General features: G+C 33.0%; 1 protein-coding gene across 1 annotated transcript; it reads right to left on the bottom strand.

The window, feature by feature from the left end:
* Positions 1–8471: 8471 nt before the first annotated feature.
* On the bottom strand, positions 8472–41817 carry LOC132949280 (pro-resilin-like). The gene is made up of 3 exons (XM_061020084.1): positions 41650–41817; positions 12223–14582; positions 8472–10497 (listed from the first exon to the last, which is right to left on the bottom strand). The coding sequence occupies exons 1-3, from the start codon at positions 41671–41673 to the stop codon at positions 10263–10265; spliced, it is 2619 nt and encodes an 872-aa protein (XP_060876067.1). The 5' UTR covers positions 41674–41817; the 3' UTR covers positions 8472–10262.
* Between the last annotated feature and the right edge of the window lie 15786 nt (positions 41818–57603).

The raw sequence follows: 57603 nt of genomic DNA, 5'->3' as shown, positions 1-57603 counted from the left end.
AAAATACACATCGCTCCGTTTAGAATCTAAAATAATATTATCCTACATTACTAAATTAAAATACAGATGTCTCGGGTTAGGTTTTCAAACATCATCGTTGATAAATGATAACCAATCGGTAATCGAAAACCCGCAAAAATCAACAAATGCAAAAACATATCCAAGAACATAAATATAAATGTTCGTGTTTATTGAGTCCATATATTGTATAAGCATTATGTATGAATGTAGAATATTGTTCAAAACTCTGATCATTTATAATAATTATAGTTTTGGTATATTGAAAATATTTATAAATTTTGTCTGTCTCTTTTGATGTTTTATGTATTCTGTTTTATTTCGAAAGATTCCAAGAGCTTTTAAACAGATCAAAAGCTGTATTACTTTTTAGTCATTATTATTATTTCTAAATAAAATATTATTATATCGCAGTTGCAAAGTTTTCCGACAATTTTGTACCGGGGTATCGTCGTTTCATGGTATTTTGACCATTAATGTAGGTATTAGGGTGATGCTTATATGGGCAAATAAATTTTTTTCTTCAATTTATTTGAGGGCACCTCGTAATTATTTTATACCTACCTCGGAGATACTATTACATGTAAGATTTTTTTTTTTTGAATTTTTTTTAAAGGTCGCTACCAGGAATTGAAAATTGATAAATTTCGAAAAAAATTAATTGTTTGTATATTTTATTATCTAGTATAATTTTTACATATAAGGTAGGTATTATTATTTTAATTAGCTATGTTATAATTAAATTCTACAAGTATTTACATTATTATAATATTAAAGTTGATTTTTTTCTGTCCGGATATTTTTGCCTAAACTGTTTTATTAGTAACAAAAGGAACTGTTTTTGTTCTTCATTTGTGGTGTGTAATTTGTTTTATTCCTCCATCAAAGCCACTCCTTCCTCTGCAATATCGTTGACAACTCTCATTGAATGAACGATTGCTTTACTTTTTTTATAATCTTCGTCTTCATCCCAATGGTCGACATCTTTATTAAAAAACTGAGAAGAAATTCCTAATATGTCAAAGAATTTGTGAGTGTTGTCGGTTACAAAATCTTCTAAGTTTTTTCTTAAAACAATATCGGGTTCCAAACTTATGCGTTTCACTGGGTGCTCCGTTCCTTCCTTTTTATTTCGGAAGAAACATTTTCGTCAAAAAAGGCGAATGCGATCAGTTCTTCTGATAAGTACCAAAGATGGCCAGGGAATTTCTTCATAGCTTTTTTAGAAATCATTACATTTACTTCTTCGTATTTCTTTAAATCTTTTAATAGTTGTAGGTCATTTCTAGGTGAGTAAATCGCTGTAGCAGCTTGAAACCAATATTTTATGTATATTCTTACAGTAAAAATACAAATGTCACAAATTCCTACATATTCTTTTTTCGTCAGCTTAAATTGTCCTCTAAATAAATATTTCTTTAAGGAATATATGGCTTTTGCCATCCATCGAGCACGATGAAGTCCACCAGGGGATCTAAAATATATACCTTTTTTAGGAACTCCCCCCAAGAAAATAATACATAGGTTCAATAATTCTTTATAATCATCTCTTGGTTGAAACTCCTCTAGTTCTACCTCTTTTTTTGAAGGTAATTTAGTTTCAATTAAATTTTGTGACATCTGACCGATCAACCATACTTCAGTCGTTTGTCTCGTCGAAACCACTGTATTAATACTAGTTGCCATAATAGACGTGTTTAATAAACTATAGTAACTGCGAGATTAACGTTAAAAAAAATAAATTGAGCACAAAATAAGTATAAAAAGCTACAACAATTTCAAACATTAAACACGAATACGATGACAATGTAAACTGATTATGAATTTGTGACCAAGAAACCCGTAGTGAAATGTGTTTCTCGTTATCTTTATAAGTCTATAGAAATTATCGACTATACCTATTTTTGGCGAAATTGTAGCATTATTTTATCTGCTGGTAGCGATCTTTAAACTTAATTATTACACCTGAAACTTTTCCTACAGCTCATTTATATCATACAGAACAAATTGGCAAGGTGCCACAATTATATTTTAAAAGTTTAATTTTAAGCACCACCCTAGTAAGTATATAAATACTTTGGATGTCAACATTAACATTTTATCCAGTTATAATTCAATTATTTTGTACCGTATAATCAAAAATGAGAAGATACAATTTTTGATCATAAAATATTTTGTAATCCAACATGTCTAGAAGTCCATTAATTTGAATAATGGTTTGAAGGGTTCATAGTACGATTTATTTTTGATTGTACTTTCAAATTGTGTTATTTTGAGGTCTCTTTAATTCTAATTATTGGTTTAACTATATCACAATATTCGTGACATAATGTATCGATAGTCATCTGAAATTTTTCGAGAGGTCGTCTAAAACACTTTAGTCAAGGATAATGAAACTTTGTCAAAGGACTTACAATTATGCAAAACGTTAGGTACTAAACAATAAATTAGTAATATGTATTGTATATTTGACCATCTACTAGTCACAAGTGTGATTTCTCATACACTTTACCTTTAGGCTAACTATTACAATGTATATAAACTGGGATTTAATTCAGAATGCAAATTGCGTTGATGATACCAAACTTGTGTATGCAAAGCTGGTTAAAATAAATATTTGCAAAAAAAAACTCTATCATGCTGGGTATATTTAAGAATTGATTAATAACAAATTAAATTACTAATTAATAATAAATAAATAAATATTTTTAAAAAAAGTGTTTCGATTATTTTAAAAAATCAACTAAAACTATTATGTAATTCGTCGTCATTATATTATCACCAAACATATTATTATGGGCTTATATCAATATAGTTGTGTTTGCAAGAACATTGTAGCAAATTATTCTTATACATATTAGAAGTGTTTTAAAGCTGATTTATTCTAAATCAATTACATAATTTATTGGGCTAATGGGATATTATTATTTTTAAATCATTGAATAAAACTCCTTCTACTATGTAGATAGATTTTTGTGACATTCGAACTAGAACGAGTACAACAGCGCAAACAGTGATAAGCGGGTGAATGTACCCACTCCTAAATACATTTGTATACCCACTATAAGTTTATCAGACTGTAATAGTACAGTGCTTCAGACATTTAAAAAATATATTATCCAACCTAGCCAGCCAATTATTTAACTTAAAGATCAAAATAATACAATTCGTAAAGTGGCATAGAAGACTCCGTTAGACAAAATCCTTACAGTAAATAAGTCACATTTATATTCTGTAGAAAACTGTCTAGCAAAAAATGGTATTGTTTAAAACTAAAACAAACTGAATTTAATATAATAGAGTATATTTTACACGAATCACACAGCTGAATCACTTTTAAGTGTTCCACCGTTTACTATATCAAAGCTGTGCTTATTCACGGGCTGCAAATTTGCACAGGAGACCATCATTCTTTTTTTCAGTAGTACCTATAGTTACTGACTATACTTTCTAGTGTCTACTGATTAACATAATATTTAAAGTGGAACTGATGAAACATTTTCATAATCGAAACTACGACAAATTATTATTATTATTATTATTAAAATCATAAAAATATATTTATAATTTATAAATCTATAGATATCAAAACCACCGAGATAATATAATTTATCGGTCATGTGTGTAAAATGATGTGTAAATTAGGTAAGTAACTATTAAAATATTATACCTACAGATATAAATTTTAACCCTTTTGACTAGTGTTTCAGAGACACATTTTCGTTTATTATACCCAGTTAATTCTTATATAAAAGATAGTGTTCACTTATAGCCCTTAATTAAAGTATTAATTAAGACTGTATAATACTATAATAGTATAATATAATATTTCATTATAGAGCTAGCTATAATTAACTAGTTAATCGCTTTTTAAAACTTCTATTACCTATACTTAGTTTATATTATATTATAATATGACTCATGGGGTTAGGGTTTTGTTTTTACACTTTTTTATCATCTCTATATCTACCACTGTATGTAATATTTATTAAGGGTTAAGTATATATTATTTATATTATAATGTATTATTTTGATTATGTGCCCACTGCCTATTCGATAATTTGATTCTCATTCGTTGTTTGAACTTATTACAAAACCATTACATCCCCCCACCCGGGCATAGCAGATACCTACGGGTGCCCATTAAAAAATCTGCCAAACTGTGTAAAATGTGTTTAAGCCTACAGTACACTCCCACACAATTAAAATCCACCCAATGGCCTAAATTTCCACGGGTCAATTAATAAAAAAAAAAAAAAACCATTATTATTTGATAATATAATGTTCAAAACCTACACAACATTTTATTATTTTATATTTAAAAGTTATAAAAAAACTAAACAGGAAATAAAAAACTTTTTTAATGTTGTGCGTACGCTACCTAAATATACCTAACTATATATTATTGATTTTCATAAAAAAGTTTTTGAATTTTTAGTTGGTATCAAATCAACACGAATATACTATATTAAATATTAACAACGTCGTACGATGAAAACTTTTTATCATTAAACAAGTAATTTTTACTGTGAAATATAAAAATAGTAAAACATAGTTTATACTTTCAATTTTGTACAGCCAAGATGCACTGGGTCAATATTTTGTCTATAGAGTCATGCAACTGTAATGATAGTAATAAATGTATTATTATTATTATTATTATTCACTGTTTCCTGACAATATTATAATATATAATGCCATAGCCCATAACTGTAAAGTTTTATCCTAAACAAATTTCAAACGTTAAGAGCAGAGTGCCATCGATGACATAGATACGGTTATTGTGCGCATATTAGGAAAGGATAAAAATATAATATTGAACTGAAAAAAATTAAAAAATACAGTGTTTGATAAAATTATTAGTACTTACATATTCATTTATGATATAAGTTTCATATTTACATTTTACGGTATTGAGTACACATGTATAATTATGACTTGAGCAACTTCACTGTCAAAGCGACAAAGTGTCAACACAATATATAATATTATGTAGATATGTACATTGTTTTATTTATTATATTACATTATACGGTGAATAGTTAGAGCAAATAAATACTTTACGCGTGTTATTACTATTTATTTATCATAATAATCTATTACCAATCCACATCCTCTATTAGTGGAAATACATTAAAAGATTTTAAAATTCACTCAAACACCAATTGATGTTACGGGTGTTATCCACGTGTCGTTATATGATTTATCGGTGTTTCTATATTGACATAAATATGTCTTTTAGGATGGGTCTATTTGAAATCCTTAGTTTTAAATTCCTTATTTTTTGTCCGTAATGAACGCGTTAATATAATATAACGATATTTAATTATAATCAAAATGATTTCCTCGCAATTCAATGGACATGATCATGATCCAATTAATTTTAAAAATACAGGGAGAGTAATTTTTCCATACACTTAACAGTAGAGGGACGTGTGTATAAAATCTGTATTACATATTATTAATGTCGATGATGTAATAATATGACATCACAATACACCACCAAAATCAATAACCAACAACTAGGCTTTTTTAAGTTTGCAAAAAAAGAATGAAGCTTATGATAAAAATGTGTCCAAATAGTTTAAGTATATAATAAGACACTCTAATTAATTTATGGAGAATTTAAAAGCCCATTTTGAAACTATATACAACAAATAATTACTTTGTAGTTTCCTCAATATTCTTAAATTAATATCTTGAATATAAACTAATTTCAATGAAAAACCTAGCATGTTTCACTAAAATCCTGGTTGCAGTGTGTAGACTCCATTATAATGCTGCGGCAACATTAAATCAATTTACAATGATATACAGCTTTGATTTGATGTTCAATTAAGTAATTCTATTTTATGAGTTCACTATATAACCTCTAATTTGATTTTCGAAAAAAACATGGCCTGGCGCGTACACTAGCGGGGTTATAGATTTTCATACCCCCCTCACCCCACCGTAGTTAAATAATTAAATATGTTTTTATAGAGTAAAAATTGAAAATAATGTATAAAATACCCAAACCCCCCCCCCCCCACCCAAAAAAAAATTTAAAAAAATACGCGTGGCCTCTTTTATGCTAATATTAAATTAATATATTTAAAGTATATAAACAATTTGATTAAAAAATAGATAAGCATTGTAGTACTGTGTATGACACGGCCAGATAAGCCATCGTAAATAGTTTTAAATATAAAGACACCAAAATAATGTTCAAAATTTAAATGTACCTATTACAACCAATATGGTTTATGTGAAGTTTGAATACGTTTTAAATCAGATAGTGTGATTTTTTTATGAATAGGTGCCTACTACCTCTTGAGTATTGAGATTGAACACATTTATATCATTGTTACACTACATTTGTATTTATTTTGGGCACATCTGATTTTAAATCAAAAAAGTGATTTCTAAAGAGCGTATTCCCAGAAGTTTATAGATTCGACCATTTTTTCAAAATTACAATCGAACTTCAGGAAGTATGTTTAATATACTACCGCTGTTAGTAGTTTTCATAGTAACGCAAACGAGAATGTTTTCATTTTTCGCGATTTCTTGAGATGTGCATGCTCGTGCGAGAGTTGCATCCGGCGGAGGTTGCCCGACGCGGTATTACAGCGATTCCCGGAAACACGCACTGATGTTCATTTACTACTCATACATAGACATAGCCCAAATGTCTATGTCATGTGAATTGCCTAAATATTACTCCTTACACCGTGATATTATGCCGGAGCCCCGTTGACTTAATTTTTAATTTTAGTCGTATAAGTTAGTTTTAAATTGTATTTTATAAATTTTATTCGTTTATAAATTTATGTCGGACTTAGACCTGTTGAGAAAATTAATAACGGGTGTCTTGGGTTAGTTTTATTACAGATATATGCAACTTATGCAATTGACTGTTGTACATTTTGTGAAAACTTGCTGTATCATTTACTGTCTTGTAGATTTATTATATTTTGTTAGTTAAATCTATAGAATTGTGAGATTTGTAAAACTATATGCAACATGGCATAGTTGCACAAACATAAAATGAATTTTACATTCCAAACCGTGTCATGAAAATTGTATCATCGACACATAAGTACCGTACACAATCGTATTCTACACACCTTTAAGATTGCTAAAGAGGATGTCAGCGCACTATTTGTTTTCTCTCTCTGGCCCACGCGCAACACAGACAAAACACATTTGCGCAGAATCATTTTTTCTATGTTTTTAAGTAATCTTAGAGTAAGATCACCCATTACAGAAAAGATAGAGAATAATATTTTTGAGGGAATGACAAATCGATTTTTCTAAATATTGTTTCAAAACAATTTAAACATCATTTAAATTTACAGCATTTTTTTGTCTATTTTGAAAGTCGAATACAAAGTCAAATAACAATAAAATATAAAATCGATATGTCATTCACTCTAAAATATTATTCTCTATCTTTTCTGTAATGGGTGATTTTACTCTAAGATTACTTAAAAACATAGAAAAAACGATTCTGCGCAAATGCGTTTTGTCTATGTTGCGCGTGGGTCAGAGAGAGAAAACAAATAGTGCGCTGACATCCTCTTAAATTGTTTTATGTTTATATCCATAAATCTTCATCGTTTCGAAGATAAAATTATATTTCAGATCAACGAAGTCGGGTTAAAAATAATTCGAATATATTTAAAGTTTCATCCACATTATTGTTGAAAATTGATTCTTTGTTTAATCGTGCCATGTTACCAGAACAATATTCGCAAATTACGAATCACTTTGATAAAAGAATGTCGGAATTACATCGTTATAACAATATTTATATTACATGTTTCAGATTTTTCTATAATATTTCAGCGATTAATAAGTTATCATAATATTAAAAAATAATAAATGTTGTGCATACAAAATAGATCGAATATCAGTATTATAATACATAGTAGAATTTTCTAGAAGTAATGGTAAAATAATTAATTTTTTTAAACGGTATCAAACAATATGTAAGAATCATATTATTATTCATAGAAATTACGTTTTCAAACTTGAAATTAAATATCTAAGAAAATAATTATAAATACATGCACATTCCACTATGCAATATTCATGTAGGCAGGTATGTATATTGCAAACCTATTACAGGCAAACGCCCACCCCTTGGGACGATTGTGGATAAAAAATTAAATAATATTATAATGGCGTATTAAAAAAAAAATACGCATTTTATTCAATAATCCCAACGGAGTTAATTTTTATGTTGCTATAAGACAGTTGAACGAACAATAGGTATTATGAAACTAAATGTATTAGTTATTAATATTAAACTAATGAAATATTTACTTATATTGCCATACATTTTTACGCACATAACATGTACAATATTAAATATTTTATAGATAATAAAATATAGCAATTTAACTTAAAGTAAGAAATTCACATATATTTATGAAATTAATTTTAATTATACCTAATAATTGTCCACTTGACCACTTAATATTAGTCATAATATTACATTATGTACATAAGAACATAAAATAGTTTTGATATTTTTTTCCAATACAATTGATGTAATAAAAACGTATAATACAAATATATTATAAAATTACTCAAATGCTTACAGAGTTTTATATTAACATAATATGTTTTTACAGATCCGATATAATAAATTGAACTTTTATTATAATAACAAGTAATGTAGAAAAATGGAAGTCTACAATTTAAAATGTTGGAACCTATATAATTATATAATATTATCCTAGGTACCTATTGATAATAAATTGAATCATTTTGTATACTTAGATACATTTCAATTTGACTTAAAGAAAATTTTATTAATTCAGTAACGATAAGTTATTAGCATATACAAAGAGAATTTCATATTATTCGTACATGACAATTTATCATAATAATATATAATATAATTGTTCGTGCTTATTTCGGTAAGTATTGATGATTTTAAATTATTTTATTTATTCTAGGTTATTATTCTAAATAATATTATGTTCAAAATACTGCTTTAAAGTAGCGCTTATTTTAATATTTAAAAATTGTTATAAATTTTAAAGTATAAAATATAAAAGCCCTCAGTATTAATATTTTTTTTTATTTGGATAATTATAGGTGTTTTGTCATGAAACCATTCTGTTGCAATTTATTTTTAATCTAAGCTTATTTTCGATACTGAAAAATTCTGGCATGACATCTTCGTGTTATATTTTATACCAATCTAAATTGAAATAACTAATACGATTTATAATAATATATAGGTACTTACAATAGTAAACATAATATTGTTTTTAGTACAATTAATACTTATATTGTAAATATATTACTTACACAAACCGTATAGATATGAGAATCATTAATAATAGCTCTTAAGATAATATTAAGTAAACATAACCGATCTTATGGCATACCTATTACCTTTAATAATATATAATATATATACTGAGTGATTCGAAATTTATGTTACAGCCATATATTTTTTTTACATAATTTTGAGTTGTTACTAAGCAATACATTTTATTTAGAAATATTATATTTGTATATAATTTTTGAATGATAACATAAAATTTTAATTTTATATTCTTAAGTAGAATGTATGTCGATGTAAAAAAATCGAATCTTAGTTAATTAATTATAAGTACCTACCTATGTATTTAAAGTTTAGATGAGTGTATTATATCGACCAACATTTTTCGGGGCACTCATTTGTCATGTTCCACTCCACTTTGCTCATTAAAGCTTTAAATCGTTATCACGCATAGAATTTCACATTAGTTAATGTTTTTCTATCACAAATAATATATATGTAAAAAAAAGTTTATGTTCTCATTTAATTTCAATTTTCCCATGTCTAAATCAAAAAAACTTTCGTGTACATTTTTCTCTGTTTTGTATGTTGAAATGATAAAATGGCTGTGGCATTAATTTTAAATCACTCGGTCTAAATAAATATAATATGTATAATGTATATGTTATGTTTATACTTATAACTAATTTAAAATTATTGTTAAAATAGTAATCGATTTGTACGTGTTACGTAGATGATAATCAATATTGTCACTAATCAGTAATCACATATTATGATGCCACCCTAGGAAAATAAAAATAAACGTTCCCCACATTTTTATTGAATCGAATCGATACCAAAATAATATTGCCTATTAATTATAATATTAATCACCCCGTTAGCGCTAGGAAGATATTGCACGGTTTCAAGAAACAATGTACACGAAGGAAGAAAGAACGGCTAAAAATCATAATATTATTGATTACGAATTATTATTCGTCGTGGGCATAGGAGTGGTAGATGAGCCACCGATGGTCGACGATCCTCTGTACAGGAAACCGTTGTCGGTCGATGCTCCGATGCCGCTGTGGCCGTTGTAATGCAAAGGAGTGGACTCGGAGGGCCTGAAGCTTGATCCGGACTGCAACACGTCACCGTCGGGTCTCCTCTGCAAGTAATCCCGCTGCTGGTCATTCCATCCGTTGCTGGACTGTCCCCTAGAACGCGAACAAAACACTACGATCAGAATCACGGGCAGTGCCTAGAGCGTTCGGGACTTTTATAAAGTTCGATACGCCAGTAAGTGTAGAAAAAAAAAATAGTAATATTATGTCTAAAACTCGACATTCGGATTTTCCATCAGGATTTTTATAAATAACAGTATCATTGGACATTTTAGGGTCAATTTTTAATAGAATAATAATAAAGTCAATACTGTTATATATTCAGCGTGTACACTATCTAGATAAACATAATTTAAATCATCTACAGATAAACATATATTCAATGTATATATATCTATAATCTATGTATAAATATATTTATCTGTTTAAATAAAATTGTTATATGAGTTAAACTACATGTATGATGTATAGGTACCTACATTATTGTGACAAGATTTACAATTTATTTTTATATACTTTTATTTTTTTTTTGTGTTAATTAGGTATTCAAATTTATCGGATATTTTATTTTTATGTTCTTTTAGTTCTTTTATGTGTTTAACTGCTAGTCAAGTCAATATGAAGTGTCACTACTGGGTGGCTTCTTTCAACAATAAAATGTGAAATAATATGATTAGTGAAAAACAAAATTTATGTTGGTATAAAATATACATTATAAGTAGACAAATACAACGTGTCTGAAAATAAAAGTTATGTCAAAACATTATACCGATGTTTTATACTATGCATTATTTTAATACAATATAGGTAATTTAAAACTGAAAATTGTTTGAAAAAAGTATTGAGTTTTTGAATAAAAATCGTGGGGACCAACTTACACATAACCTACGAATAGCAATCCACGAATCAATTCAGACATTTTGTAACCATCAGAACCAATCCAGCTCTAACACCAGTACACCACCCGTTATCATTATTAATTATAGTGACTTCAAAGATGTATCTCGTGTTTGTATTACTAATGTTTTGAAAAACAACTCATCCAAACAATGTTATAACGATTCATAATAATCCCAAGGTTCTGGTTTCGAATTAATATAGGTAGGTACTAGGTACCATTGCGATTACACGAGTAATAAAAATATTCCTGCCGTCTCGCATAAATTTAACGGTCCGCTGGGCCTATGATGCACACGTGTTTTGAGTTGACCTTTCGGGTTGCCGACCGACGTTGGTTGGTTGTTCAACCTTTATTGTTTATGTTAGTCGAAGAATCTAGTATTTGATAAAACAATAATGACAGTGGAAAAATGTATTATTATAGTTTTGAGAATACCAGAAACCTTGTGAAGTGTATACAGATACCGGAATCGAGTCAAGGGGAAATAGTATATTTGAATAACACTCACGGTAATAATATTATTATACGTAGGTTATCGTTTCTGACATCTATTCGTATCCACCGTGTTTATTATATACCATAATAAGCACAAAAAATTGCAAAAATATCAATAAAAAACACATTCTGAGGTAATGCAATATTTGCATCTTCGATGTTCACATGGGTTACGAATTACGATACTCCATACAGAGTGTTTATTTTATAGTGACGCGCAATAATGTCTCAGTACAAAATTCCTATACTAATCTCGTAGACTATAAATGCTGGATGGTCGGCACAGTCTCAGAGTAGATAAATTAAGTATATAATATGCTTTATTTTAACAAGGACATAATTAATTGTTAGAAAAAGATGTGGACATAATATTCATATCTAACTCGATGGAAATTCCAAAGATTGTTATAATATAATCTTACCTCATGGAATTAGAATAATAGTCCCAATTTGACGCGTATCCTTTTCCATATCCCGAACCCGTCTGCTGCTGCTGTGAACCGTAAACTTCGTTTCCGTTCATAAACGGCCTTTCATTGTCATATCCCGGTCTGTTGTTTATCTGCGGTCTACCACCATCGTTATCTGAATAACCACTGAATTTATCAAACTCCTGTTTTTGGGAGCCATAATCTGATACCATATTATTGTTTATGGATCCCACGTAAGGTCTGAAGGATCCATAGTCTGATGTTTCTCCTCCAGTATCGGGTCTAGAAGATCCATACCCATCTGGACGAGAAGATCCATAACTATCCGGACGAGAAGATCCATAATTGTCTGGTCTAGGAGATCCATAACCTTCCGGTCTCTGAGTTCCGTAATTGTTTGGTCTCGGAGAGCCATAATCAACCGGTCTATGAGTTCCGTAACTGTCTGGTCTCGAAGATCCATAATCAACCGGCCTCTGAGTGCCGTAACTTTCTGGTCTCAAAGTACCATAATCAACCGGTCTTCCGACACCGTTTCCACCGGGTCTGTCGTAACCCACTGAACCGCTTCCTATATTACCCGATTGTTCACCATACGAGTTTTCACCCCAGTGCTGAGTGGGCCGAGAAGCTATCGCCGGATATCCAGGTTTCTGAGAACCCCACCCTGGTGGACGGGGTGTTGTGGCTTCGAACCCAATTGGACGCGGTGTACTCTGTAAATCAACATGGGGCCTAGAGCCGTAATCGTGAGTGGTTGGCGTACCGTAGTCCTGTGTAGTGGGTTTACCGTAATCGTGTGTGGGTTTACCGTAGTCGTTTATTGGTTTATCATAGCCGTGAGCAGGTTTAGCGTAACTCGAAGTTCCATGGTCATAAGGCCTGCCATGGTCGACGTTCATCGGTTTCAAACCATAATCTTGACTAGGTTTGTTATTGTAATTCTGTCCCCCGTAACCATAACCGCTTCCGTAAGAAGTACCATATTCACTGTTGCTATTCCTGTCGATGTACTTGTATCCGCTGTTCATTTTGATCACCTCGTACGATCCGGAACCTCCCCAGCCCATATAAGGTTTCTTTCGGTCCGAATTGTTTTCGTAACCGGTTCCCTTGTTGAAGTAATCGTCGTCATTTTTGTCATTCACCTGATGCGAACCATAGGCCGTTGAAGGTTTATTGGACTCGTACTTTTTCGGGCCACCAATCCATCCGGCTATTACTCCCACTTTCTTGCTGGCCTCATCCCAACCGATGTCTTTGGGTGGTTGACTCTGCCAGTATCCGGATTCTACTTTCACTGGATATGCTCCTTTGATACTCCAACGGTCGGTGGACGGTCTATGGTAATTACCTTGCATATGAGTTCCGTGGCCGTCGGGAATATTGGGAACAGGATACGACATTCCTTGATAATATCCACTACCACCGTTTCCCGAACCACCAGTACCATGTCCATAACTACTGACTCCGTAACCACCACTTCCGCTGATACTGCCTCCATACCCACCACTCCCACTGATACTGCCTCCATACCCACCACTTCCATGACCACCATTGCCACTAATACCATTTCCACTGATACCGTCTCCATAACCGCCACCCCCACCTATAACTCCTCCATATCCGCTACTGCCACTACCACCACCTATACCGCTTCCATAGCTTCCACCGCTGACACCGACAATGCTAACTTTCTTGTTGTTGTGTCTCCGTTCCCATTCCGGGCTTAAATTGTCGTAACCATTACCCCGGTAATTGGGGTTTTTCATTTGACTGTCTGCGATATGGGTGTTGTATATTTGAACGTGGTTATCAGTAACGTGACTGTTACCGCCATAATTAGAACTACTCGACATATAACCGTTGCCAGTAACATGACCGATCGAGTTATAACCGTTGGGCCGACCGTTCATGTGGCCCCGATTATCAGAGCCATAGCCGTTACCACGATTATCGGAACCATAACCGGTGTGTCGATTATCTGAACCGTGCATACCCGCACTACCACGGTTGTCCGTCATGTAACCGCTCACAGAACCCCGATTGTCTGACATGTAACCACTGACACTTATACGGTCGTTTACACTGTACATTCCACCGTCATGGGCTTGTGTCGTGTACTGAGATCCGGGCAATGGCGGTGGAACGTTCGTACAACGGCTACACGGATCTATAGGCTGTCGGCTGTCCCAGCCGTAAGATGATATCCCGCCGCGAGTTGTCCATGTCCCGCTGGCAGTGGTCGTCGGATAATTCATCCCGCTGCCATGGTCCACCGAACATCCTGCCCCAGTCGTTCTGTATATGAGTTGCAGTAACAACACACACTTGGCCACATAGCACGGGCTCTGAAAAATATTATTATTGTTCAACATTTATTAATATGATAACGCCAACTAATTTCAACAATTTTTAATGTTTAATACATAGGAAGGTTACAAAACAATGATTACTGTATAGTGTACACTGTCACATATACTTGAGAGATTAGGTAATATCTAAATAAAAATACATTGGTTAGTAACTAATAAGAACCTACTCCAGAAATCGAAATACGTCCAACAATTGTAACGGGATAAACCGTCACTGTATTAAAATGGTCCTTTTCAGGGTTTTCAGGGTTCAGTCCCTGGGTTTTTCCGTTAAATTCGTCCGCCGCTTTGGAACCCCAGACAAACCAATGCCTATATGTCTCGTGCATATCGCTGCCAACCCGACTGCCAAGGATATATTTCTCCTCACTAACTTGTTCTACTTAGAAATCTCGGTCGAACCCCTTAAACCCTCCGGCCCAGCCCAGTGCTTCTCGTGCCAACGCTTTGGCCATGGTTCCCGTAACTGTGGTCACCCGCCACGGTGTGTTAAATGCGCTGGTAACCACGCTGCCAACGTCTGCCCCAAAACCCCTGAACTTGCTCCGACTTGCTGCAACTGTGGCGGTCCGCACACGGCAAACTTTCGAGGCTGCCCCCACTTCTTGGCCCAAAAACAGCAAGTATCTCCACCACCGAACCAAAAGTCCGCCCAACAACAAGTCTCACAGCCAATCCCGACCTCTCCTCCACCACCACCTCCCCACCAGCAAAACTCTACAATCACTTACTCTGCAGCAACTTCTAAATCAGCGAACACTTCTCTAGTTTCTCCAGTCCCACAATTTAACTTACCAATTATTCTCAACCTGCTCACCAACCTACTGACTGCACTATCTAACAATCAAGATCCAAAATCACTCATAGAAACTACAATTAAAACATTCCTGTCCATTCTCTCACCCCAAAATGAATAACTTAAAAATCCTATTTTGGAACTCCAACGGTATCAAAAACAAACTCAACGAACTACGCTCCCTCGCTCTCCTACTGAAAACTGACATAATCCTACTAAACGAAACCCGTCTATCTCCTTCTACCCAACTTCACATTCCAAATTTCTTCACATACAGGAATGACCTGCCGCCCGTCCGCGGCTCGCCTGCTCACGGCGGCACGGCTGTTCTAATCCACCGACGCATCATTCACCAACCTATAACTCTTAACACACTCATTCAAACCTCTTCTGTCCTCATCCAACTAAACGGCCACGAAGTCCTTGTATCAGCGGTATACAAACCACCAGGTGCAACACTCACGTCTCACGACTTGGACTTGTTGACCCAAAGTGCCGAATGGCAAATCTCTGCAGGTGACTTCAACGCCAAACACCCTCTCTGGTATAGCCACTCGACAAACGCTGCCGGTCGCGTACTTTTCGACCACGTTCAACAATCGGACTATACCATTACTGCTCCCTCATCCCCCACACACTTCCCGACAAACGCTAGATACAGACCTGACATACTTGACATAGCACTCGTTCGACTACCTTATCCTACTCAAATCGACAACCTCAACGAGCTATCTTCTGACCACAACCCTATCCTTCTGGAGACCTTGTGTACTCCGGTATCATCGTCCCCTCCAACGACTATCCGCTTCATTAACTGGACAAAATACAAGACAATCCTATCCAACTTACCAAACCCAACTGAACGACCGACCATCAACAGTGAGTCGATCGACTTGGCAATTGATACTCTCACCAAAAACATACAACACGCGATCGAAGCTAGCGTATTTACCCCTAAACACAAAAACTCTTCCTTTTTACTACCTGACTACATAAAACTTGAAATAACGGAAAAAAACCAATTACGCCGTCAATGGCAAAGAAACCGTGACCCGACTACCAAACGTCAACTTAACGCCAAAATCTCACTAATCAGAACTTTACTCGAAACTCACAAAACTGACCAGTGGGACATTTTTCTTAATTCTCTTGACCATCAGGACGGCTCTATATACAAACTAAACAAATGTCTCCTCCACAAACGTCCTGCATCCCACCCTCTCACCGGCCCCAACGGTCTAGTTTTTCCGGCCATCGATCGAGCCGAGCTGATAGCTGACTCTCTCGAACTCCAATTCCAACCAAACCCTGGTCCCGACCTTCCAGAAGTTTCTGCCCACTCCAACTTACTTCGAAACATAAGTATCACCAAATCTAATTTATTCACCACCCCTGGCACAATCCAAAAAATCATAAACAACCTCCGCAAAAAGAAAGCCCCTGGTGTCGATCTCATCACCAACACTGCTCTTAAATTTCTACCGAATAACATTCTACTTTCCTTAACACAAGTTATAAATTGCTCCCTCAGAATTTGCTACTTTCCACGTGCTTGGAAAAAAGCAGTAATAATTTCCATCCCTAAGCCGGGTAAAGATCACAAACTTCCCGAAAATTACCGACCCATCGCTCTACTCTCCTCAATATCAAAAATTTACGAACGAATCATCCTCTCTCACCTTCAAACCAATCTTCGAGACAAAATCCGCCCAGAACAATTTGCTTTCAGACCTGAACACTCTACCACTCTACAACTGACCAAACTTACTCACCAACTTAGTCAGAACTTTAACAAAAACGTTAACACCGCCTCCATTTTCCTTGACGTGGAAAAAGCCTTCGACCGGGTCTGGCACGTCGGCCTCCTCTACAAACTGTCCCAACTCAACATCTCGACTGAAATCGTTAAAATCATCGAATCCTTTCTCACTGACCGCACTTTTGTCACAAAAATCGAAGACTCATTCTCGTCCACCAGACACATACTCGCAGGCGTCCCTCAAGGATCCTGCCTTTCACCTACTCTCTACTTGACTTACATTAACGACATACCAACAACTCCTAAAGCTCACCTCTCACTATTCGCTGACGACACTATGTTCTTTACTTTCGACAAAAACCCGAAACGCGCAGCCATACAATTACAACACCAACTCAACCTAGCTACCACATGGTTTCATCGCTGGAAAATCAAAATAAACCCTACCAAAACAATAGGTATTCTTTTCGGACGTTCCAATACTACTCACATCCCACCACTACTACTCGACAACCATCCAGTGACTTGGTCCAATCATGCCAAATACCTCGGCGTTACAATAGGACGCAAACTCACCTTCGACAAACACGTTCAAGACATCACCAAAAAAGCCACTCGCGTCCGCGGAATTCTTTACCCCATTCTCAACCGTTCTAGCCCTGTCCCAAAATCTTCAAAGCTCAATATTCTAAAACTCTACGTCTCTCCAATTCTTTCATATGCTGGCCCCTCTTGGGCTCCTTTCATCGGTCCCTCACATTGGAGACGTATCGAATCTGTTCAAAACATCGGCATTCGCACGATAACGGGTTTACCCACTATCGTTAAAAATTCGGTCCTTCTAAAATCGACAAATTTCAAATCTATTCAAAACTCCATTCGTTCCCAAACCAAATCAATGTTCTACAAAAATTCTTTCTCGAATCATACTTACATCCGACTTCTAGGTAAAACACACCCTCCCCCAAATACTAAACGTAAATTGAAACCCTACCCACTCTCTTGGGCAGACCAATAAATCTAACCATTTCTTCTTAATTTCCATCCACTAGTAGAGGCATAAGCCTGGAATAGTAAACGGCATAGCCATCCCTTTCAAAGCAAAGCAAAGCCACCAAACACAACAGTATGGCAACATAATGCGACACAAGTAATAGACGCGACATATTAGAATAAGTAGTTTACCAACAGGAAAATTTCACGGAAATAACAAGCAAGAACCACATTAACAAAGCGAACACCAACGGGTCGAGGTGTGGTTATTGCTTATCAAAGCAACCATCCTCGACCAATCACAGGACAACAAAGGGAAACAAATAGTATATATACCGGGACAGTTCACCGGTCAAATCATTCCACCACACCAGTCTTCAACATATCTTCTACAAGTCAACAAGCACTATAGAAGACCCGAAGACCTTAAGACCCGAAGACTATCAACGCAGCAGCAACACCGACCTGAACGACACCGGCGAAGCTGATCCGACCTAACCAGTCCACGACGACGCACCCTGAACGCACCGATCTAACGTGATCGCCCGATACCGCCGAGACTCAACAGTACCCGGCATACCTGGCTAATAAGCGCCACTTCACGGACCGACGACGCCAAGCCTACCGTGTACATCCAGCGATCGACGACAACGGATAGCCGCCACACCGGGACCTGATTGACCCACCGACGGCAGCGTATAATATAATTATACTCCGGCGATCCATTACTGACAGTCCACCCGTTCAATCGAGTCCAGTCACACCGTTGGACGAATACCAAGACACGCCGGGAACCGACTTCGCGACGTAACTTGGCCAATCGACTATTCAGCAAGCCGACAAGTAGTACTTCGTTCCCCCCTACGGCGAGCTTATTCGAGTTTCGCCGCGAGGAAGAACCGAACCCACACGACTTGCTCGAGTCCGTGCACGGACGGTTTCTACTCTCCCCTATTATTGTATTACTTCTACGAAACGTATAGGCAAGTCCCGACTATTGTTTTGCTCGCGCCTCTTCAGGCCCGAACCCGCCCGTCGCGGCCGCTTCCTCAAGCCTGCCGCGCGGCCCGGGATAACTTGCCCCGATCATTGTAAACATTACTTATTGGTTATATAATAAACGAATCATAACAATACACAACGCATTGGTATTTACGACACGGGACGTCACGAACAGACGCTCCGTATCAACTGGCGCCCAACCCGTGGCTCAGGAACTACATCGACCACAAATCAACACAATATACAAGTACGACGTTTACTAGTCGGTACGGCGAAATAGTATACCCGCCAACAAACCGATAAGAACGTCTATTAGTCGGTACAGTAATACCGCAATCGATTTGTTGGAGGTTTGAATAACCAACCCGTGCCTCGGAAACTACATCGACCACGAAATCAACACAATATACAAGTTCGACGTTTACTAGTCGGTACGGCGAAATAGTGTACCCAACCACTCAAAAATAATAACGACACTACTGAAGCAAAATGACTAGAAACTCAAATCGTCAACGAAATAACCCGATAATGGAATCCAATGAAGAAAAAATCACTCGGCTAGAAACGACAATACGAACAATGACAGACGATATAGCTACGATGAAAGAAAACTTCAACACACGTATCGAAGCACTTCATCAACTAATAAATGACTACGACACAAAAACAGTAGTAAACGTTGAAAAATTGAACAAAGATTTGAGCAACATAGCAAACAAACAAACACAAATGGACACCACGGTGACAACCAGATCAAACACAGTAGAGTTGACCATGCCAATGTTCGCAGGGAACGAGCAAACCGACCACCCGAAAAGATTCTTGAGAAACTTAAACACATACTTAATACATAAAAAAATTGCTGAAGACGACAAAATGATCGTGATCGAAAACTGCCTAAAAGGAAAGGCAGCAAAGTGGTTCACAATGGTAAAAGACGCAACCTGCAACATCGAAAACTTCAAAGACCTTTTCTTAAAAAACTTCTTCTCTGAAAACAAACAGTGGAGCATTTTTATAAAATGCACGGAAGCCGGAAAAGCAACAACAAAAGGCAACTACCAAGAACATTTTCACAAATGGATGGATGAATTAAAATACCTTGACTCACCAATAATCGCAGAAGAACAAGCAATAAATCTAGTCATTAAACATTTCCCAATAGCAATACAAGCATACATACAAAACACAGAAAAAACGTTTTTAAAAATTTGGGAGAAATTGGGAGAAATTGACGAAAAAGATCAACAAGTCGATCCAAACCCAAAACAAAAAACAACTTACACATATCACCAAAATAGGAACACAAATCAAACACCCCACACTCAATCATACGGAAGGCAGAACTTCAATAACGACAGAAAAAATGCGGAGAAAACGGTGAATCAAATTACAATAGTTCAAGACCAGGCAAAAAACAGCGAAGAAGAAACCGATGATGAAATGCAAAAAAACTGGACTCGGGAGACGGGGGAGGATCACCCACCGTCATTGAATCCCACAGATCCAGAATACACAGAATAAAATGCGACAGGAAAGAAGCAAAACCACAGCACCCGAAGGAAAGTACAACAATCCTAACCGCAAAAGAACTGTCGCAGAATAACGAGTATGACGAAGAACCCACACAAACACAGACACACGGATGTCCATACATCAAAGTAACCATAGACAACATTGAACACGAAATGTTGGTAGATTCTGGGGCAGATATAAGCGTAATCTCATCGGAACTAGAGGAAAAAATAATAAAAACAAACGAACACACACCAACACTACCAATAACAGGACTAAACGTTCATAGTGCAGTTGGAAACAAATCAACGAAGGTCGATAGGCAAATCCTACTACCAATCAAAATTAATGAACATACTATTCAAGTACCATTCATTGTCATTACGGGATTAAATGAATCAGCAATAATTGGCAACGACTTTCTAGAAAAATACAAAACATTATTAGACTTCGAAAATCAATCACTAACATTGCGTACGGAACAATCATCAGTACAAACCCTGTTCACAAACAGAAAAAGGGCGACAACATCAAAAATTGAAATGATACACACAAAAACAATGACAGAACCAATGAAGCCAAGAACAATAAATATAAGACCAAAAACGGAACAAGCATACGTGGAAGAAATTCTCGAACAATTTCCGGAAGTTTTTACGAAATACCCAGGAAAAATTCGAGGGCACAAATGCAAAATTCGATTGTCTAACACAACACCAATACGGGTAAAACCATACCCAATCCCAATAGCAAAACTAAACGCAGTCGAAGAAGAAATAAACAGAATGCTAGAACTTGACATTATCGAGAGATCAAGATCCCCCTACTCCATACCAATAGTCCCGGTTTTTAAAAAAAATGGAGAAGTGAGGCTATGCCTCGACGCTCGGAAAATAAACGACATAATAATACCGGACTGCGAACGTCCACTAACAATCGAAACCATCCTGGCCAAATTCAAAAAGGTCAAATACATGAGCACTTTAGACCTAAGATCGGGATATTGGCAAGTAGAGCTGGAAGAGGATAGCAGAGCTCTATGTTCTTTCTTAATTAATGGAAAGAATTACTCGTACAAAAGATTACCATTCGGATTAAACGTAAGTGGAGCGGAATTCCAAAAAAGTATGGAAACAGTTCTTGGACCATACACAAATGAGTTCGTAACCATATACGTTGATGATATACTAATCACATCAGACAGTCTAGAGCAACACCTCGACCATATAAGAACAGTGCTCAGGAGATTTAAAAACTACGGAGTAACAGTAAACTTAGATAAGTGCCAATTTTTTAAACAAACGATACCATTCTTAGGACACATTATAACAACCAACGGTATAAAAATGGACCCAGAAAAAGTCAAAACAATCAATAACTTTAGAGCGCCAAACAACAAGAAAGAACTCCAACGCTATTTAGGCTTCCTAAACTTTTACAGAAGATATATAGACAAATATGCACACATAATTGAACCTATGATAGAACTGACACGTAAAAATAAAAAATGGGAATGGGAGAAACGCCATGAAATAGCGTTCGAAAAATCAAAACAAGCTTTCACAGAAGAAAGCTTAACAACATTCCCGGACTTTACAAAAAAATTATATGTGAATACAGACGCATCAAGTACAGCAATTGGCGGGGAATTGTTTCAAATGATAGATAACGAAAGAAGAACAATTGGCTTCGCAAGTAGAACACTAAAACCCGCCGAAACAAGATACACTACGACAGAACTCGAAACATTGGCAATAATATATTGTTGCACGAAGTTCCGCCAATACCTAATTGGTCATAGATTCATCATCCAAACAGACCATCACGCTCTCACATTTATCAAACAATGTAAATTGACGAGCGGGAGGCTAATGCGATGGGCACTTGCGCTACAAGAATTCAATTATGAAGTCGAATACATCCAAGGAAAAAAAAATATAGCAGCTGATACGCTGACAAGATACCCACAAATAGGCGAGGCAAGGACAGAAGAAACAATACGCTTGAACAAATTAGTAATGGAAACACTTAGCAAACCACTGGTGGAAAAAATAAAAAACATAGCACTTGAACAAACCAAGGACAAACACATAAAAAAAATGCAAGTCAACAGCCACGTCACAAAAATCAACGACGTAACATTCGTAAGACAGAACAGCAACACAGTATGGCAAGTGATGATCCCAGAACACATGACCAGACCACTGACGGAAGAAATACATTCATCAGCCGGTCACCCAGGAAAATACAAAACGTACCACATAATAAATGAAGCATGCAAATTTCGGAACATGAATACAATAATTGCAACAGTCGTAAAAAATTGTGATACATGCCAAAGGAATAAACCACTGAACTACGCAGCAAAAGGAAAAATGACAGCCCACAAACCAACAAAGATATTGGAAAGAGTGTCAATAGACCTCATGGGTCCATTACCAACCGGCCGTGGTGGCACACATTTCATACTCGCAATACTAGATACATTCTCAAAATTTATTAAATTATATGCACTAAAACGAGCAACGACAAAAGCAATAATAAAAAGACTGGTCGAAAATTACATACCAGAAGTAGGAACACCAGAAGCCATCATTTCCGACAATGGAACACAGTTCACGTCAAAAATATGGACAGCTAAACTAACAGAATTAAACATAAAAACAGTCTACTCCACAAAATATCACCCGCAATCTAACCCGGTGGAGAGATATAACAGAGAAATTGGCAGATTGCTGCGAACCTATTGCCATGAGCAGCATTCAAAATGGCCCAACTATTTGGAAAAAATTGAATACTGGATGAATAGAATGAGGTCGGAGATAACAGAAGCTACACCACTGGAAATACTACAGGGAAAAAAGCCGGAAAACGTAATTAAAAAATGGATCACTTTTCCCCCTCAACCTAAAGACCAAGATAGAAAAGAACTGTTATGCACAGTAGCAGATAGGATTAAGACAAAAGCAAGCAAACGTGAAACAAACCATAACAAAAACAAGAAATTCATTAAATATGAGGTTGGCCAAAAAGTACTAACTAGAAATCATCACTTATCAAATCTCCACAATAATGAAATAAAAAAATTATTTAACCTGTTCGAAGGACCTTTTACAATCCACAAAGTAATAAGTGACACAACGCTGGCCATCATCAACCATAAAACCAATAAAGAAGAGTTAATTAACGTCGCTGAAGTCCGTCCATACTATACGGACAAACAAGCGACAGATTAATATCAATCTAAGAAAAAAGAGGTCCATTCACAGAACGGGAAATCACCAACCAACCACAACAAGGACCAAAAAATATATAAACCCGTAGAATCACCCCAGCCAAGTACGAGAAACCAAAAAACACTATTCGACAATCAAAACGAGACATCCCTCACGCAACAGATTTCGCCGCTCCCTACACAAAGCATCGATATGACGACGCACTTTCGGATTAGAATTAGCTACCAACTCGCTCACACAGCCACTTGGTCACTAATCCGAGGGGGGAGTTGTAACGGGATAAACCGTCACTGTATTAAAATGGTCCTTTTCAGGACCACCAAACACAACAGTATGGCAACATAATGCGACACAAGTAATAGACGCGACATATTAGAATAAGTAGTTTACCAACAGGAAAATTTCACGGAAATAACAAGCAAGAACCACATTAACAAAGCGAACACCAACGGGTCGAGGTGTGGTTATTGCTTATCAAAGCAACCATCCTCGACCAATCACAGGACAACAAAGGGAAACAAATAGTATATATACCGGGACAGTTCACCGGTCAAATCATTCCACCACACCAGTCTTCAACATATCTTCTACAAGTCAACAAGCACTATAGAAGACCCGAAGACCTTAAGACCCGAAGACTATCAACGCAGCAGCAACACCGACCTGAACGACACCGGCGAAGCTGATCCGACCTAACCAGTCCACGACGACGCACCCTGAACGCACCGATCTAACGTGATCGCCCGATACCGCCGAGACTCAACAGTACCCGGCATACCTGGCTAATAAGCGCCACTTCACGGACCGACGACGCCAAGCCTACCGTGTACATCCAGCGATCGACGACAACGGATAGCCGCCACACCGGGACCTGATTGACCCACCGACGGCAGCGTATAATATAATTATACTCCGGCGATCCATTACTGACAGTCCACCCGTTCAATCGAGTCCAGTCACACCGTTGGACGAATACCAAGACACGCCGGGAACCGACTTCGCGACGTAACTTGGCCAATCGACTATTCAGCAAGCCGACAAGTAGTACTTCGTTCCCCCCTACGGCGAGCTTATTCGAGTTTCGCCGCGAGGAAGAACCGAACCCACACGACTTGCTCGAGTCCGTGCACGGACGGTTTCTACTCTCCCCTATTATTGTATTACTTCTACGAAACGTATAGGCAAGTCCCGACTATTGTTTTGCTCGCGCCTCTTCAGGCCCGAACCCGCCCGTCGCGGCCGCTTCCTCAAGCCTGCCGCGCGGCCCGGGATAACTTGCCCCGATCATTGTAAACATTACTTATTGGTTATATAATAAACGAATCATAACAATACACAACGCATTGGTATTTACGACACGGGACGTCACGAACAGACGCTCCGTATCACAATGCATTAACTATATAAGGCATATAGCCATACAGGTACTTAAAATAAAAGTGATTTTGGGTTGCGTATAGTTTGAAAGTACATAAACTATAAGTAGGTACGCTTAAGATTACGTTTACAAGTGAAGAACACTCGAACTCTGAAGTGAAATTGATTATATAGATGTTATAAGTGGTTTTATTTAATATAACGTACAACAGGGGTCTTCAACCCGCGGCCCGCCCTGTCATAATATGCGGCCCGCGATCACATTTGAAATTAAGCATGTATATTTTCTATTTCGATAAAATTATAACATCTAAGCCATCGCTATCGGAAATATGCGATAAGATAAATTTAATTATACGTACTATACCTACCTACCTACCTAGAGATAAATGTTAGCTGTTGCCTGTTAGTTCGTAATCGATTGTGGAATGAGCATAATACTCGTGTGAAATATGTCAGTCAGTAAAAAACGTAAAATCTCGGATGAAAGTCGCGTTTTTCAAGAAAAATGGTCCAATAACTATTTTATTTCAAAGCTAATGAAACATATTTTAATTTGTTTTCAATTCCATTTTCATTACCAGTTGAAGATGTCCCAGAAAACATGCAAATGGAGATCATTGATTTACAAAACAATAAAGTATTAAAAGAAAAGTACAATTTTTGTATAAAATACATGTTTTTACTACGAATGCGGCCCGCAAGATTATTAAAAAATAATACGTGGCCCGCTGCATAAAAAGGTTGAAGACCCCTGACGTACAATATTCATAGTAATATTGAACCATTTTAATAATAATATAAGAATTATAAATTTTGAAATTTCATTACAATAAAAAACATTGTTATGTTATTAAAATACAAAAATAAAATTAATATAATGACACCTATATTATAATTTTTATAATTGTAAGCAAAAACAATGACCTGAAATTTTAAACCATATCCCCAAAAAAATTAATAATATATACTATTGTTAAATATTATCGTTATATTTTATTGACACTATAACAAAAAAATGTTTCTTGCTCCAGTTTGAAAAAAATTATCTTTATCATAAAAATGGCCTAATAGTGGAATAAATTGGCTAGCATAAGATGGTCACTAGCTTATTGAAAATCTGAAACTACATTATCTGTGCAGCAGTAAATCTCATAATTCATAATATAAGCGTATATGATATAATATATTAGATATTATAGGTCATAGGTATCTTTAGGTCATTATCATCGTCAATACACAAAATGCATTAATTTTATAGAGGTAAATAACAATAATAGTGATACATAAAGTTGTCTAAATTATTTTAAACAATTCATTCATTCGATCATTTTAGGATTCTTTTAAATATAAAGCATGCCACAATTTTAGAAAACTTAATTCTTTAAACTATAGAGTACTTTTATTGTTAAATTTTGATGTACCAAACACTAACTTATACACATAATCATAGTTATAAGTTATAACTAAACTATGATTAAATTTAATTGTGTTAATGTGTTTACTATTTTAGTAATTTTACTGAATTAATTTCAAATATTAAGATTTAAGATATAGCATTTGATATGATATTTGGCATTTGTATTATATTATGAAAAACAATTTCAAGCGGATTCTTGTTTACTTTTATCACGTTCAATTAAAAAGTTACTTTGTTTTTTTCTCAGTTTGTAATTACACCTATCTGTTTATTTTAAAATTATATAGAGATATAAATATTATTTTTCTGGCATCATATTCTATCATTAATTTTACTTCATAAAAATGTAAATATAAGTTATGTAAGTAATAATGTATAAAAATTTAAATGCTATTACCTACGCAGTCTTCCATCAGATTGAAATATTATAGGTACTCTTCGAAGAAAAAAAAACTTTTCAATTATATCCGACGTGACGTCATTTTCACTAAGCTATATCAATGCCCTTGAATCGCAACATCGTATTACAGGGTAATATTTCAGTATTAAAACTGAACATATTTAATTTTCATCCGTACAACTTATTGCTTCAACCAATTAACAATTATACATTTTTTTTCAACTTGTATGCGATACCTAATGAATAGCTATAATAGGTATCATACATTTATTAGTGAATTTTCAGCGTTCGCAAAAAGGCATTTATTGTTTTTTTCCACCTACAATTATATAAACAGGTAGGTACGTAATATTAATATGCATTGTTAATGAATAATGCATATTATAAAAAAAAAATTAGCAATATTATTCTTATCGGCGAGAAAAGGGTTAGGCAATCGTCATTACAAATTTATTACAATACAGTGGTGAGTGGTACATCAATACGAATGTATAAGCGTTTTCGTTAATCAAACGTAAAATACCTATAAGGATATAACCATTCGGCCACTCATATAATTTTAATCGACTTATAATACAGCTTGCTTGTATCAACTAATTAATTATTGCAATTTACAATATTACAGTTTATAATAAATTGTACTGATTATAAATAATATAATATAGAAGATTAATCTTCTATAATTATATTAGGTGTATATGTGTACAGCTAACTTCCTTTAAAACAACCTTAGCTAATTTACAGATGAATAATTGCATTCGAGACGAGTAGGGAAGTAACAAAATAATAATTGAGAATTCACATATTTTCGTAAAACAGATAATATTATTCCTGAACATGAATGATACCTTAGCACAAACATATGATGATAACTAACAGTGTAGACGTGGAATCAGAATAGTTCGCAGTTTTATAAAAATATATGTATGTTTTATTTTAGTTTTTAATAATATAAATAATAATTGTTTAATGTTTAGGTAGATGCTCTAAATAAGAACTAAGGGTGATAGTATAGATATTTAATTTTGTTTAAATTGTAATGCTGTTTTTATCATAGTGTAAAAGTTCATAGGAACAAACATTTGACCGAACAACGCAAGTACTCATATTTGTTATAACAAATAAAAACAAAGAGTACTGGATCCCTAATTTTATATTGTTTGTTATTTACTAATATTATAAAATTGAAGATAAATAAAAAGTTCTTAATCGTTTCCTACACTTATTTATTTTACTTACAATATTATACAAACGTATTACAATTGTATTTGTTTTATTATTCGTGAAATTATTAGTGGTAAAACTTAGTAAGGGTTGAGTGACAAAAAGTTAACTATAAAAATAATGGGATGTAAGCGCCAAAAATTCACACTATTTCATAAACATTGGTTTTGATATTTCAATTATAGTCATAAGTTTATAACTAACTTAAAATTACTTGGCCATAAAAACGACGAAAATCTATTAAATAAATGACTGAAGAAAATCAGAAAAATCACTTAAAAAAAGTTATCGAAATTAGAAATCGCGGGCTGAGAATGAAAAGGTTCTAAGTCCACTTTTTTCAAAAATCGTTTTTTTGCATACATTTGTTTAATTTTCAACTGTGCATCTTTTTGTCCAAAAACGGTGTTTCTACATACAATATTTAGTGAGATACAGAAAATGAAAAGGTTCTATGTCATGAAAAATGACTGAATCATGATTATAGTTGTAGTTTGATAGAACTTTTTTATTCTGATAAGTTTACGTAAGTATGAAAAGGTTCTATCGCCATGTTATTCAATGTTGGTTAGTATTAAAAGGTATTATCAATAATGCATGTCAATGATACAATAAAAATAAAAATTACAATAATATCGTACAATATTTTTGTAAAAGTAGGCATAGTATAATATAGACTTAATAATATTATCTTATTATAAAAAATTGAATTTGAAAACTATTTAGTATGTTATCAATTTCAATTGCCACCAATTTATATTTGTAATTTTGTTTTAATGTTTTTTAAGACGTGTCAACGATGATGTGATAATGTGATATTACTTATTATTTAGCAATAATTTAATTATTTATTCGCTCAAATTTTCAATAGCTGTCTTCGATTAAATATTAAAATAATGTAAAAACAAATTTCATTATAAATATTGATGTTGCATGTTTCGGTAACTCTGATAAGAAGTAAAAATAGTGTATGGAATTACAAAAAAAGAAAAAAGTTCTATATATCTATATCATATCATTTAGTTGGAAGGATGAAAAGGTTCTATACATAGAACTTTTTTTCCAGTTTTTTTGATTTTATAAAATGTGTGGATGTCTAATACTTAATATTAACAATGTATCTGACACTAATTTTATTTATTTATTCATTAAAATTATGGTTATATTCATAAGATAACCTGAAAAAAAGATATTGGGTATTAAAGTTAAGAACCACTCTGCTGAACAATTGGATATTGTGACATAGAACTTTTTCATTCTCAGCCCGCGAAATATAAAATATCATAAAATACTGTTTTTTTACAGTTCCTCCGAAAACCTAGAAAAATGTCACCTTGTGGTCATTGAGAACTCAATAGGAGTAAACATTGCAATTAATTTGATTGATGTGACTATTAGCAAGGATGTCCAGTGTCCACGGCAAGGAGGCCAAGATATATGTTAGAGTCTAACATATATATTTCCTATGGGGGGTTTTCAACCTTCTTAGATCTACGGATCTTCTGATTTTTAAAACGATTTAAACGGCGCCCATACAAATAACGATAATAATAAAATAAACAAATTTTTATTTTCTACTGCGGACGCGGCTCACTTTATAATAATCGGCGACTTCCCTGATGGGAGGCGGAAGCCGCGACGCACAGGTTGAAAACCCCTGTACCATAGTATTACACATAATATTATAATTTATAGCAGTATAGAAAAACAACATAACTGGTATACGTACCTATACATACCTAACACATCTATCAGCTATGGCACGTAATACAAATATAGGTACCTAATGCAATATTTGCATTCTACGAATTTAAAAATATATAAACTATATAATAGTACGCCATTAAAATAAATAGTAATAATTATAGCGTGTTTTAAAATCAAATGGAACCATAAGAATATAAAATACTGTGATGTTGTTCTTTCCGAATTCTTTTATTTCGATGAACACTTTGGTTGATCCCCACTGCCGGAATCTCAACCTGTGGGACTATTGCGTGCATTTGGGTCTATTGATTATTATAGCTATACGGTAATGTGCAATATAGATGCAGCGTTGTTGACCCGTTTATTCGTTGTCGATATCAATAAACTGCAGAACAATTTTTAGACGTCTGCTGTCGTTTATTATTTTAAAAAAAATAATAGTAGTAGTAGATCCCAAATAGTTAAGCTGATTATACATTTTCGTCTATTTTTTCCGAATTCATTAAGTCCACCGCGCGAAATTTAATGTGTTCGTGTTTTCGTAAAAAAGGAAATTACCATTAAAACGTATTTTCATGCGATCAACGCAGACACAGCAGACTCGATGGCTAACATGAAAACGTATTTACTATAGTAATGCTATCGCAAAGATTTTCCTTTGCATATTGATTAGTTTATAATAAATTATCTCAGAAAACCATTTAATTTAAACAATTGCTTCACACTGCCGCCGATGAATATTTATAACGGAACAATGCAGTGGTTGCAAATTATGATTGTGCAATTGTGTAGATAAATAAATCATAAAAATGAAATTATAGTCGACCGTCGTTGATGACGAGATTAGACTGACATTTCGCGAAGGCAAACCCATCTGATGTTGACTAAATTCAGTGGCCGATTCGAGTGCGAAACAGGTGGACTTATGCGCAGGTCTCCTCCATCGATTATTACTAGCATTATCGCCACCGTAATTTTAGCTTATAACATACTAATATTAACATTATTAATAATAATACGGACAGGTATCCGGTATAGGTAAGGTTGCCTCTAGTACCTGTATACCTATGGTATTATTGCAATATTGCGCACGGTGCAATAAATTTGTAATAATAATCGGCTATAAACCGTGGCAATGGGACAAAACTCGGTAATCACTATTATAGTTATAATAACATAATATTACCCACGTCGTTATAGTTAACCATCACAAGGTTCGTGACATATTAATATAGAATACACTACACGCATAGCATAATATTATAATATCGTCCGTACGCGACAATGACCCGATCCGGTTCGAAGATTACTGGCCGAATATTTCGCCTCATTGTTTCGTCTCTAATTGTTGGGCAATTTCCTTCCTATTTATTTATCTTTTTGAGGGAATTTACGAAAAGACAATGCTTTCGTCCTTGAAGCGGTTCGTAAATCACAACGGACGTGGATTTTTGTTCATTTAAGGATTAACGACGACGACGTCGCGTCCTACTCTGCGCGTTGCACACGTCGCGTTATATGATTTTATTCAACAACAATAAATAGTACACACAAAAAAAACAAGCACTTAGAAGGGCAGAACCCCAATATACCCAATTATAATATAATATATTACTCAAATATTGAAATATCAGGGCAATATTTATGAAAACCAATACAAATTACAATGGAACGTCCAACGGGATTGTTTCAGTTTTCAAAATATAATATATTCCACCCGAGACGATAATGCACTGATCATAATAATTATTTTTGCTACCATTATAATATAATATGAACGCACAGGCACATACATGATATACGGCCCTACTGCGTAAAATAAGTACAAGGCACAAGTAATATATGTATTGGATAGTTAGATTACTTTATAGTTAATAGTAATAATATTTAAACGATTATTAGTATGGAATTTGGTGGAGCGACGATTGATCTACGGTAGTTTGTAATTTCTAATAATAATTTTGTTTCCGACTATGTTACCTCCTAAGTCCTATCCACGCCAAAATGCGTTAAACTTGTTTTCGAAACTATAATATATTATAATTATAAGTTTAAACCGAAGACCGAGACGGTACATAATATACGAGTACCGATAAGTAACGTGTAAAATCTAGGTAGGTGGTAAGTTCGTGAAATGTCTAGCCTGCTGGTTTTTATTATCGATTTATGTAAGAACTATATTTTTATAAAACTATTGATACTCAAACATCTCCATCTTCTCTTTATATATAATGTAGATATTTTTCTCTCAAACATATTTAAGTCATTCTAAACATCAAATGTAAACCTTAATTCTAAATGTCTATATGAATGCCGTTGCATATTACATGTCATTTTCCATTATCGTTGTCCTCAGATTCAGGTATATCTTTCTTTTTTTTTGAAAAACTGGATTATTGTATAAAAAAAATATAATCTTTCATCTATATTATTATCAATTATACTCCAATTTCAAAAATCACTAGACCCGCAAAAATATTTACTAAGATTATTTATTTTAAATTCACGCCAATATTCTAAAACAAAAAAAGTTTTGGTGTGTTAATTAATTAAAATCATCAGAATGAATTTATAATTTACAAACATAGATAATATAATAATTTGTATTTATTTATTTTGTGAGATATTTGTTTATCAACTCGTGGTACGGGTATTCCAGAAAATTCTATATCTATTGGCACTAAAATAAATTTTTTTGGCAAATGTATGATAGTTCTCGCGGGCCGTTAAAATGTTGAAGGTGGGCCGAGGGTAGCAGGTTGGCCACCATTCCTGATTTAAACAATAATATTGAATCATTTTCTCAAAGTGTTCAATGTTCAAATACTAAACAGATATCTGCACAAACTTTTAAAAGGATTTAATCTTGTAGATCATAATTTTCTCATAAAAAAATTAAAAACTACCTATGCCATCAAAAATCTGTTAAATTGTGACTCAATCTTTTCCTATAAACTTAGGTTAGTAATATTTGATAACTTTTCTTCGCAACCACACCAATAAATATTTTTATAACCATAGACAATCAATATTCATACTAATCTCCATTTATTCTTTTGTAATCTCGACGATATCAAAATGGCATTCAATAAATAATGAACCATTTATTATGTTCGTTTTGTTAAAAATGTACAGTTTGGTAATTTTTTTTTTTTAATGTATACTAGTTTAATTTTAAACATTCCATGTACCTTGCCTAACTGCACTCCTGTTAAAAATCTTCTTGATTTAAATTCCTTAGCTGACCGTAGGTGGATCGTGAATATTAGGTAAGAATTTTCTAATTGGTGTCTTAACTATGACATTATAGACTCGCATGCTCGCTCTTATCTCTTGTAATGTTGTTAATTTTAAAATTCCACAATATTTTACACGCCTTTGTGTGTGTTTCTATATTTGCCAATTCTAAAGTAGGTAGTTACATTAAGAAAATGAGTCGTTGAGTCTATCGCCAACGCATATCTTTCTTGGTTGAAATTTTTTTTTTTAATTAAATATTATGTAAATTAAGTGTTTGTCTATGTATGAAATAAATAAATAGTAAATGTATTATATATGTATATCGCATTGACTGTTCAACATGATGTCTGCATAGACATAATATTGAAGCTAGGTATATTATAATATATTGTTCTACTGCATATGATTATATTAATATTCAATGTTAAAAGCTTTTGGGGCTGACGAGAACGAATGGTTTTAATTCGAACTTCGTAGGTACGTTCTTGATTATTGTTGTTGCTGTAGTTGTTTAATACGAGTATATTAATATGTCTGCAATCTACGTGGTGTACCTACCTATATATTATATTATAAATTGTTGCGTGCGTACTTTATACTTATAAGGGTCGACTGATGGGATTGGCAAGCATAAAAGCACGACAAAATGTTCGTGTTTGTATAGTATATTTCATTTAAATAATTCACTTTTCGAGAACTCGCCGTTAATATATTAAAAAATAAGTATATTCGGTATTTTGAATAAGGTGTTACGCGTCATATTACTGTTAGTAAGTTTCTGTCTGAAAATCTAGTGTTCCGACACTATAATTTTATACATGCAGCCTATTTTCTATTAATTATTTGGATGGCCATTGATTAGAATAAAGTAAATTTAAAAGCTGGGTTGGGATCTTGAGGACAACAATGCTATTTATCGTACGTGTATTATGTATGTCTGTGTAGTACCACACTATTACAGGCTATGATATAATATTGTTTAATAATATATTTAATAATGTTATACACTTTACATTGCTCACACATGAATTTTTCAGCTGACAAAAAAAGAATATTTTGCACGAGCATCGCCGGGCTGGAGAGTTAGTAATAGTAATAGAATATAATGTTGGCAGCCATTCTGATTTAGCCTTCAAAACTAGCATCGACATTTTTCTTAGGATATTAAAAAATACTATTTATGGGTACGTAATGTATCGATAAAAAAAAATTAAACGCATTTCGGTGATGGAGTAAAAGTATATTTTATGTATATAAAATAATAAACATTCCGCAGTATTACACCTGAAGTCGAGAACAACTGCAATTTAATTCATAACAAAACGTTGAGTTTTTATTTTAAAAATAAAATATACTCAAATAGAGAACGTAATAATATTTAAAAAAATTGTTTAAAAGATTATTATTATAAACTCTCACCACACAAACTGATACATTCTTGGAACGGTTTTAATAAAAAAAAACAATGACAACATTTTTTTTTCAATGATTTTTATCCTCCGGGGTCCATCAGATTTAGCAACCAACGCTCGCATAATATGACAAAATGTAGCCACAAGCTAAATATACACTTCATAACTTCACATAACTTATATTTAAATCTGAATTAACAATAAAATTGTAAGATGAAGTAGTCGGGTATTAAAATAAAATTAGAGGAACTCGCTCTGCGGTATACTTAATATTTATGTATCTCGTTATCGAGTATAGGTCGGCGTAATGTATGTGTTAAATGTAAATTCAATACTAAATCACTAAATAGGAAAAACGTCTATGAGTGGAGACTAGCTGTCTGTCAGCCTATGTTTCTAAGAATATTTTATTACGTATTAAATATTTAAATTGTTATTTATTATTTATTTTTCCATTGGTATAGTACAGTTGGTTGAACTAATTTTTGCCACAAAAAAATCGCATAATAATTTCATATATTATATAATTGTTAATTTAATATAATTTCATATATTATTACTAGCTATCAGGACTGTTATTTAGGAATTTGCCACCCCAGGGTAACAAAAAAACCGCCCAATTTATTATACAAAAAAAAAATTGATTAGTTTTAAAAAACAATTTTTATTATAAAATTAATTAATATTAAGAAAAATCGATAACTAAATAATGTACATATATTTTTAATTTCTTCCTGGATTGTGACACAAAAAATTCTTGAATTATATTTTTATAGGTGCCTACAAGGTTGTTTGTTTTTATATATAATTTAAAAAACTAGTTTTGCGTAAAAATTAACGGTTTTCTTAATTTTTTTTTAATATTTCTTCATAATTTTGAAAAATACTGAGAATTTTCAATTTTTAAATCCAAAATGAATCAAATTAATCCAATTTTCTACCGAAAATTTAACACAAAATAAAAACAAATTTTCGAAAAAAATCAACTGCTTAACATCTAATGGAAAAAAAGTTGTTTTCATTTGAAAAAAATAAGCTTGTATCAACACTCCATAAATACTATAAGAATTCATCTAAAAATATAATCTTTGACTTTTAAGAATACAACGATTTCTGAAAATCAGAATTCGAATAAAACAATAATATGCACTATAAGGATAAATGGAGGAAGTGCTTTGTGAGTTAGCCTGTATAGGTTCTTAGCCTCTTATAGGACGCGGAACGTGGGAATTGAAGATATTAATATATTATAAGAAGTTTCTTTTTCAACTTATAATATTATCAAAAAGTACCTACATTCATTTTTAAAGAATTTTAAGTAAGAAAGGGCTTCGTATCAATTGCGATGAACTTGTAATTTTACACTACAAAGAAATAAAGACCACTTACAGTGTATACTCTATACGTATAATAATATTATTGAATAGGTATATAATAATATTATATTAAATTGATAAAAATTATTAATAGTTTTAGAAACCATTAAAAGCACGAGTATAAAAACCCAATCAAGGGCTTAATTTGTGTAAACTTTTTCTCGAGCTTACATTTGAGCGGGGGTGCTACTACAAACGCGAGCACACCATAATATAATTTGAGTAAAACCACAGTAGTTGTTTGTTAATAATATGCGTCAACTATATACAATATATCAATTATCAACATCATAGATCGTAATCCTATTAAACGTTTTTATAACTGGTCCCGCATGAACCCATGGTTAAAACTTGTTCACGAAATCAAATAAAAAAATGGGCAAGTGGATGTCGTTCTGCTGTACAGTAGGTGGGCAAGTGGGTGTCGCTCTGCTGTACAGTAGGTTACAAGTGGGTCACTGTATAATGGATAGTATTAAATTTGAATTCAATGATATAATATCATTGTATAAAAAAAACAATTCTGAGCGGAGTCGGTATGTCAGTCTAGGTATAAGACATAATATATTATACTTATCTAATGGTATTAAAAAAAAAATTGACCTATAATAGGTACCTATAATAAATTCTAAATTAATCATATCACAATATCCATTAGGTAGGTACTTAAAACGCGTTATACATCAACAACAAACCGTGATACTATCATAATAGTATACTTAAGAAGTTTCAAGTACCCACGAATAATATTATACAATCACAACAAAATAACTAAAATAGTAAGTTATTCTAGGTTTTTTAATATGTAATTTCGTCCAAATTTAAACCTGAAATGACTATAAAAATAAACTGTGTTTATGTAATTTTTAGATTTTTTGGTAACAGAATTAACTACTTACGTGGAATCTTGTTTTAAATTGTCAATCCTTAGATATAAAAGTTGAACATTTTATACATTTTTAGCTACAAAATAATTATTCAATTTTAAAATTGATAAATTTTGTCAAAATTCGATCTTTAAATGCTTATAAAAAAATTGTGTCTATGTATATTTAATATTTGCTATTGTAACAATATATCAGGAGCCTCGTATTAAATTTTTACACTTTTTGGCCCAACAGATAAAACTTTATTGATATTCATAGAAAAAAAGGTGGATAAGTGGATGTCGCACTGCTGTACAGTAGGTTACAAGTGGGTCACTGTAATGGATGGTGTTAAATTTGAATTCAATGATATAATATCATTGTATAAGAAAAACGATTCTGAGCGAAAACGGTCAGTCAGCCTATGATATTACCAAGTATATTTGATGATATTATTGTGAATAAAGTAATTTATAAATAACCTATTTACGTGGAGCCTTGTTTTCAATTTTCAATCCTTAGCTATAAAAGTTGAACATTTTATAAATTTTTAACTACAAAATAATTATTAAATTATAAATTTGATAAATTCTGTCCAAATTTGATCTTTAAATGCTTATAAAAAAAAAACTGTGCCTATGTATTTTCAATATTTTTCAACTGCTATTGTAAAAATATATCAGGAGTCTTGTATTAAATTTTTACACTTTTTGGCCCAACAGATAAAACTTTATTGATATTTATAGAAAAAAAAACTAAAAAAATTGAAAACTGAAAATGCCCGTAAACAGCTCAAAAAGTGTCAAAATATTTTCAAAATTGTATGGTGTATAGGAAATGCTAATATAAACATTCAGTGAAATTTTCATGTATCTACAGTTATTCGTTTTTGAATTACAAGAAAATAAGGAAATCGGTACATGAGAAATCGAGTGAATATCTAATGTTGTAAAAATATGAATTTAAAACGCTCATAAAAATTTAATTTGACTTTCTTGTAGAAATTTTTTTTTTGATAAAGTTAGACAAACTTATGAGGAATCTTGTATTAGATTTTAAAATCTTAGATTTAAAAAGAAAATTTTTTATGAATTTCTAACTCAAAATAATTTGCAAATTTTCGTGATTTTTCCGTATTTTTTCAAGATTTGAACTTTAAACGTGTATAAAAAAAAACTGTGACTAAGGATTTTTAATTTTTTTCATCTGCCTTTGAAACAATAACCTAGGAGCCTTCTATTAAATTTTCAAGCTTTTTTACCCAACAAATAAAATTTTATTGATATTTATAGAAAAAAAATTTAAAAAAACTGAAAACTGACAATGTCCGTAAACAGTTCAAAAAAAGTCAAATTATTTTCAAAATTGTATTGTGTATAGAAAATGCAAATATAAACAACCAGTGAAAATTTCATGCATCTACGGTCATTTGTTTTAGAGTTACACCAATAACCAAAATCGATTTTGTTAAAAATCGATTTTGCGTAAAAATTCCCGTTTTTCCTTAATTTTTCTTTTGTTTTTCACATCGCTTTTGAAAACTACTGGGAAATTAAAATTTTGACCTCCCCAATGCACCAACGATATTCACTTTCCCATCGAACAAGATACTGAAGTCGAAAATCGAAGCATTATTTCGACTACTTATCGTGTACACAGACACAAAAATAAAAAAATTAAAAAAAAAATTAAAAAAAAAACACACATCATTGTAAAATCAATACATTCATCGTTTCACTCAGAATCTAAAAAATAAAGAAATTGAAATATAAAATCGTACGTAAACAGCTCAAAACAAGTCAAAATATTTTGAAAATTTTATCAAGTATATGAACTGATAAAATAAACATTCAGTGAGATTTTCATGTATCTACAGTTATTCGTTTTTGAATTACAAGAAAATAAGAAAATCGCTACATGAGAAATCGAGTGAATATCTTATGTTGTAAAAATTTGAATTTCAAACGTTCATAAAAATTTAATTTGACCTTCTTATAGGCATTTTTTTTTTTTTGATAAAGGTAGATTATCTTATAAGGAATCTTGTATTACATTTTTAAATCTTAGATTTAAAGAGAACATTTTTATGAATTCTTAACTCAAAATAATTTGCTAATTTTCGTGATTTTTCAATATTTTGTCAATTTTTTAACTTTAAATGCTCATAAAAAAAACCTGTGACTACAGATTTTCAATATTTTCAAATGTCATCGTACGAATATAGTAGCCTTTTTTTAAATTTTCAAGATTTTTACTCAACAAACAAAGTTTTATTGACATTCATAGAAAAAATACTAATAAAATTGGAAACTGAAAATATTCCTAAACAGTTCAAAACAAATCAAAATTATTTTCAAAATTTTATCGTGTATAGAAAATGCAAACATAAACGACCAGTGAAAATTTCATGTATATGCGTTCATTTGTTTTAGAGTTACACCAAAAACCAAAATCGAGTTTGTGAAAAACCGATTTTACGTAAAAATTTCCGTTTTTCCTGGCACTTTTGAAAACTATTGGGAATTTTAAAATTGCACCAACTAGATTCACCTTCCCATCGAACAAGATACGGTTGAAGAAAATCGAAGCAGTTTTACTGCCCCAAACCGTGATGACAGACACAAAAAAAAAACACATCGTTGTAAAATCAATACTTCATCGTTCCACTCAGAATCTGAAATCATGTAAATTGATTTTATTTAATAAATAAATGGGAAACGCTACCCGAATTAAAGTGAAGTAGCGGAGGTTTATAATTATTGTGTGTTTGTGTGGTAATCTTGTACAACCCTCTTTTACGTCTTTCGGAGCATGTGCTATCGCACAAAGAGTATACAATCTAATGAATATTTTTGACATTTGATCCGTAGTACTGCAGCATTTTATCGTTCGTCATCTCAATTCCATCTCGTATACAGATATATATCATTCATCAAGCATGATCAGCCCTCGTTTATACTTCAAATTTTTATCCTAATTAAATACATTTTAATTTTTAATAACTTAAAAACCACCCAATCGTTTGAATTTTAATATTTAGATTTTAGTTGCATAATTTTAGAAAAAAATCATCTGATTAACAATTTACTGTGAAAAAGGTTTGGTTATCGTTTGAAAAATCGATATTTTATCGCCACAAGACACTCCTTAAATGTGAGTATGAAAATTATAATATGGTCATAAAAATAACTAAATCAAAATTTGTATAAATTCATTATTAAAAAAAAAATAGGGGTGAACATGATTGATGAATTGTCCTGTACAATACTATTTGCGTGGTGAAAATATTCAGTAACCAATCTCCGTTAGCGCATATACCTAGTTATTCTTTACTCAATATAAAACTATATAATTAAGACAATATAATATAATATATTAATATATTATTCTGGATGTCATTCGATAAGCCGGAATCTAAATTACTCGGAGGTGGTAGGTAACGTCTCTCGAAGTCTCGTCGTAAAAACAAAACAAATACAAAGCGCATTATAAGTTTGGTCAAAAGAAACTTCAAATCCGACTACGGCTTATAACTTGTATACAAGGCAGATCCCTGGTATTCATTTCGGTCTTCGGACGACACAAACACCAACACCTAATTTAGTACTTACCCGAATAGTGAGTACTGTACTTGAAAGATAATAAGATAGGATTCCATATATATATTTTTTTAATACCTACCCAGTGCAGCCCAATATTCCTGTCAACTTACTTAATGCGTACCTTATCAAACATTTTAAAACTAAAGTCGAATAAATGTTTCGAAAACTATAATAAAATAACACTGAGTCTCGTAGATATTTTTCAAAAAACTTGTTAAAGACGTTCGCTTATAGATACAAATTATTTTTAAAGATTTCTGAAATGTGTACAAACAAATCGTATGAACAAGATTCTCATCACGGTGTCTCGCACAAATCGACAAAATATAGTTAAGACTGTTAAGAGACTATATTTTCATTAAGACTAATTTTTTCTTCAACCCTCGTAAACGCAGGGGTCACTGAATCTACATGAGATAACTGATAAATTAACGCATACCTATAGTTTTGCCATTATTGTTAGATTATAACTACAAAAACGATTTCTTCTGCAGCTAATCAAATATAATACATTTCCGTCCCTCCATTATCTCTCGCTAATTCCATATATAGAGAAATAGATAATGATGATCAAGCATAAAATTGAATTTTATTAATACGAATGAATGCTAAATCATCAACGTTGTTTGTAGGAATATAATACTATTTTCTTAGAATAATAAAATCATATTTCCGGTAAATTCCAACCCTCGACGAACAAATCAGTCCATTGACATAATAACTTTTTTTTTTAACCTTAAAAAGGATATATTTTTATATCAAAAAAAAAATACGAGAACGGAACACACCAGATTTAAGAAATGTCTATCATCGCAAGTTTAAGTAAAACTTTCGTGAACTTATTCATAAGACCTTAGATCCCCCGCGAGATAGGATAGTCCCGGCCGGTGTTTCACCCCGAAAATCGAACCACCTGTCCATGTACAGCAGGTTGAGTCACCGTGAGACACGATCCGCGCACGGTTATATTATAATAATATTATAACGCTATACGCAACGGCTGAACGGCGATAATGACTGTACAAGCGAATGACCAATACAAATTGAACCGTACAATATGAAATACTGTTCCATATAGATATAATATCTGATGCATAATATAATATAATAAGACTTACACTCCGCAGCCACTCGACGTACATGATGATGGCGGCGGCGGCGATGTAGGTATATACGAAGACAATATACGGTCGGACGACTGGACGATGTATTATATTATTATGATATGGTGAGCGAGCGGTCGCCGGCGACGTACTGTTTCTGCGATGTTCAACTTTGAGAGGCGATGCTAAATTTTCGCAGTTAACGCACGCATATGTGTGTGTGTGTGTGAAGAAAACGCAAACAGGGCACATACATACATATATATATACACGACCAAGACTTATAGGACTAAGACGACGACGAGTGGGCATTGTCGTAACGGTTCAGGTGGTACGGTGGCCTCGGCGGTCGTCGTTTCTTCGTCTTGGCCGTTTCCTCGGCGTCCCGCGCGTCCGCTCGACACAACAGCACAGCACACTGCACATTATAATATTCTGCGCTGCCGGATGATAATTACCGGTCTGCTGCAGCACCGGCTGCGGGTCTGTCGTTCTCGTAATATTCGTGTACGCCATGATAATAATAATATAATTTAACATTATAATAATATCTGTGTACGCCGACGGCAACGGCCGAAAAGCGAACGTACTGTTAACACTGTACGAATTAAAAACATCACTACGTATATGCCATATCGCCGTGTGTATTTGAAAACCATAATATAGGTACAAATGGTACATGCTCGCGCCGGATATACGCAGAATAATATAAGTGTTACCCGTATGATGGTCCATGAGTATAATGTTATTATGATTTATTATAATCTATTGCGGTATAATAATACTATAACATAATTCGACTGAGGTATAAAAATTAATATCGCAAAACAGTATCATCTAAATGCCGCGTTTGAACTAGGAAATTCTGATGCACGCATGTAGCGTACCTGTACCGCTGTATCGTAGCTGCAGGTACATTTAGATCGTCGATGACCGCAACCTGTCCTGCGCACAGGGAATCCGATCGGTATAAACTTATAACTTACTTATAAGAATTATAGCCTGCAACATTCATCTCACGTGCCTATACATAAAAGCATCAGCGAAATTCTTATAGATTTATATTAATTATGACTTTTATTTATAATCATGGTTGGTTCGTGTCAATCGTTGCATCACGACCATCACTATATATCACAATGGAATTTCACGTACCTACATAATATGGTTCAATGGTTGCTCCACACGTATAACATTAAACGTTTAAAAAATAATATTATTCATACGGTTTTATCGAAAATATTACATGTTAGACGTAAATTAATGGTGTACCTATTCATCGATCAATCCATAATATGTATAATAGTGTAGGTAATACCAATGACAAAATCGATGATTTTTAACTTCATTATAGTATTGGCAAATGCACGACCTCTCACATTAATAAAAATACAAATATTTCAAAATAAGTATAACTTTAAAATAATTGCAAATACCCTGATTTATAAGAAACGTAAATTTACATAAATATTTTCCAATTAAAGGGCTCGAAGACCCCATCAAAACCCTATCCAAAAATGTTCATGGATCACTGCTCAACTCAACAGTCCAACTTTATTACAATCTTCACGCTCATCCACCTCAACACAGACTAAAACGGGGCCTTCTTCACGACCTTCTTAATTAACACACATATTATAACATATAAAACGTTTAAACGTGTATTGCTATAATATTATAAGGTATTTATTTTTCTATTCTTTAACGTCGTTATCGTATTATTACATAATAAATAAATAGTTAAATCAACCTTAATGTGTATTATGGTTATGTGTATCATTATTATTATCCACAATATTATTTAATCGTCATGTTCAATGTTCAAATGGCCAAAATATAATATGTATCACTGTAAATATTTGTAAAACAAATTAAGCACAAAGACCATTGTTTCCAAATATTTCGCTTTGAAAACCTATCATTGGAAATGCATTGCATTTAATTATACATATTGCAACAATAATATAATTAATGAGGTAGGTATCAAAAAAAATTCTTTGAAGTCAAAACAATTTGATTACCTATGGTTCATAATATATTATCCACTGTAGTTGGTGTAAACAAGTATTTCATTATTTTACGTCAATATTAAATTTCATCCGAGTAATATTAATTATATTATATGTTAATCAAATTATTTTACGTTAGGTAAGTACCTATACAGTATATACATTTTAAATCGAATATTGTATATCTATACGCACTCATTTAAAACTCCATTACTATTTAGTACTATAATAGTGATCGTTCAGATGTGCACTATAATACACATAATAATATTATATTATATGTTATAATATATATTATTACATGGGTATATTCCGGTTGGATCAGAGAATTCATTATACTGTAGTACTATACCTAAACGTCACTGAAATATATTTCAATGTTAATTGTACGTTTCGTCGTTGAAAATAATATTATTGTTTTTATGGCGATATAATATCAAATATAATCGGTCTTGAATATTACGACTACCACGATGATCCAATAATGTACTAATCCAGCAAGTTTCGGAAAGTGTAAACGATTACAAAACGCTGCAAGAGTACAAGACTAAAATAGTATAATATAAGCGTTAATTTTTCAGAGAGACTATTGGCGGGTTTCCACTAGATACGTGTACGTGTACGACGTACGTGCATAAAAATACTTTTCTGTGATTGGTTGTTATACATGGTAAGCTTTTGGTATACAGAGTATACCATATAGAGTATACATATAGAGTGTTATACGTTCTTACCACAGGCTTGATCATGATACCATGAAGTTGGATCCAACTCAACTTTTCACGTGTCCACAGCTCTATATTGATAACAATATTGATAACATAAGAATATATGAGGTGGGATGGGTACAGTTAACTAATATAATATTACCAATCCTAACCGATCTAAGCCATATTAACCGACGGTAAACGTTTGTGAGACCGTTCATGGCGAACGTATCCGGTCAATATATGGACGTAAACGTACACGTATCTAGTGGAAACCCACCTTATGTCGGTAGTGTTTCTGGCCACCGGAACCGCGGTATCCCGAATATCGTAGTCCACGGTGCGTATAATATTCGCACGCTGGCAAACGGTACTGGTTTATTATTATAATATGTACCGTACGATGCGTATGATGTGGACTCCGGGACAGCAACTAGCTAGTACGAAATCACTAGAAGATTCGAAACATTCAGATCAGATCAACCTGCTCGGTGCAGGGTGCTCGTCTGGGTAGTGGGTGCTTGAATCTTGGCATTTTCCGCAAGATATGCAAACGGTTCAACCCGCAGTAGACGCATCCGTCGGCGAAACTACGAAAGAGAGCGTAAAGTATTTTGCGGTTCAAAGTTCGCATGACCAAGACTCCGACCACACTCAAAATATTACGAGTTCTCGGCAAATTTGAATTTCTATAGTACTTCGTGTAGACTCTATGCAGAAAACCGTATATCTTCAACAGTAAGTTACACTGGTATATATACGTCACACCCCACTTATAGTGAAATCGCTCTTTCAGTTTATTTTCAAATATAGGTAATATGATAATTATTAATTGATATTTTGCAAAGACATTATGGTCAAAGATCTTATGGTATAATTTATTGTACAAAAATAGTCGGTTGTTTAGGTTGGGACAAACGTATGGACCATTATGAAGGGTGGTGTGTAGGTGTTAGTTTAGAAGATGTGAATAGTTATTCAATTTAACGATGTAAGTTGGATACAGAATTAACTGTAAATTAAGTAAGTTAGGTTGTAACAGTTTTTTAAAGTGGTTGAGGTTTTTTTATGGTATACCACCTACTTGTGAAGGCGTGAAGCTAAAAATCAATGCCGAACTTCTAGATGAACAAAAAAAGTATTTGTAAAGACAAAAATCGTTGCCACAGATCTTTACCATGTTCAAATAAATAATATGTTACTAAATAAATTATGAACTGATTCAATATAGTTTAAATAAAATTACATGATAGCGTGTTTAATAAACAATAATAATCAATAATGTTAAGTTAAATATATTATAATTTATAATTTAATGAATTTTATCCAGTTGTCCGGTGCCAACTCCGGCGGCAACAATATTTATTTTTGTCGCGGGTCTACGCCGTTAAGGCGTAGAAACTTCTAGAAGACCCCACCCCCCTGCAGGTCCTGGTGTCGCGGTACGGGCATCACCCATTCGCGCCAAAATAAATAAATTCGTTTTGGGTATAGTATATTTGCGCCAAAATAAAAAAGTGTGTTTCTTGCGATAAAATTTAGGTATAATAGTATTATATCGATACCTACCTAATAATAATGATCTTTAGAAAAATTAACGCGCTCGAAATTCTTCGAATGCTGCGGGCCGACGAGAAAGATAAACATACTAGCTGGCTAGTAGGCAATACACGTCGTCGTCCGGGAGATTTTCTCGGAGATCGGTCTCTGCGTTGGAATATTTGTATTTAGCTCATTATCAATTCTCAATTCAATCCTAACGTACACGTACATATTATCTTCACCCAAAAAATCAAAAATGGCAACTAACTATATTATAACATCGACCGCGACGCGGTAAACGTCATATTGCTCGAAATCTTAGAAGACATTGCAGTCAACATAATGGAAGCCACTTACGCTGACGAAACCGACGAATACCTCGTGCGTTTAGTTACTCTTCTTCTGTCTGCCATTGATACGGTCGCAACTACTGCAAGTGGCGACGTTCAGACCCCGGAGTCGGAGCCTGAAGGAGAAAATCCGATTCTTGGAGGCGCAGATAGAAAAGAGTTCAACGAACACGTCGAGGAGTCTGTCTCCTTGCACAGTGATGGGCGACGCGCTGTCGTCTGCAGCAGAGTCGGAGCTTACTCCGATCCCAGAGACAGCACCGCTCGGCAACAACAAACTCGGTCCAGGAAGACGACAATTCGAAAATTTCGGAAGCAGAAGAGGACCATTCCGTTTTGCTGACGAGCAAGCGTTGTACGTCGTCGTGTGGCGACCCGCCGTCCTCAGAGTCGGGGCCCGTCGATCCCACTCCGACTCCCGAGGACCGCTCGACGACGTTTTGGATGAGAACGACGGACAGGATGACGGCGACGGAATGGTGGGGAGGATGCGAGAAAGAGCACCCGCGGTAAGTCACCCGCACATGTTCTCCGACCACCCGCGGCGCGACGGGTTTGCCGGCGTAGCGCGCTCGGACGTCGTTGACGCGCGAGACCCTCTGGCGGCTCGGCGAGCGCCCGGCTGCAGTTACGGTCACGTGGAGCTTCGGTGACGGAAGACGGCGACGGCACCATAGTACAAGTTTTTTGATAATAACTTACCCATTCACATAGGGATTCACTAGTCGATGGTTCACACTCCCTAGAACAGCCGGCTTCTGGACTGCTTGATCTTATACACACTATATTATCATCATCTGCAGATGTTGTTTGTTCTTGATATATAGGCACCTGCCAACGAGTTACAGTTGATGGGCTCGTAACTATTTTAGGCACATAAGTAGGTGTTTCACTCTCCCTAGAAAAACCGGCTTCTGGACTCCTTAATCTTGTACACACTATATTATCATCATCTGCAGATGTTGTTTGTTCTTGATATAGAGGCACCTGCCAACGAGTTACAGTTGATGGGCTCGTAACTATTTTAGGCACATAAGTAGGTGTTTCACGCTCCCTAGAACAGCCAGCTCCTTCATTCTCTGACGTTGTACACACGTGTGATCTGGACTCGGGACTAGGGTCAGCTACGAATTGACTTTCCTAGGAAAATAATATATTCATTATGATAATATAGTTTCTTTTATAAATGAAAGGTATACATGATTCGGTTTGGTTCGATGACAAGCGTGTTGCAAAAGGTGCCAATCATTTTCTGGGAACTTTCGTTTTCGTGTAATGGACGACGGTACTGAATTTGTAGGGTGACCATAATCATGTAGTATACGCATTATGTTTGCTATAGTTTCTGCTGTAGGTCGAAAAAAGTGTTTGTTACTTCTAGCCCTCCAGTTATTTCGTTGAATGTCATATGCATCAAAGTCCGATTCAATTAAATCAATTGGTTTGTTAGCACATTTTTTTTGTCCAGGATAAAGCACATTCAATAAAGGGGTGGTTCTTCGAATCCAGCCACCTACAAGGTCTGCAGTCCTATCAGATTTCGGATCAGCGTTAAACACGATTTTGAAAATACAATTTACAGTATCCAAAAGTCCACCGCGTTGGTTTGCCTCACGTATTGTATTCACATACCATAGTATATCTTCGGGAAAAACGTCCACTGGATGTCTACCCAGTACATTTGCAACAAATTCCCTTAGAATAACATCGGCCGCTTCGCTCGTCCCCACCGGTTTCGCAGCACAAAATCTCACTTCGCTCGCTCCGCGTCTTGGTCTTCGCCGTCCGTCGGCCGAGTCGTCGCGCCGTCGACGCGCACGACATCGCGCATTAGCCGCCCTCCATCACCGTAAACCGTGGTCGCTCCCGTGGCCGTCTCGGTCTGGCCTCGCCGGCTGGGCAAGGTCGTCAAGCGTCCGAGCAAACGCACCAGCGACACTCGTCAACCCGCGGGACAGGTCGGAGAACGTGTAGAGGTGACCAGTGGCCAGCAACACTGCATTTCCGCACCAATTCGCCATCTCGCATCCTCCCCCCCTTGTTTACAGTGTCTCCTGTCCATGGTATTTTTTTTTCTTTAAATTTCATTAAATCATCTCAAATTGTTAAATTGTTCACATATTATTGTAAATTTTGATTTTTTTTCTTTTTATTATCATCAACATAATTATGTAAAATATTATATATTTAATAGCCAATGGGCTAATTTTTTTGAAAATTTTTTCATAATACATGTTCGTATTATTTTTGGTCTAAAATTAATAAACATATTTTGATGTGAACAAAAAAAATTTTGTGTCTTTTTTTCGTTTTGTCGAGTGCATAATCAATTGTTACAGATTTAACGACTAAAAAATCGTTAAAATATGTATTTTAAATAAAAAAAACCGTTAGTCGATTATGCAGGGTATAAATGTATAATGCCCGTAGACCTGCAGTATAAACGCTACACGGATATTATAATATGTTCCAAGAAATATTTAAGCCATCAGACACTAAGGCAACGAAAACTGCTGAATAAATCATAAGATAACGCATTACACCGGCGGATACGATATTATGGATATATAAACCATACAAGAATTGTAAATAATAATAATAATATAATAATATGTATTGCGTAGAACGTGTGAACGTCAATATAGTCGAATAATTAATACAAAATAATATTTAAAAAAATTCAAAATTGTATTTTGCATAGGTAAAATAATAATATAATTTTCATATGATATAATATAGCTGCATGTCGAAAAATAATATTGTTTGAAAACGTTTCGGTTTAGGTTTGAACCATTAAACCCCCATGTATACGCGCATGTACCGATACCATATTATTTTCTACATAATTATGAGTTGTAATATCTTAATCCGAACAAAACTTGGTACCTATACCTTTTGCACTAGGAAATCACTCTTTGACGGTATGTGAGTTTTGACAGTTGTACAATAATAAATTAGTTATAGGCATAACTAAAAAAGGTGGTTCGACCTTTATCGATAGTGGAAAATGTAATAAATTTCTGTAGCACGTATATAACATAAATACATGATAATAATATGAATATAGCGTCTATATGTGAAGTGTCAATAATAATAATAATAATAATATGACTGTGTGATATTATAAGTACAATCATTCATTGAGACATATTATACAAAACTTTTAAATCTAAGGGCTTATAAAAATAACTTTATTATTATCAGTTACGACTTACAAGTGTTATAACGTACGCCGTGTCTTTAAAATAAAATAATTAAACCAAATCGTTAATGTAAAATGTTTATACAGGTAAATTTGGCGCAAATAGGATGTCTCAAAAAACATACATTTTTTATTTTGGCGCTAACGGGTAATTTACCGCGGTACTTATTATTCTTATTAATTCTTATACATTTCGCACTGTTGCAATTCTATTGCTAAATGTCAGTCGTATCGATCAACGTAAATAATAAATATTAAACTGCGAGTTTTCGCCTAACCGTTTTCATTGTCAATTATCATTATTTTTTTATTTTATTTTATTTTTTTACGAAAAAAAAGCACGCGTTTTTAATTTTACTGTTTTATTATGTTTTTGAGAGGAGGTAGATAGAAATTTAATATAAAATACTATGTTGAATATTGTACCAACTTGCATCATCCATATGACCGACCATATATAACTAGCGATTTAACAGCTCGTTAGCTCTGAGAAATTAAGCTACGACTTGAATTTAAATGTCTCGTCTATAATCACATAAACGTACGAAATGTCCGTTACGAACATATTATTTTCATCATTACCCAAAACAAAACATAATGTTCAACTTCCGTGGGCAACTAATGCAACCTGATGGGCCTCAAACTGACTTAAGTACATCTATATAGTACTCGAATTTCATCATACGCATTTCCAACAATAAATGAATAAAATAACAAAATAAAGTACAAAAATATTTTATTTAAAGTTTAACAATAATATTCCTGTGTAATACAATAATTAAATAATGTGGTTAATATATAGAGGTACATATAATTGTGCGAGTGATACCTAATTATTATGGTAGATATAGTGTTATAGTCCGATAAAAATACAATTTTATATACGAATATAACAGCGTTTCCTTCTCTATATCCGTCTCACAGGTCAAGATAAATAGAAAAAAAAAACGTTAACACAATAAATTATGCATTATGCCGTATAATATTATATTTCTATAATTTCCGGTCCAACGAAACGCGTCGCCTTGCCGTTTCTGGATTATATTATAACGTACATTGCACTAGTCGCCGGCCCATTATGGAAATTTTACTTGTCTTTTGCACAGATATTTGCCATGTCATTAGTGTGAGTTTTTACGCCCTAAATTAGAATTCACATGACATCTGATTTAACACAAGACCAAAAATCAATGTGTGGGGCAAAATTTTACCAGTTTTGCCCGGGTTTAAAAAAAAAATAAATTATTCATAATTGATCACACGCGATTATCACGAATTTGCTTGCGATCATTTAACGCGGAAAATCCAATTTTGTATTTTGCACCTTGCGTCGCCGACTCGTCACCAAATGGAAATGTTGTGATTTCTGGGCTGGGCTGGGCTGGTGCAACATCCTTATGTTGATTATAATATAATGTACACAAGCCACATGTGGCAAGACGCACATCGCACAATTTGTCAATTTACTATTTACAGGTCCCTTGTATAATAAGCATAGACAGTTACGCTTTAACGTCTATTATTGGCATTACATATTAAGAGATTGTTGTATTGTTATGCGTTGTCTATCGATTTTTATTGGATGTAGGTATGCGTTATTATTATAAATAAATTTAAAACAAAAGAGATGAGTGTACTTAAGGTACAATATAATCATTCTGTAATATATATTTTTATTTTAAATAAGTACTTACTTGTTCACCCTTGATACTAGAGTAGAAATATACGAGTATACGTTTAAAAAATACATGCAATGCAGTCATCAGAATAGAACCTACTGATCGGTTCTATTATTTTTGAAAAAATTGAATATTAAAATGAAAAATAACTTTTTAGTTATTTATTATATATTGTTATTAAAAAAAAAAATTAATCGTAGAGGAATTATAGAAAGGTTAGATTAGGATACTTATATAATAATGACATTTTTAAAATATTTAGACTAGGTAGTTTTAAACTATGTAGGTATACCACGAATCTATTTACACCGTTGTATAGGTATTGGTATTCAGCTTAGGTATTGACTTATAAGTAAATAAGTTAATAACAATAAAATATATTTTGATGTATTAAAATTATAGTTTAACCTACCCGCTACCGCAATACATATATAATTATTATAAAATATCCTTGGAATTATAATATGCTATATATGACATACTCCATCATTAAATTCAAATGTTACAGTGACCTACAACTCAATGCAGAGGTTCAGGCAATGATCAAGGGGGAAGGGAGGGTGACATTTTATGATATGGCACTTATGAACATGTTATATTAAATAACAAAAGACTGATGCAGTACGATGCATGTGTTTTATTAAAATTGTAAATAAATAACATAGGTATCAACTTCATATTATTATAGTTGTCATAAAATTATTATTGTATTGACATATCAATTTTTCACTAGGTACCATATTTCATCCAACTATTTTGGTTTATTTTGGTTTTATTTATGCTCTATTGTTCTCATTAGAAGAATATGATGATAAATTGATCTTCACTTTAGAATCTCAACAGTAGAATGGAATAAAGTTACATTATTAAAACTATTGCTATTTAAATCAGAGGAAATTTTATAAAGTATATTTCCAATCTACGTACTTTTTGTTAAACACTCAATATTAAGAATCTTAGCAATTTTGGGTTCACATCTGGCTACCACCATTGAAGTTTTTAAATTATCTAAATATGCGTATCAACCCCTCCATCACAAATTTCAAAATGCAGTTGCAAATAGTTTCAAATTAGTTGAACAATATTGGCATGTGTTTGTACTTTGTAATAAATGGGTCAAAGTACCTCAACTTTGCAAGGTTATTAATACGGTAGGTATATTGGACAAATTTATTATAATATAATAACTAATATAATTATAATATTATATTTACTAACTTTTAAATCGGTACAGTGTACCGTATAGAACAGTGTTAGTTATATAAATAGCTTACAAATTGTATTATGTGTATGGAAAATAATAACGTACGTAATGGTGAAAAGTTTCAAGTCACTAGCTTGACTAATATTTTTTAACAAAATATCTAAAACCGTTTTTTTTTGTTCAGATATCCAATTCCATCAAAGTTTGGACTTCAAATGTCAATAAAAAATAATAGTTTATAATATCGCAGTATATAGTAAAAATGTAAAATATGTTTCAAACATTTGTCAATATAAACTATATAAAACAAAATAACTTAAGTAAGTACCTACTAAGTTAAATAAATGTTTAAAATACTCTCGTGGGAATAATTATCCTGTTTTGTAGAATCAACCAAATTTGATATATTTTTTTAAATTAATATAGAACAATATTCTACGGTCCATATTGAACTAAATTTTTCAATATTTTAATCTTAAACTTTATAATATGCATTCAAAAAAAATACAATTTTAAGATTTTTTTTACAAATTATATTATACCATTATTTGAAATAAAATAAAAAAATCGGAGTTCAATGCGGCCTTATATCTTCTTATCTCAGATAAAAAAATAGTTATCAAAATCCGACAATTCTACAAGACCTGTGAATTATTTCTGTGAAGTCATTTTTGTCGATATAATATACCTATCGACCCCCCCCCCCCCCCCTCTTAGTAGGTATTGGGCAGTAGATTAATGGGAAATAAAACATAAATATAATATTCAAATTGTATAGAATAGCGGAATAAATTTGAAAACCTGGCCCCGGGCCCCTAAAGATCACTATAATATGATATTGCGCTAATAGTGAATAATTTGTCAAATCAATATTTTTTTTTAATATTATTTATAAACAGGCATATTCTTACCAAGGGCCATGGTGATATACTGTAACCGTTTACCTAGTCCCTGTATCTGCAGTAGTCATCTTTTTATCGAACGAATAATTTACGAGTTCAGCATAGAACTATAATTGAAACTTACTGTTTAGTAATATAAAATCCAATTATCGGAATCAAACGTGCGAATATAATTTCGTAACAGAAGTCGGTGAAGCAATGCAAATGGAGATCACCCACGTTAGTTTTGCATCAAATAAAACAAGACTAGTATAATCATAGAGTTCGATTGCTTAATTTTTACTCGTATTGTTTCGTAACAAAACAATAAACATGTAATAAAATATAACAGGATACACATATTACCCTAAAAATAAACTTAATACAAACGTTTGAAATAAATAAACAGTTAGAACAAATTGTATTGTATTATAGGTAAGTATGATAACGGATTTAAAGAAAATTACCAAGAAAAAGACTAAATTACTCGAGTGTATATATTATGCACTGTACTGTATTATAATATGAATTCCATCATACATTGACGTATTATTTATTTTTTTTTTTTTTGTTCTATAGAGTTTCTTACAAACAGACAAACTTTTAATATATTAAAATAATGTCCTAATAGGTTATTTATGACAGTTGAGGATGTCTGACTGTTATGATAATACATATTTTAATTTTTGTTTTCATACTAAAATGAAATTGTCCGTAGCTAAAATATATATATATAAAGCATAATACCATTGTATATGTTAGTGACAATGTGTATAATATCGGTATTTTCTATAATGTCTAATGATTCTAAGTAATACCAAATACAGCCGGAAATCTATTAAATTGTTTCAATTACCTGAGCATTATAATATGAAATGCCAAATAATGTAAAGAGGTAACGTATGCAATTCATCTTATCGATATTGATATTTGACAATGTTCCTTCATCTAATGTAAATCCATTAGTAATCGCACTAATCTGTAATATCAATAAATTTAATATCGACTGTCGAGACCGTCACCGCATATTATATCGTCTTGTAACTAGTCTTTTCACATTTCAGTATTCGACAAAATTTCGTGATTGCATAGTATCATAAAATAAACTTAGTAATATTATAATAGCTGACAGACCGTCTTCGCACAGAATCGTTTTCCGTATACTTGTATACATTACATATAATGTACATATAATAATGATCCTGATATTTGGAAAAAAAATGTTCAAGGGCCAGAAAAGTTCCGTGAAAAACAAAAGAAAAATTAAGGAAAAACGGGAATTTTTACGCAAAATTTGTTTTCGAGAAAATCGATTTTGGTTTTTGGTACAACTCTAAAACAAATGACCGTAGGTACACGACATTTTGACTAAATGTTTATATTAGCATTTTCTATACACCATAACATTTTCCAAATATTTTGACTTATTTTGAACTGTTTACGGAATATATTTGATGATATTATTGTGAATAAAGTAATTTATATATGACCTTTTTATGTGGAACCTTGTTTTAAATTTTCAATCCTTAGCTTTAAAAGTTGAACATTTTATACATTTTTAACTACAAAATAATTATTAAATTTAAAATTTGATAAATTTTGTCAAAATTCGAAATTTCAACGCTTATAAAAAAAAAACTGTGCCTAACTTTAAATGCTTATAAAAAAAAATTGTGCTTATGTATTTTCAGTATTTTTCAACTGCTATTGTAACAATATAGAGCAGGAGCCTTGCAATACATTTTCACACTTTTTTACCCAACTTTATATTTATGGAATAAAAAACCAAAAAAATTGGAATCTGAAAATGTCCCTAAACAGCTCAAAATAAGTCAAAATATTTTTTAAATAGTATGGTGTATAGAAAATGCTAATATAAACATTCAGTAAACATTGCATGTATCTACAGTCATTCGTTTTTTAATTACAATAAAATAAGAAAATTGTTACATGAGAAATCAAGTGAATATCAAATGTTGTAAAAATATAAATTTCAGACGCTCATAAAAATTTAATTTAAGTTTCTTGTAGACATTTTTTTTTTTGATAAAGGTAGACAAACTTATGAGTAATCTTATATTACATTTTAAAATCTTAGATTTAAAAAGAAAAATTTTTATGAATTCTCAACTCAAAATAATTTGCTAATTTTCGTGATTTTTCTGTATTTTGTCAAAATGTAAACTTTAAATGCTTATAAATAAAAACTGTGACTAAGGATTTTTAATTTTTTTCATCTACCTTTGAAACAATAACTTAGGAGCCTTTTATTAAATTTTCAAGCTTTTTTACTCAACAGATAAAATTTTATTGATATTTATATAAAAAAAAAACTAAAAAAATTGAAAACTCACAATGTCCGTAAACTGCTCAAAAAGAGTCAACATATTTTCAAAATTTTATGGTGTATAGAAAATGCTAATATAAATATTCAGTCAAAATTTCATGTCCCTACGGTCATTTGTTTTAGAGTTACACCAAAAACCAAAATCGATTTACTGTAGAAAATACCCAATTTTTCTTAATTTTTCTTTTGTTTTTCACAGCACTTTTGAAAACTACTGGAACATTTTTACTCTTGACCCCCCCTCCCCCCAAAAGTACCAACTAGATTCACTTTCCTATCAGAAAAGATACTGTTGAAGAAAATCGAAGCACTTTTACTGTCCTATAAAAGGTGATGAGAGACACAAAAAAAAATAGAAAAAACACACATCATAGTAAAATCAATACATTAATCGCTCCGATCAGAATCTAATAGTTTAAATATATATTATGTGCGAAAAACAGCATGAAACAAAATATTCTTGGCGGTCCAGTTATCTCCCCTCCGCGGGCCGGATTTGGTCTGCGGGCTGCCTATTGCCTTGTATATAGCCAATAAGCAGAATATAATATTATATTACGTACAAATAAAATATTATGAAAAACAAAATAGATAGATACTAAAACTTTCATTGACATTCGTTCCGATATTAATAATAATAATAATAATATTATATTGTTGATGTTCACGCCATGTCCCGTCAATTCGCACGGAAAAGCTTTCAGTGATTTCACTCAGAAAACCCGAATAAGCGTGAAAAACACCAATTACAGTTATAGTATGTGAAAAAAACATACAGCTGTAAAAATTGCATTCATGTATATTATATATATATATATGGGGAGGATGGCGATGATGCATAAGTGAAAATGAAAATGTCAATGCGCAAATTCATAAGTCGTTTTAGAAATGTCTTTCGCCAGACTAAACATGTAAAAATTATTTTGTTCTTGTACACTTATACCGGGTGTACCCTTATACCCTTGTACCCTTATACCTACAAAATATTATATACCAACGTATGATGATAAACGGGCAGATTTTTATAACTTAGAAAATTTGACACTGATTAATGAAGCACTGCTCAATGCCTTATAGGTATAGCCCTTAATAACATACTCGTACCTATATAGTTGTGAAGAAAATTCAGAAAATGAGAAAATTGTACTGATATAATATCAATCACCCGTCAGAGTTTAAATTATGTTACTATTTACAACGGGTATGATATAATTTGTTTGAGATTATAAACAGTCCAGCGCGGCAGCGCACTTTGTATTTGTAAGTACTAGTATACCACGTACTATATACCACCGTCAATTTCCTGGTTACCACAACTCGCAAGAAATCGCCATTCAAATCGTGTAGCATTCATCTTAAACGATATAACTGTATAAATGTTATAACTTATAATAACTAATGCCACTCGTTCGAGCGGCAATCACGTTCACGCAAATTGGATGGTTCAAATAAAATGAGTATATTCATCTTCTAAATTCCAATTTGACCTATCAGTATTAATGTTGGTAGGTACTTAATCTTTTTCGAAAAAAATCAATATACCTGAAATTGAAAACGACTATGCTGCTATTTAATTATATTAAAATTATTAATGTACTTACCCTTGTAAGGATACATTTTAAACAAGAATAATATTTAGGGATGCTATAATATTTGTATAATTTAATAAAGTAAATCGTATTGTTCAGTATCTATATTTAAATAGTTACATAACGACTCAATAACCATAATAATATAATATTATGTAGGTTACAAATTGGCATTTATTTCTGTGCCCTATAAAATAGATCCACTATATACGTCTATACATTCAATCATTATTTAATATTCATTCAGTATTCAACATGACAGTTATTGTTGTCAATTTGTTATCTATATATTATAGGGGAGACCCGGGTAAGTTGACGAGCTGGGTAAGATGACGAATTTATAATAACTGATAGTAGATTATATTAACAGCTGATGTTTTACAACAAATGTAAGGAATAATGTTAGGAACAACTATTTTACCGATAAGAAATAATCACGATAAAGACCATGTGTTTTTA

This window comes from Metopolophium dirhodum, chromosome 7, assembly GCF_019925205.1.
Source record: "Metopolophium dirhodum isolate CAU chromosome 7, ASM1992520v1, whole genome shotgun sequence".
NCBI classification, from domain to species: domain Eukaryota; kingdom Metazoa; phylum Arthropoda; class Insecta; order Hemiptera; family Aphididae; genus Metopolophium; species Metopolophium dirhodum.
This window is presented reverse-complemented; position numbering and strand designations above follow the sequence as displayed.

What these genes read in the sequence shown, in the direction of transcription:
- LOC132949280 (XM_061020084.1), bottom strand. Translation starts at nt 41,673, where the DNA reads ATGTACGTCGAGTGGCTGCGGAGT. An exon ending in ACGTCGAGTGGCTGCGGAGT is followed by an intron (nt 14,583 to 41,649) that starts GTAAGTCTTATT and finishes AATATTTTTCAG; the next exon opens with AGCCCGTGCTATGTGGCCAA. An exon ending in TATTATTCTAATTCCATGAG is followed by an intron (nt 10,498 to 12,222) that starts GTAAGATTATAT and finishes TTCGCGTTCTAG; the next exon opens with GGGACAGTCCAGCAACGGAT.